Source organism: Pyxicephalus adspersus, chromosome 3, assembly GCF_032062135.1.
Source record: "Pyxicephalus adspersus chromosome 3, UCB_Pads_2.0, whole genome shotgun sequence".
Classification (NCBI taxonomy): Eukaryota; Metazoa; Chordata; class Amphibia; order Anura; family Pyxicephalidae; genus Pyxicephalus; species Pyxicephalus adspersus.
In genome coordinates, this window is record NC_092860.1 from 19,723,780 (window position 1) to 19,795,868 (window position 72,089).

A 72,089-nucleotide genomic window follows, 5' to 3' on the forward strand; every position below is an offset into this window, starting at 1 on the left:
TCCCACATGACTCCCCGCTGGCGATGTATCACTAACAGCAAAGTCTCCCATGTGACATTGCCCCAGGGAAGGCTTAAAACCTCTGCCTGGTTTGTATTGCTATCTTCGTCTCCATTGGGAAGAGTTCCCCTTACTTCCTGTCCAGCTGTCCACTGTCAGTAAAAACAAGCTAAGCGATTATTTCAAGATATGTTTTCTGTACTGTGAAGTTCTAACAAAGTGACATTTTCCCTCTATTTTCTATTTTTAAAAAATAAAAGGGGGGAATATGACCTTGATCTAGCTATTTTAGATTTGGTGCACTGGGGGAACCATTAACGAGCACTTTCACAGACGTTCAAGCCATTTCTATAAAGGTTACATAGTAGGGGACATATTAGAGAATTGAGGCACATGTAGCTACACACAGACTTTGTTCTATTTCCGTACACTGCAGTACATTGTGATCCGCGTTTTCCAAAGGTTGTTAATACAGTGGGAAAAGGTAATCTTTTTATTTTTCTTCCAGCGTACCTTTCCACTAAAAACTCTTCTATAGTACATGAAATGACCAGTTTGTCTATTTTGAGTGCCTTTAGTTTACAAACTGCACACATTTTTTATTATTATTATTATTATATTAATATTTCCTTAAGGTGATCTTGTTAAAGTAACCCCTTTCATGGGGATAGTCTTATCACAGTTTGGCAATGGTTTAAAAATTGTTACTTTTTATGATTTGTAGTTATATACTAGAAAAAGTGTGATTGTTTGTTCAACAGGTATGAATAATCGGGCCCTAAAAAATGAATAGGGAATAAACAGCTTCTGCCTGTTATTGAGAATACTGTGATGATCAGAGTGTTGAAATCTATAATGTGTAGCAGTGTACAGATTTAAGTGGTGTGAAGTAAATTGTATAGCACAGTGTAGAACGTGGTTCGGCAAGGAGTATATAACATACAGCACAGTGCTGACAGGTAGGGAACATATGAATGTAAATATATATATATATTTGCAGCACAGTGTGCTACGGCCTAGCCGATAGTTTGCTCTAGCCTAACAACCCCTGGCCGATCCGACCTGATGCCGGACGGATCTGCCAAGGGGCATTAGGAACTACTGAATCAGAGCCACCAGAGCTCCGGTGCCGCCTCCTTGCTGTTGCTCCCCTATTTACCACAGCCGGCTTTGATACATCCGCCGCCGGGGTAAATAGGGAAGGCTCCCTGAAGGGAAATCCCTCTCCTCTGCAATGTATGCAGAGGAGAGGGATTTCACTTCAGGGCGCATTCTCCAGTCATTAGGACGGGACTCAGAGTATGGCCTAGTGTGCTCTGGCCAAGTGGCTATAAAAGTTTGCCGACCCCTGGTATAAAGTATAAAACATACAAGGCACGTAGAGCAGATTGGTGGAGAATATACTGTATTAAGTCACTATAAATGACTATAAATAAATTATACTGTATGTAAATCACTATAAATATAGTACAGTGGACTCTTATGAAGCATATATCGTACAGCACAGTGCAGAGGGTAGAGCGGTATGGAATATAAATCACAGGATGTAGCAGGTGTCTCCAGCTCCCCTTTACTTTTCATAGAACTTTTACAGCACTGTGTGTACAGCATTTATTTGTTCTTTTGGCGCCTGGAAACGATCACAAAAGGTCACTTCTAGCTACAGAAATTGAATGTCTGTACACAATTAAATTGAACACAATACAATAACAGCTTGGCTAATAGTGTATCTCTACAGAAGTTAGGTGAAATATCTGTACCAATCTAACTTACTTCTAGTAGCTCATACACATTTCCCAACATTTAATACTAATACAAAACATGTAAAAGAGAAGTTAAGTAGAATGTAATAGCTGCATTAAAAAACTAACCAAAGATAAAGAATTAAATAGTATGTCATATTATATCCTTAGTGGAAATACACCAGAATTCTCCTTACATTATATATATTGTACCTTGTAAATGTAAAGTTCTTAGCTGCTTTCAATATGAGAAATTGCTTGCCCTTGAGACAGCCAGACAGCCAACAATATGTCTATTTTGATACAAGAGGTCCACTGAGATAAGAAAATAGATGAGATACTGAACAGCAGTCAATGAAAGAAAAGACCGACTTGGATGGTAGGCAGATATGTTTATGCTAAATGGGGCAGATATAACAGAAATGAAAAGACAGTGTAAGTGGTGAGGCAGTGAAAGTAGTCTCCAGAGGCTTAGAGGAAATATTGTGGGCAGACATGAATGAAGATAATATTGGTGGGAAAGATAGGAGGATTTAAAAAATAACTGTTCTTTCACAGTAAACCACAGTTATTCTTTGTCCTCTACTTGTATTTAAGAAATGTGATGAAAGTCTCTACCTGGGATGTGGCATTGGGTAGATATAAATACTGCAGCCCTCCACGTCCCCAGATCCCGTCCTCCTTTGTCAGCATGAGCGTAGACCTGGCTCCTATTGTTCTCCATTGGAGTTGTTAGGGCTGGAACACGTTATGTTATGTTGGGGCTGGAACAGATGCAGGAGCTTCTCCTATTCCTAAAACACCACCGTTCATTAGATTGACCCTATTTTATAGAAAATAATAAAGACAATTGGATTACAAAGAAAAAGCAAGGGCCATGTATAGGAGGCCAATAACTAAGAAGAAAGGTAAAACATTGAAAAATATAACCACACTGAACATTAAAAGCATTACATTAATAAACAGTATTTATATAGCACCAACATTTTACGCAGTGCTGTACAATAAATAGGAGTTGCAAACGACAGACGGGGGGGGGGGGGGGGGCTGCCCAGAAGAGATTACTATCTAAGAGGTGTGTGAAGTATCACACAAAAGGAGTGGGGAGAGAATCCTTGCGGAAAGGTAGGTGTATGTGCCACAAGGGGTATTGGGTATTAGTTTATAATACATTTTAAAGGGGTTTTAAAATTTTATCAATGAGTTCATTTCCACATTGTACTGCTCCTTTTTCAGGTGTTCATGACACAACCTTTGTGACCTAGTCTGTAAAATGAAATTAGGATCAGATAGCCAACATCCTAATCAAGTAGGGTCATAAGATAATCTGGGAGAAGCCTTATGAATGCCTCAGTTCTGGTCTGGCAGGGAGCAATTGTTGAAAGAAAGCAATCGTCAAAAGAAAGCAATCGTTGTTTGATACCACTTGCAAAGTATATGCAAAGTAAATTGATTAGGACATCATGAAGAAAGTCCTCACCTGCCCTAAAGGTTGGAAATTTCCGAGTATACATGACATGGGATGGGGGGTCCCTGCACCCACCAGATCCACATCTAGTATAAATCGACAAAGGGCCTTCGTGTATCTTGACCTGTATAAACTGGAGACCAAGATTTGGACTTCTCTCCCTTTTTCATATGTTATGTGTTTGCCTCTTTTGATGGTTCACTGGGGCCCCATTTTTTTATAAACCAAGAGAGCCAATCTGTGTTGCCAATCCTACATTTTCTTTTTATGTACAGTAGCCAAAAACAATTACGGACAATTCAAGCTCTATAAAAACAAATCTCAATAACCATATTTTATTGTCCATAATGATTATTTACGTGTTTATCTAATTTGCACCAATGATACTGTATCAGTAACATTTTAATAATATTATGTGTGATAGGAGCAGCATTCAGGCAGATAGGCATCATGCTGATGAGTGCTGCACAGCATACAGAGAACCATCCATTGTTTGGGAGGAAATTAAACTATAAATATCCAGAAACGCATTATATTAGCTTGGAATTAAAACACTGTGTTTGGCTGACTCAGGCACAAAAAACAAATGTACATTGTGGACATTTTGGTCCCAAAGACCCACAGACAGCTTCAATCAACCTGCATTTTTACAGACTGTCTTCTGGACAGCTGGCAACCCTGCAGGTATGATGTCTGTTCCTAGCGACAGACCGTTCCATCATCAGTGGCAGCAAAGGTAGGTGGTAATATTAGGACAAGGGGGGGGGGGGGGTATTTTTTTATTATAAACCGGCTATTGGATTATATAATACAGTACATCAACTGTGGTTCTGTATATGCTTAGCATAGGACTCCAAAGACCAGTTAGCTTATCAAAGCTAAACTCCCGGCAAGTATAAAAGACAGAAATTATTAGAACTTTGTACTCATTAACCTCCCTGGCGGTATGATTAGGTCAGTCATTTTAAATGTTAAAGTGGTACATTGTTTGAATTTCCCGCCAGGTTACACCCCCCCAGTGCACTGCCACTGCACGCTCACACGTCCCATTGATCATGCCAGAGATGTCTAATACGTCAGCAGGCATCGTGGAAAGACGTCACGGGTACGTGGGGACCAGTTAAGCCTTTTACAATGTCACCCGAAGTGTGGCTCAGGGTTACCGCTTTTGGTACTGAAAATTGACCCTGAGCCACACTTGGAAATACCACCAGGGAGGGTAATACAATGTGATTTTTTTTTTTAGGTACAAGAAATCTAAGTACCTAAATTTAACTTGGTATCAGCTGCTTACAATGCTGTGTACAGCAGAACTCAATGGGGAGCTAGTAAAACAGTTGTGCTACAGTGCTCATGTGCAAGCAATGGTAATACTAATAGAAAAGAGAGTAAATTGACAAAGAAATGGGCTCATTAGTATATTGCATTAGCATGATGGCAAGCATCATTCAATCCAGTAGACATCCGGTTGCTAATAGAGATTACTGTAAGGCAGTGGCCCCCAATCTTTTGCAGGTCACGGACCACTAAATCTACAGATTCCAGACTGGGCATGCAGTCCTGTGTCACTCAAATGAGAAGAAACTTCCCCATGAGTGATGTCATAATGCCAGAACCCACCCACTCTCCCATCAGAGATACAACCCGCCCACTGCCCTGAGCCTGTGATCCATACAGAGGACACGGTTCGCGGCTCTGGCCGGTGCGCCCCCCCAAGCGGAGTCCTTCTCCGGACCCCGCAGGGGGGTGCACTGGCCAGAGCAGCGGACCACCGCTGGTTTCTGTGCTCTCGTGGCCCACCTGTCAGACAGGGGTTGGGGGCACCTGCTGTAAGGGACAACTCTGGAGAGGGAACCAATGTTGCATTCATGGCTGGTTTGTAAACCCCATGGGGGTCCTTTGAGGAAAATTAAATCTGTCCAGAGTTGAGCTGCATAAATGATTTTTCTATAATCCTAGGTGGGTGTGAAGACATAATGTGGCCCTTCAATTAAGCCCACTGCTTGATTTGCGTTTGACATGCTTACGTTAAAGGTAATGAACTTAGAAATCATCTAAACTCTAAAATAATGAAACTTAAAAAAAAGCCAAATGAATATAGAAAAGCTTTCTTTCACAAGGACATATAATGTAAAATATCACCAGTTCTAATAATATGTGGGAACTGGTTCACAATTCATATTGTGTGGGAAATGGTTTACAAATGCTTGGGAGTGAGATGGGGGCTTTCAATAATAACATGTTACAAAAGAACAAAAAGTACACTTACCAATACATTCTAGTCGGATAGCAGTTTCAGTATAGTCGGAACAAAGAAATATGATTTCTGATTAGTTACCATGGTCACATTGCTCTTAGCCTTATTAAAGGGGCCTATTTTGTGCAATTTACAATACCTCAGTGCAGCCTGCATTTTCGGCTTAAAGGCCATTCAATAAATAACATGACGTAGGTTTTGGCTGCTGCAGGTTTGCTGAGATTCTACATAATTGAAGATTTGCTTACACCTTTACCTATTAGTTGTAATTTTAGTGGGATTGCTGTGAATAAACGTCCTGACCAGGTTGGAGTTTTTTATTTAAAGTCTTATTAGATTGCAAATGGCTAAAACAGAACTCCAGCAAACAGTGCTGATCTGGCAGGGAGCAAAAAAGTGATTGATGCCTGATACCATTTGGATTATGCACATTAGAGTGATTAGATGATCATGAATGCCTCCAAGAACTCCCCTGCCCTGAAGATTAGCAATGTCCAAGTATACTTGGCATGAGGCTGGGGTTCTTGCACCCACCAGACCCACATCTAAAATAAATGGGCAAATGGCCTTTGTGTAGCTTGCTCTGAAAAAATAGGAGAACAGGATCTGGACTTTTTTTACTACATAGGTTCAGAATGTACTCTCCTGATGATGGCTCTCCAATTGGACAATGTAGAAGCTCCATATTGAAAGAGATACACAGAATTACCAAACAGAATTCCAGCAGAAGGATACAACTGAGAAATGCTATTAATTAGAAGGGTATTTATTTGGTAATAGGCAAAATTCTGTCTAACCAGCACGGGGAACCCAGCTCTACATTGTGTGTGGCCAAGAAGGTCCTCCAAAAATATTAAAGGAGGTTGAAGACCAATAGAAGACCAGTCACCCCTTAGAAGAAAAGAAAGCTGCACTGGCTGGTATTTAGTACAGGGAACTGAGGCTAAGTTTAGGAATTGTTGCTTGCTGAATTATTGCACCTATGTGAAAAATACACAAAGGATACCAAGATAAAAATAACAATATACAAACCTCTTGAGTTTTGACAACTTGATTTTGCCTGAAGTTTTCACCCTTTTAAGTCAGCCACACTTTAGACTATCAAGCCTTTTTCTGTTGAAATGACCTGCACTGGTAGAAAAAGAGAAATCTTAATAAAATTAACTGGCATTGGATCATATGTAGAATGGTTGTTAATTTACAAGCTTTGAGGGAAATTTCATGCAGCCATTAACTCAATGTTCATGATGGAAAAATGTCTTGTGTGTAGTGGGCTGTCATCTTGCAGATATGTCCATGTGCAGGAGGGATCCAGTAATTGACACCCTGGGCTTTTGAAAAGTCAGAAGTAGTGTTTAACAAATATGAAGAGGTAGCTGGAGCATGGAAATGATGAGTGCAGCTTGACAAACTTTAAAAAAATGGTCATGGGCTGGAGTGTCTGATGGCAGAATGGGGAAAGGAGGGCAACTGCAGGTGTCTTGCCCACAGCACTAAAACTTTCTCCATTAAGAAGAGAACTTGTGGAAAGTTTGCTGAAAATGCAGTTACCAAATGCAGTGCTGCAACACAACTAGATCGAATTGCATGTTTTAGTAATAAAGTATCTCAATAATCTGGAAGAAAAGAAATCCACCTACCAGAACAGGAAATATCTTCCATTTCTCTTCCTGCTGGCATTACTATCTTCGGCAAGGAATAAAAGTCTTTGTACACGTCTTCATAGCACAATGTATCTTTGATGTTCAGAACTTTACGTTTTTGAAATGTCCTCAAGTGATGATGGAACCTTTTATAGAATCCAAACATGCAAAATGTTGGAAAGGTGACATATAAAAATTGAACCATTTATCTAACTCTTCCAAAGCTCTGTCAAAACATTGTAAAGCTTCTTTGTGAAATATTCTGTGTTCCTCTGTGTTTTGGCAAATCCGTGCTGGCTCTAATAAAAGCCAAAGAAACTTTCCTTTCCACAGCTGCTTTTGGGGGTTCTGCATCAATGAGTTGAGTCCTGGAGATGTCAGTAACTCTTTCACCAAATCTGAATAGATCCAGAGGAAAAAAGACTTAATGAACAAAATATTTAATGCTCCAGTAATGCTACACCGACATTCTGATTATTCTTGGCCTTTAAGCATTGCATTCCCAGCATCTTAACATTAAAAAAAACTTTAAAGATTTTGGGTCAATGCTATGTCAGTTTTATAAAAACATTTCATAGGATTTTAAATCAATTCTGTTTTTATTATATTTATACATGTTATACAGTATATACTGTATGTCATATATGTTATATAGGGCAAAGTAATAATTAAACAAATATTTAGCACATTTCAGGAATACATACACTGTTCCTTGTGTTTTTATCCCTTTTTTTCAAAGCATAGGAAGCATAAGCCCTTCTTACTTAATTTCTGATTTCAAAAAACAAAAACTTCTTTTCATCTCTTTGTATTATTATCATATTATCATATTCAAATGGCCAAAAAGAAAAGAAAATAGGATAAGTTCATTGTTAGGTTTTACATATACTTTAATAAATAGGTAAGGATGCCCAGAACACTTTGCAATAGCTTAAAAGACAGCATAGCAAAAACTCCTTGCCATATGGTTGGCTTTGTCTGTTTAAAACTTTTATAAAACATGTCATATCACATGCCATATTTTTTCAAATAATTTTTTTTGTATATTACAGTAACAAGAATGGTGTAAACAGTAGGTCCAAGGAGAAGAAGTATGAAGATGTAGGGTTAGGAAAAAAAGGGTATAACTTGTAATACAATGAGGAAATGTAGACAATATAAAGGGGTTGAGGAGGGGATCCAATGGGCAGAAAGGGGAGGAGGAGGGGAAAGCCTGAACAGAGCTAGGTTCATTGAATTCTGATCCTGGAGGTCAATTATTGGCCAGGAACATTTAAATTTATCACATATCCCCTATGATATGTATGCAAAGTTTACTAGTTTCTTCTTCCATCGATGATGGGTATCATAATTTGTAATAAAGTTCTCCTAAGAAGTCTCATGATGGAGGTCTGAGGAAGTGAAGACCTTGGACCAGAATCTGATCACCATATGGCAAGACACCAGATGTGTTTCATGAGTCCTTCAAAATGGCAACCGCAGAAATATGCTTTGGATGATGAAGGATTGGAATGTGCCACTCTGGCAAGGACTAGGTGCCATCTTGTTAGGGCCTTATACACTAAATCCAAAAAGCCCTTTCATTAAAAGAAATCTTTTTTCATCACTGTGCCATGGACAGTGATGAAAAAGGCTAACAAAATTTTGGGGAAGGAGTAATCACCTCCAATTCATACTGTAAAACACATAGAATAAGTCAGATTTTTAATCACTGCATGTATTAAGTTTCACTCATTTCTCATATGTTCTCCTGCTTTAATCGGTCTCATCTGGTACTTTAAACTGATTTCATTGGACATGATTTCTATAGAATATCTTCTATTTTGGGACATTGGCATGATGTGAAGGCAGACATCCAGCCTACTTTAGATGCAAAGGGCATTGCGGGCACTGTAAATATATTAAAATATATGCAGACATGCTAAATGTATTTTAATATATGTGAGCGAAACCAACTTTGTGGCTCAAGGTTTATCTAAAAATAATTCCCCTTGGGAATAGGACGCTCACATCAAGCTGTGCAAGAAACTAAAGGTTAGGCCTTTCAATACAGTGTACATAATAAGGAATTGTTTAGAAACGTATTACTTCCAGAACTCCGTGAGGTTTATTGGATGCTTCATATTTTCTGTGGTCACGTCCTTTTACCTTGTAGGCAACCTTTCTCCTCGGTTATAAATTGTTTTTATGATTTGTAATGTCATGTCTCCAAACGATGCCTGAAAAACCAGGAGGATCTACAGTCAATTATTATTGTAAAGCTATATCAAGTCTTGAAATATGAGTAATAAAGGGCTGATGTGTTTATCTTTCCTGAAGAAAATACTGCTTGTGGCTACTTCTGGTGTTGCTTAAAAGACAAAACGCAGGGGTGGACATAGGAAGTGCAACTTGTGCTACTGCACAAGGGCCCTGGATGCTTCTCAGCCAACTAGGGGTCCCCAAACCAGCTAAATTGTATTGGTGTTGGGCGGGGGGGCAAGTTAGTTCTGCACAGGGGCCCATTGTTGGCTGTGTCTGCCACTGACCAAAAGCCTAGCATCTCTACTAAAGGGAGGAAGTGGCAATCAAAACTCTGATGCTCCACTTTAATAGAAATCACATGATGAAATGCCAAGGCTCCAAGCTGCATAACCAGGGCTGGAGGGAACCTGTAAAGGTGGCCATTGTCTAGGACTCTTCATTTATCTACTCAAGCGGGTCTGTTAAGTATAGTTTTGTAGAAACAAGCACCTTAGTATGACTTGGTTCAGAGAAGAGGGGAGGCTAAAGGCAGCACAAGGAGTCAATTGGATGTAATGAATGAGTGCAGAGAGCATGCTGCTAGGAGGAGAGAATAGATGATTCCATAAGTCTCTGACTTCTTTCTTCACTGTCTGGTCAGAGGGTGTGGGCAGGGAGGATACCTGTGCACAAAATACAAGTCAACAGGAATGAAAAACCCATTTGTTAAAAGTCAAATGGAGGTCAGGAGGTTTATTTGGAACGCAAAAGCACCTGCCAGTAAATTCTGAATATCAGAAGCATCTCATACTAATGCCATCTATAAGTCTAAAACCTATTGACACTGGACCTTATTGTGTTTTATGGCAATCAAGGGCAGACATAGGGAGGAGCAAAGTGTGATGACTCATGAGGGTCCTGGACCCTCCTCAGCCCCACGACTGTTCTGCACAGGGGCCCAGTTCTGGGCCCTTTATAGTAATCAATGGTAAAGCAATGCACGAGACTTCTACAATGTACTGCATTGAACCTCTCACACACTTACCCCAATGTAGGACATAAAACCTAAAACTTGCACTTATTTGTTGTGTAGAGATCTGCCTTAATATCCCAGTTTTTCACCGATCATCCACTGTAGTTTAGCGCCAAAATAATGTGCGGACAGTCCCATCAGAGAAGTGAATGGATGGATTATGTGCATAGTGAAGGATTTTTCTGCATTTTACTGTAAATACATCCGTAGATTATACACACACTGTTTAGTATTATCTCCAGATTACTTATCCTATTTTGCTGTGGGTACATTATATTCATGACAGCCGCATGCTCATTTCCATACATTTTCCTTCAGCTTTCATTGGCATTTACAAATTTACTTTCCTGGCTACCAACAGCTTGTTTAGCTTCTCATCATACCATTGGGGCTCATTAATTATTCTCAATAAGAAAAGGTATGCCTGTGGCTGGTTTATACAATTACCATAAATTCTGCCTAAAAAAAGAACCCCAGACAAAACACAAAAATTCATGAATACATTAGATAAAAGAATAGCTATGTACTGTACGTACGCTTATGCTGCTATGGGTTTGTCCCTGTTGCTCCTAATGCTGGCTGATAAATAAGTGGCTACATTAACATCTACCTGCTGGAAATACTTAAGGTGGCTGCAGCAAAGCTGTGTACAACATCCACTGAAGAGCATGGAGTGAGTCTATAACTGTTAGCTGTGGACAACAATCTTGTTCAATGAACATTTTAGGCACACATAGTGGGAACAGAGGAGAATTTCCTACAGCACTGCTAAGCAGCGAGGGATGCAGCAGCATCAGAATGGAGACACAAAGGTAAGGCTGGAGTTTGTCCCTACATTTTCTGGGATTGAAATACCAACAAACATGACCTACATAGTGAAGATCCTGTATCTCCCACCCTCTGTTTCTTAGTATTTCCTATGAAGGAGAATATAACAAGAGAAGCTGCACTGTGCAAAACTGGATGAAAATACTGAATACCTTCAAGGGAAAGGGGCTGTATTAACTGTGCTGTCTGGCAGTCCACTAGTTGAATGTCTTCTAATGATCGTCCCCAGCCTTTAGCTCTTATAGCATGTCTGATGTCTCTGGCACCTTTCTGCAGAATCAAACATTTGATGATATCACGGGCCACATCTCCACTTAGTTGACCAACATTGACCTAAGGTTATGTATATACATTATCTCTGTTTTTTCCTTTCTTGAGCCACTAGGATGAATCAATGAATGGAAATATTGGAGGTGATGCTAGATCTTCAGACAAGGTGCTCACAATCATTGATCTCTGGCGACAGTCATCTGATATTCCTGAGACATAAGGAAGAGGCTGACTCAGGTAATTTACCTCCAGCTTAAAGATCACGAGGAGCATTTCCTAAAAATATAAATACATAAAAATACAGATAAATATCATTTGCAGAACGATATCATGTTTAAAAATAAAATCCAATCCATCCAAGAAATCCATTTTTTTTACCTTTAGATTAAGCAGGGAAGGAATAGAACCTGTAGCACCATGCTGTGTCCATTCATTGGGCAAATTCATTACTCTTTCTGGATGTTCACTGGGACATGAAGAAAGGGCCAATCTCCCCAGCTGGGATGATGGCAAAGGTTATTATCCTTCTTATCCTTTATATAGAATTCTGCCATTTTATGTATATATCCTGTGGAGCTTGTGTTAACCATCACTAGGACAAACAAAACACGTTATTTACTTGCCTGTCCATACTTCTTTATTCAACTGTCCATTATTTCATGGTGAATTCTATGGTCTTTCCCCAGTGGCCAATTTTATATATGAAATACAGTTCCAGGAATGTGTTCTGGTACACAATACAAACAGGCTGAGATGGCTGGAAGCTCCAGATCTGTGATTAGTATGACCCAGAACAACCCAGAAAAAAAAGAGCGATCACTCAGATCAACCACACGCTTAGTCTTTATAAACAAAATCATATTTTTATTTTATAAACAGATCATAAATATATGATTTACATTTCAAGTTTACACTTTTTCATCTTTACAATTGTTTAACAGTGCTCTATACAATTCATTACAATATATACAGATAATGCATAGGGACATGTTCATAGGTTAGGGAAGGAGAAGATTAACTATGGACTAAGAAAGAATTAACCCAGATATATATATATATATATATATATATATATATATATAGATATAAACAGTTTGACTGGTGAAAGATCTCTTAAGATTTTTGTTCCTCCTGTCCTAACAGATAGCTTCACTACTGTAGTTTAGCAATACAGCCTTGGTCACCTATTCGCCCCAACAATGTAAATTGACAATAGAGAGGCAGCAGCACACAGATGATCAGTTCCCTGTTATTCTGCTTTCCTGTTAGAATGTTCCTTGCAAGCTCACAAGTGGCACTTGCAGACTGAGTGCTGCTGTACAGGGGGGTGTAAGTGGTGCTTGTGAGCTTGCAAGGAACATCTAATAGAACAGAATAACAGGGAACTCCAGGACTTAAGCACTTGTAATGAAAAATATATCATTGGTAGTTAATTGATATTATAAATCTAATTAGAGATCAAACTAAATGTGGAGTTGCAGACAAATATAAAAAAATCTGTACAAAAATGTACCAATGAACCCAACAAATCTTATGGCTGTAAAAACTGAACTGCAAAATAAGTATTGGGGTTTAAAACACTTTAAGCACATCAAAGTACCAAAAAAAGTTTTTAGATTTCTGTACAGTAAGAGACTGGAAGAGTAAGAGATAGTTCATCTGTGTATTTAGCCTTTGCCCTGGAGATCAACTTTAACTGCAGACCAAGTATTTTCCTATCTCCTATGAAGGAAGTTTAATTTTTTTTCTCTTTTCTTACCAAAACATTTTTTTGCATGGCCTGAACTGCCCTACTTCTGTAATAGAAGGGCAAGTATAGGCCAAACAAACCACAAAAATGTGCAGCTTAAGCATTTTCTCTGTGCTTCCCCACCTCCTGTCACTATGAAGGGCTCAGGATGTTCCAGGCCATAGATGACAAACCTCTTGGCTTGAAGTCAGCAAACAAACTCCACCCTGATGGCTGACAAGCTTCAGTCCTGACTCACTTTAAGATGCTGATGAAGAACTAGAAGCCTTAAAGAATACAGCTGACCTTGATGGGGGATCAGGTGCAGAAAGAAGCTTCTCATTTGGTGCACCTTTACTTTCCCAAATAAATCAAACTGAACGCTCCAAGGAAAATAAGAGGACGGCATCTGACAAATCGATACAGACACTGGAGACAATCAAAACCCAACCAACTGCAAAGAGAATGAAGAGCAGGACTTCTCTCACACTCCCTCTGGCATTAACAAAGGTCACATATGAAATCATTAGGAAGAAATGAGGCTTTAGACAAAAAGCAAAGTTTATTATGCCATCCACAATCATATACAGTAGCCAAGAGGGCGGAGGAAGGCAACATGGCTAATGTAAAGCCAGATGCCATGGAACATGGGAAAAAAAAAAAGAGGAAGAGGATTACCCGATTTTATGATTATCCATGTCCTCTAGGGATTAAATAACAAAATCTGCCCTAATCCCTCTGATCTGATAAGAGAAGAGGGAGTCAAATCACGGATCAGACACAAGTTCCTGCACCAGAAAAGAGGAATGGGACTTGTAGACCTGTTATCCAAATTCATACGTATAAATATTCATCACCAGATCAGAATCCTTCTACTTACAGAAAAACACACTACAAATCATTGAGCTGGCGCAGAGAAGGTGCAAGCAGTTTCCAGAGCAACTGGTCAGGACCTGCCGAGGCAAACCCCAGACAGGAAATGACTGCCATGTTTACAGAATAGCAAAATTAATTCAATACACTTCATACAATTCATTCACTTGAAGAATAACAAAAAATCAGGAAGCTTGAGTAGTCAGTTTAGGAAGCAAAAAGCAATGACATAGGGCACCAAGAAAAGCAGGTCCTTGGCGATTTTATTCTGCCAAAGTGATCACATCATATTGGATTTCCTGCTGAAGAGCTGAGTCTGTTTCCGCCGTGTAAACAGTCTGAGCCATTGCTGCATCTGCCACAGCTAAAAGAAAAAGACACTGGTTAGACTTGTCACACATCATTTATCCAAAAAGCCAAGAACACAATCACACGTGACACCGACCTGTAACGGCAGAGCGTGCTGCGGCTTCAAGCTGCTCTTGTGTGAGAAGCTGTTGAGAAGGTGACATGGGCACAAAGTGAATCTGTAGACAGAAAAAAAACCTTTAATTAGTACTTTGATAATACAAGCCTGTTCACCACCAGTGACTTGTTTTATAAAAATACATGTCAACTGGGAGTTTATTAGAAATAATATTAATCAAAACTGTTTAAGATCATTAGGAGATGTGTACAGATACAGGAGGAAAGAACAGAATTGTAATCACCTGAGGGTCCTGGAGGAATGGTCCTCCTGGCTCATACTGAATGTGAGTTATCTGGCCATCTTGAACCTGGAAAAAACAATTCAACATGAACCAAAGAATATACAACAAAGTGTTTCACCAAAAAGTCTAAGGGCCCCTTCATATCAATGGATTTTGGTACATTATTATCTGTATTCATATAGCGTCGGCATATTACTTTACAGCAGCACTTTACAAAGTCCACAGTCATGTCACTGTTCCTGAAAGGGGCTCACAATCTAATGTCCCTTCTATAGTCATATGTCATTACCTCAGACAAAGTCAAAGGTCAATTTGGGGGAAAGCCAATTACGTAACTGCATGTCTTTGGAATGTGGGAGGAAACCCACGCAAACACAGGGAGAACATGCAAACTCCATGCAGATAGCATCCTGCCAAAGATTTGACCTAGCATTGCAAAGGCCAAAGTGCTCTAAGCCGTCCTGCTGCCCAGTACATTGCATCAAGGCAGCCCTTTTAAATGGTCTAGCAACACATTTTTTCATGCCCTATTTTTGCCAATTACAAATAGGTTGGGAGTGACATTCAAAACAAATGGCACCACAGCACACAATGTGCATTATTGCATGTGCACCACAGTACCACAGTATAAATCCAATCCAAAGCATAATATAAACCGTGCTGGATATGCACATAAAAGGAAAAAAGTGGGCTAAAGAATGGTGGTCCAGTAGTTAAACAAGGATACTATGATGATGCAGATAATAGCAGTGGAATAAAAACATTTGATAATGAACAATCTGTATTATGCATGTACTGTAAATGATGGTCTAACTACAGGAATGTGTAATACGGAAGTATGTGGGCTCTAGATGAATGGGAAAAGTAATAAATAGATTTCTGAATTCCAGCAGAAAATAATTGAGTAGTCCATAGCTACAATATTTTTTTTTTAGATTTGTTTGAAGTAGAATTAAATTGTGAGCCCCTTTGAGGGACAGCTAGTAACATGACTATGGACTTCGTAAAGCGCCATGTAATATGTCTGCACTATATTAATACTGTGTAAAAATAATAATAATATTATTAATAGCCATTTTAACATGCACATATATCTTCCCAAGAATCAGCTCACTCGGTCTAAAAGAAGCCATGCATTTAAAATGAATAGGAAGTGTAAACTTCATCTTTAAAAAACATAGTGCTTACCTGAATATGGTGGCCTTCTGGGAGCACCACATACTCCTGGGGAATCAGATGAGGAACACCTTCCTGTGATATAATATACTGCACCTAGGAGCAGAAAGTGGATAGTTATTGGGGAGCTCTGAAGTCTTTACCCACTTCATAAAATTGGAAAGGCTGAAATATTATTTATCAGAGAATTGGATTCAATACAAGATTGTGAGCTATACAGAATCCCAATTCCCAGGCAAGGGGCTTCCAGAAATAGAACTCTTTTCTTCCATTTGAGAGAGATGTTCATTGCAACTGACAAGAACCTCATTTAATAGAGGAGAGTGGAGCTTATCCTTCTAGCAGACCCTAACCTTTAACCTTCCTTCACCCAAGTCTTGAAAATTTAACTAATCTTCTAAATTACCCTTAACCTACCTCTAACACTTAACTTCAATTGAGCCCCTATACCCAACTTGAACCCCAAGCCCTTCCACAATATAAAACATTCTCTAAAATTATGATCTCAAAATTTCCTTTAGCAAAATCAGTAAGCCTGTCTTTCGTGCTTTTCCAAAACCTTTGGTCGGCAGTTTGAGGGTGTTAGTTCCATGATGCCCTGTGCAGTTATGCATACAATCCTAGAGCACTGTTTGGTTTTACAATTTTAGGGCCTAATTACATTTTAGTGACATTAATGATCACACAAAATCATCAAGTTTCTGGACAGTTTACATATATTTATTTTACTTCTGTATTGCATGTAAATAAATAGAAATACATAGTAAACTGAAGACAAGATCATACCTGGTTGTCTGCTGTAACCAGCTGCTGTAGAGTCTGTCCATCGGCAGTTGTAATTTCTTGAATATAAGCTGTATCTTGCTATAGGGGAAAACATGCAAAGAATGGTGTCATAATAAACACGGCTTTGGCCTAGGACATGTCTAATAGAAACACTGAGCAGCTCATATAAAACAGTGCAATCACAACTGATGACAAAAATGAAGAACAATAAACAAAACAAACAGGGTACTCAAGTAGCATTTAAACACAATAACAAAACAGACACAGATGTAAACTTATTTTTTGCTGACCTGACTGGTTATGGTTTCCTCCTGGGTTAGGAATATGTGCTCTTCATCCAGGACCGAGGCAGATGTATGTTCTGGAAGGACACTTACAATGAGTTTCATTCTGTTTGTCCGTACATCTATCCACATGTATGTACTTTATGCACTGCTTACCTGTTTGCTCGGGCTGCTCCATGCTCGCTCCAGTGTGCAGACGTTGAATATGGAATTTTAAGTGGCCCTTTCTAAAAAACCTATGAAGAAGATAAACATGAAAGTGTAAGCTGTAAAGTTACTAGTTGTTCTAGGAATCTATGTGTTAAAGATCATATGTCATAAGTAGGTTAAAGGATAACCAAATGAAGATAGAAAAAGGTAATTTATTGCAGTTTACCTAAAATGTGGTGGCTTCATTTGTTTTCAGGCTCCCCTCCCCGCCATTTATTTTTAGCTGATAATCCTACCAGTAACACATTTCCAGTCATGGAGTGACAACCAGTTGTGAATGACTTAAAAGCTTTTGTGTACACTCCAGTTCACAACATTGACCTGGACTGGCTTTCCAATACTGATAAGGGTAAACCATCCCCGAACCATATGTATCAGAAGGGGCTACTGCTAGCTTCCTCAAGGGTTACATTTAAAATGGTGACAAGCTAAGAGCACAGCTGCGAGACTTGGACCTTGTAGGATTACTAGCTGCAAATTTCAAAAGATAACTTTCGAGGTGACATTAACGTGTTAAACCTATGCTTAGGAACTGGGTTTACATCTGCTTTAAAAAGAACTATAATATAAAGAACAGCCTAAGAAAAAGAATAAAGAGTAAATATTTCAATGACACAGAGAAAAGGGAAAATGAAAGAAAAATAAAAGAGAAAAAATGGCTAAACAAATAAAATTTCGTGGACATGGCCAATCCTACCTCTGTCCGCACAAATGACATGGATGGGGCCTGTGGTTAGTGTGAGTCATTATGTGTCGGCTTAGATCTTTCTTATTTTTGGAGGCAAAACTGCACTGATTGCAGCGGTGAGGCCGGAGGTCGGCGTGTACAGACATGTGATCCTAACAGTAAAAAAAGAATTTCAAACATAAACACACAATAATTACCAGCTGAAAATACAAATAAAACAGAACAAAACAAGAAAACGTCATATGAGTCTTCAACTCAGGCTGCTGACTGTTCTGTGTCTGCAGGATGTAGAAACAGGTTGTATTACCCTGACTTCGGGCCAATGGTCTGCAGTGAAATCGCAGTCTGGGCATTTGAACCCGCTGCGCCCTTCTATGTGTGACTTCTTGTGAGTCTCCATTTCTGCCCGGCCCCAAAATGAAGAATTGCAGATTTTGCAAGAGAACTTTTTTGTTGAAGGCAGAGCTTGAGTCTGATTTGCAGCAATCTGGATGAGACAACACAACAGAAAACAACAAAATAAATTATGGGTGAGTTAAAGCTGAACTTCGGGCAAACAGCTAAAAACAAACAAAAAAAAAAAACATTTTTATGGTTTAAGGACTTTTATTTTACTCCATCCAATCATCAAATTTAAACTTCTTATCCCCACAGTACAGCCCTGCCTTGAAAGAAGGAGTCAGATTTTCTTAAGTTTAACCTTCAGGTCAATAAATTGAAACATCACACTGTATCACAATCATAATTTTCTTACTTGTGGCTGGGGTGGCTTGTTCAGAATCTGGAGGGTGTTTCTGTCCTTTCCACTGTCTGTCAGTTGTGTTTGCGGAGATCTAGGAAGGGCATCTGTAGTGCTGAAGTTACAAACATTGTCAGATAAGGCCTCTACATAATTTTTTTTCTCCTCCTTATTGGTTATTTATAGCCTGTTACCTGCATAGTGGAGCTTGCATATTCTCTGCATTTACAAGGCTGTACTCTGCACTGGTGAAGGCTGTGTTGATGGTGATTTGTTGGACTGTTCCTTCATAGCTCTCCTCTGGCACACCAGATTCTTCATACCCTGCTTCTTGCACGTCTGTGACTTGTCTCTCATCCATATGCAGTGTTAGCACCTGAGCCATGTGTGGCTCCTGAGATGTGACCTCTGATTGCTGGCTGTCCATTGATTTAACCACCGCCACCTAAAGAATTGTGACTTTAGTTAGTGAAAACAGCGCCTCTGATTGAAAGCAAAGAGGACCAACTACAAAGCGCAGTAACTCACAGGCATCACTTTACTGATCACATGCAAAATGTGTATAAATGCTTTACCTTATTACCAAAAGGTAAAGTGACTCTGGCAAACAACGGTACATCTACCTAAAAGCCTTTTCCAATAGTGAAACAAATTTGTGCTGTGTTGCTGCACTAAATAGCCTAGTAGAATCTTCAATATTCAACATATTTGAGTGTAATAAATGGCTAAACTTACTGCAACACACTGTGATCCCTTCTCACCCCTTGAGGGTCATTAATGTTATCCTAGAAAGTTGTAATAGCGTAGTGGCCAGTGGGTGGAAGCACAGCACACAATGGGGGAAACTGTCACCCCCAGGCATGTCAAAAGCTGAAGGTTCTACCGGATCTTCTGTTATTGCAAGCCAGTAAAAAATGGATGATGACAGGACCGGGTAACAGGTTCAGTGTTTTTGTTGGTTTAAATTTGACCTAACAATCCTTTAGATTCGATTACAGACGTGGACTTTATATTTTTCCTGATCAACAATCTGGATTGAATTATAAGCATATTCACAATTCAACATACTTGCAGTGGTCCTCCGCTGCCATCTCTCTGTGCGCTCATATTCAAAAGAAGATCGAGAGCAGCTTGAGTTGCAAGTTCATCCCCTTCTCCACCTAAAAGAGAAGAAATGTTTTCCTACTTAGCATAATGATAATCACCAAAGGGTTAATTAGAATGTAAATGTCCTATCCAGAGTAACATCAAATATTGCCTTCCTCCTTAAGTTTTTTTTAAATGCAAATTTATACTTTAAAAATAAAAAATATTACAGAATGGACAGGCAAGATAATAAACATACTGCCAGTTTGTTTTATTTTTTCCCCATTGTGGGCATTGGCATCTTCACCCATTCTGGGGTTCATGATTTTTGTCCATCTTGATTTGCCAGGCCAATATACAAAAACCAATTTAGATATGGTCACTCCAAGGTGAAAAAACACCACAAATCGCCTCACCTTGTTCATATATGATAGTAGCTCCTTCAAGTGCATTTTCTGTCTGCCCTTCCTCCTGAGATTGTGGGTGCAGCAGGTGATAGGTAAGCTCTTTGGGTTGATCCTGATATTAAAAATATAAGCATAAAATAAACTGAATAATGAAAATTCAGATTTCAACCTTCAGTGACTTTTTAGTAGCTGACACTCAAGGCCACTGTTGATTCAGCTAGGTAAACCAATGTTATCTGGTCTAATTTATTTGTAAACAAATCTTTTAATACAGCTCTAGAAAATATTATTTACCCCCCTAGCGTTCTAATTCTGTCTGTATTTCCATGCAAAAAGCATTACATTTTTTGCATGGAAATTCATTTTACATTGTAGGCTAATTCTTAGGTATAGGTCACCAAAATATGTCCATTATTTATTAAATGTAATAATAATAAAAAAAATAGTTAATCATAATATACAGTAGCTTGTATAATATATATATATATATATATATATATATATATATATATATATATATATATATAAAAGATTTCTTTGTATTGGACTCAATACAACTAATTTGTATTAAATACAATACAAAATTATTTCAATTTCCTGCCGATCCTCCCGCCCGCACTGATGTCACCAGGACTGGAGGACGTGTCCCCGGGACCTGCGGGGACCAGCAGGACGCCAATGGAGCAAGGTAAGTGGAGTTTTTTTAAGTTTAAACTAACCCTGGGTGTGATTACTGCTTTTAGCAAGGAAAATCCACACACTCGGGATTACCGCTAGAGGGGGTTAACATTATCTCTGTCCCAAATTAATTCCTTCCCATTACCTCTGTATGGGGCACAGATGAGTTCTGTATTTTAGTTTGGTCATGCTGTTGCTGTTGCTTTAGTTGCTCAATTTGCTGGTGGGAAAAAAATGGCCGACGGCGACAAGGTGGTTCCTCAGGGTGGCGTTGTGACCATTCCTGATACAGGTGAGAATGGCGACACTGGACATGAAGACGCAAGTTTTTTTTGTGCTTGGTGGTGAAGTGGCAATATTCACAGGCAAAGGGTTTTCCAGCTATGAAGATATATATTACATAAATCATTTCAGTAACATGCATGTTAGCGTTTTTTTAAAACAGGTTATGGTAATGCACAAAGAAAAGTGACTGTGCAGCCAATCATAAATCATCTCTTATTTAAAGATGAAATTTTACCAGCTTTGCTCTGGTTAAAACTATGTAATTGGTACAAAGGAAACAAGAAAGAGCATATGTTACACAGCACAGGCTTAAAAATGCAAATTAAAGCAGACCTAAACTAAAATTTTTACCTTACTTAAAAGGGTAGTTTACCTCCGTTTTAAGTGAACCTGTGAGGTTTTCCGTGAATTTTATTTCTCGTAGATAATGAAAAACTCAGATGAAAGGTAGGATAGTTAAACTCCCAGAATTCTGCATATTTTCTAGGTAGCATTTGTAGCTCAGATGACAGATTTCCATTACTGCATGGAACTGTTAGATTGTAGGCTCTTTGGGGCAGGGTTCTGGCAGGTTTGCACTTGTCTATTATGTAGATTTGTCATTTACAGCCAATATTAAATGTACAAAGCTGCACACCATGTTTGCACTGTATAAAAAAGGTTAATAATAACAACAACAGAATTGACCTGGAAGGCTGAATGAAAAATGATATAGAGAAAGCACAGGCATTTTTTTCACCTGCAAAAATGAATCTGATATTTCTGGCAGCATAACATTCATCGGGTAGTCTTTATCTATAAATGAAGTGTTGGGTACTACACCTGCATGCTTGGTGGCCATGTGGGACAGTAGGAAGTCTTGGCGGAATGTGTGATATTTGCACTGGTTGCATTTGAATGGCTTGTCATTCATATGAGTGAGCTGGTGATTCAGAAGCTGCTTCCGATCTTCGCAGATGTATTCACAGAACTCACATTTGTACCTTCACAGAGAAATCAAGATCAGATTATACTTCAAAGGTAATGATCAATTTTCTAAATGATGTGAAAGCGCACATGCAGTGCTCATCCCTCCAAATGGCCACTCATGGCACATCTATTCATAAATAATGGATAGCAATGCAGTATATGCCAGTGTTACTCTGTAAACATAACAGAAGTATCTATGAAATCAAAACTCCAAACAAATGTTTTTTTTAATAGTTTTAAATCAACTGTTTTTTTCCGTTGGAACCTCACTCATATTTCCATATTTGAATTGGTCCCCAATAGCCAGATTTTATTTTTCATTTTCCTTTATTTGTTGGATCTCAGCAACACTGATTCCCTGTAGCCGCTTTACAATTTCTGTTAGTAATTCACATTTTTCTGGGCATGGTTTCTGATAGTGACAACAGTGTACTATGCCAGTGTAATGTGTCCTGAAACAGACACCTGTACTCTCTATTGGAAGCCCTTGTAACAACACAGAACCACTAATGGGGCATGGGGAAGAGCAAAATTACCGTAAAACAGAAAGTGCCTAAACAAACAGACATATGGCATATGGTATGAGTTATTTCTGGAGCTCATATATATTATAGTGCTGCTTCTTCTGAGTTTGCATAGAAGGACAACTCTGAGGAACCTGGTAGGCACATTCTAATAAATGTAAGATATATTTGAGATCTGACCTTGATGTCAATATTTTATTGTAGTGACCCTTTGATCTTTGCCATTGTTATCAGATTATTGTTAAATAGACATAAGTGTGAGGATTCATGGGAACAGGCTGATGCCCATACGAATGTAAATGTCAGTCTACACTGTACAGACTGGCTCATTAGGACTTTTTATATACGAAGCTGGCGGTCATTGAAAAGTGAAGGACAACTGAATCCAAGGTCATTGAGAATGGGGAATATTTCAAACAAATTCCAACACATACAGACTCAATGACAGAAAATCAATGTGTTAAATCTTACAGAATATTTATCTGTTGATACATTTTATTAGGAAGCCTTTAATGATCAATTGGAAGGAAGAGAAAAACTGTAAATATCGTTTATTAACTAAGCTATAATAAAACACAAGTCAATAAAAATGGCCTTGCATTAACACCTGCTGAAAGCACAAACACAACAATAAAAACAAAGAAAGATAATGAGGACTCCAGTAGGGGGAAAAATTAGGGTTGTAAAATAAAAGGCAATGATGATAGGTAAATCATCTAAAATACATTACAGTAATAAAGTACCAAAAAAATTGCAAGTTCACCTGCAGGAAAGAGAATTGCTGAGCAAAATGAGTTGGTTAAAAAATGATTAATCAGTATGGGGGTATGGAGTAATCAGAATAAATGGTAGGTGGTATGACAATTCAAACTGTTGTGTATTCAGGCAAAGGCTTTGTCCTATATTCTGGGGCACCATAAAGCTTGTTTAAAGTGCATGTAAACCTTAAAGAGATTCAGTTGCCAGACCATTCATTTCAACAACAATCTTCCCAAAATATTAAAAGTGCATCTAATGTATTTTTTACGTGTTATTTAACTGTTCAAGTATGCCCAGCATACTCACACATTACGGCAACAACCCGATCAAGTTAGGCTTTAACTTGGGTACAAATGCAACTTGAGATACAGTAGAACCTCAGTTACCTGGAACCCATGGGGAATGACTGATTCAAGATAAGTGTAGTTTCTCGGCCATTCAGCACTAGACTTGAATTGGAAGACTTGTCCCCATTCACCTCTGAATAGTATTGAATAGTACTTTGAAGTACATAGTACTGAATGGCTGAGAAAAGGGAAACCCTGATGACCCTTGAGTTGCCATCAGGGTTTCCTTTTTTCTCACAGAATTCCAATCATGGAGCGGAGTAATCAGTGAAGCTCTGCTCTGCTCTCCTGACAGCTCCTCTTTCTTGATTGCTCCCGCAGCCTTAGCAGAGCTGTGGTATGTGTTCTTGGATGAAGAATAGATGGCACAGCCTCGCTAGGGCTCCAGGAGCAATCAAGAAAGAGGAGCTGTCGGGGGCCGGTTATCTCAGTTCCGGATAACCGGGGTCTACTGCATTTTGCTTTGTAGGATGTAAGGAGAAAATATTAAGTATGAAAATGCTAATGAAAACGTTCTTCCAATTTTAATAATTTTACCAAACCACTAATTTTTTCAGAAGCAGGCAACTAATTCAATAAATATTTATTGGTGGGTAAACTGACTTGGTTTAACTTTTAAAGGGCCATTTTAGACATTGCAGATGATCGCCATGTACCTAAGAGTGGCTAGCAAGTGTAAATGGAGCCTAACTGATCAAAAGCTAAAGTTCACCTCAGGAAGGAAACGTTTTTTTATCTTTGGAAAGCAGGAGATACGCTTTTAACTACATGCAAACGAACCAGGAAGATTTTCCATGAGAGAACTGACTGAAGGCAAATAATACTTTTTTTTCTAACATGTAAAGCTCTCCCTTTGAACAGGATATGACCAAATCATGCATAATCTCTGGTTCCAGAACAAACTGTACTGAGAAATATGGGTTTTAGAGTTTTTCACAGATTACATTCCTTTGAGACAAAAGAAAGTAGGATAAATATACAAACAATAGTTGGAAAATTGGTTGTTATTGCATGTTATGAAAGTACCATTTTTAGTATACAATATGCCATACTATTGCAAAAAACATACCCATATATATGTGGAGGCCAGATGCCGCTTTCAAGGCACCTTGGAAGTGAAGTACAACCCCAAGCTAGGACAGATCCAATACTGGGATATATTTAACAATGGGTATATGGTTGCCATGTACAATATAACCAATAGTGAACTGCGATGGATTAGGATAACATGATCCTATTATTGAAATGCATACATTAAACACGCTTGAGCCGGTATGCATATATTACTCCCCTTTATAATCAAGCTTACACATTTGGTAGTCCACCAGCTGTTGTCTATGGCTTGCTATTTAAAAAAACTAAAAATGTATTCGCGCATGGCTGGTTAATGATGTATCAAAGGATGCAGGTCTAATTTTGGCATATTAGACTATAAATCCTGATGCCTTTCATGGGAGGAATGCACACAATCAATTGACTAATCCCAAAGGAGCTGCACAGACACTCAGCAGGGGTTAATGAGTGAACAGTGGACGCTCTTCCATTTAACTGTTGAATAACAATTGATGGGGTTTAGAGATGAGAGAAGCCTAATAACCTAATGCAGAAAACAGCACTGCGCTAAAATATTTCTAACCTACTGTTCCTGAAAACTTTAATAACTGGCCAAGTGGGCAATAATATGCTTAGAAAAACATTCACACAGCATTATATATATATATATATATATATAGTAAGAAGTTAAATTAGATTTCCACTGGTGGGGTTGAGCAATGGACTACGGTACCAGAAAAAGATATCAGATAAGCAACATGCTCTATAGGGCAATCAATACTGGAAGAATGAGAACATGGATCAAGCAGATTTCCGAGAAGATATGAGAAGATATGCACAGACCTTTTCTGCTAGTAGCTTAAGGAATGCCTCAATTTTCTTTACAGGATTTCTCTTTAAAAGTAAAGAGACCCTGTCACTACATCCTACCCTATGAACTAAACACTGGCAATCTGTAGATAATGCACTTTAACATACTAAGCTGAATTGCTCAGCTTAGCATGTTTAAGTGCAGCATCTAGAGACACTCTCCATTTAGTTTGCAAAACTATTTAAAATCAAAAAAAAAAAAAAAAAAAATAAAAACTCTGAACCAAATCAGGTTTACCTTGAGCTATCAGGAAAATTTTGTTACAGGTATCTGTAAACTTGGAATCTGCTTGATCTATAGTCTTATCCAGCTCATGGAGAAGAATTTGGTAATAGGGTTGGTTAAAAAAAAATATTTTCCCCGATTCCTTTTGGGAAGCATAGATTCCCTTGTCTTTTTTTCTTCCTGGAGGCTAAATCCAATATTCAGTGTCCTGGTGGATTCCCAGACTACCATTCAATAATTACTTCAATAATTCACTTAACACTTCAGTCATTTAACAGAAAGGCTTGCAGTTGTACTGTATACATTGAACATTCTGTGTAAATTTAATTGTGGGTACTTCTCCATTATACAATTCTCTGCAGGCCTGTTTAGAAAAAAATACCCAAATCACTGATTACAAAATATCCTATATACTGAACAAAAGAAGATTACCTGCTCTCTTCCACACAATGTAGGTGAGTCAAAAGGTGCATCTTGAAGGTATATCGCTTCTTAAAAGCTTTGCCACACTGTTAAAAGACAACACAGATTATGTACTTGAATATAGTACAGTATAGTAGTTTTCAATCTTTTTTTTTTTCTTTTTTAATATTATTTGAAGCCTTTTTTCTGCTATTTATGTAAAATTTTCCTTTGCAGGTAAACATTAATATAGAGTTCACCAGCAAGAATCACAAAACATAATAGGTTTTTAAAATAGTAGAAGCTGTTTATATTCAGATTCTCTCACTGTAAGTGAGGTGGAATCCATCACTCCTCTGATTCAGTGCCAGTGAACTCTCTAAACAGATCTTTTATAACAAATTAGGTAAAAATAAAAAAGGAGAAAGGAGCCTAAGGTCAGGTTCAGACCTGCTTTGGAAATGAGCAATCCAAAATGGCAGTTTTTTGCCAGCTTCTTTGGTCACTCGATCCGCAATGCTGGTTCCTAAAGAACCAGCATCTGCACATTTGACAGCTGGTGGTAGTGAGCAGTACTGAACCGCTCACTGCTGTCCCCATTCATTCTCTAGGGAGCTGCCGCCATAGGAAACTACATGTAGTGTCTTCCCTAGCAAGGCCAGTGTGAAGCCTAAAGAACCACATGCTGGTTGCAAATGAAAAAAGAAAAAAAAATCTAAGCAAACCAAAGTAAAATATAACAACTTGTTATTTTGTTTAGTTGCATCCATCTATCTTTCTATCATGATAAAAAGGAATATATACACAACACTGCACATTTAAAACAGAAAACTAAAACGGTTTAGTAATTACCTTGTCACACATGTGTGGCTTCTCACTGCTGTGTGATTTCATATGTTGTGTCAGCCTCTTCTGCATATTATATACTCGATTACAGATAGGACAGGCATAGGTGGTATTTTTTGAAGCCTGCATTAAAATATAAAAAGAAAAAAAAAAAGATGTAAATAAACCTATATACTAATATATCTTACTCTAAAAACATTACATAGGGAAAGAAAGTATTACCTTAATTTTTTCCTATCTTTATAGATTATGAAATCATGAAACCACTTTCCTTTAAATTGAGAAGAAAGGGTTAGGTCGTTTTTCAAATTTCAATGTTATGTGTCCAAACTGGGGAAATGTGTCTTCCTGTCCAATTAATTGTTGCTTTGAAAATTGGTGATCATGTCAACTGATCCCCACATTTATGAAGGGGGTGAATACAACAGTGCTGTTATATGCTAAAAATAACAATGTTTTATGGCAATCTGACATATCCCCCCTTTACATATCTCCCTTGGTACAGGATGCAAAGATTCAGTGCCTCTTTAGTGACCTTTGAAGACCAATTTCTCCAAAATGTTTATATATAAAAGATGAATTAGAGCTTGTTTAAAGTACTTTTACTGCTTGCTCGGAATATGCAACATTTTAGTATGTATAGTTTAGTCATAGGTTCAAATGTAATGTTTGTGCCAGTTAAATGTTCAGTATGGCTTATACTATACTGCAGAAATGAAAGAACAAAGTAATCTAAGTGTAGGGAAGGGGGAGTACTTTTTGCATAAAATGGGCAAGCATTGAAATATAAAAATAGATTAGCTTACCATTAAAAGTTTCTTCTTCCTGAAAAGTAAACAGAAAAATATATATGAAAAATGTCCTCTGGTTATTGCAAAAGAAATTTTAAGTCATTTAGAATTCCCCGCCATGAATTCTTTCTCCTGGGCACAGTTTTACCTAAGATTATTCGTAAACCTGGACCATGAATAGATATAAAAGACACAAATGTGGTTCTAAGTTTATTATTAGACCATTAAGGGCATTTATTTTAATGTAAATATTAGTACCTGCATTTGACTTGTTAGAGCAAGAGAGTGGAAAAACTGGGCGTGTTGCATACAAGCAAAACGAACTAGAAGATAACTTTAGTTTCCTGCTACTCGTTCACTTATCAATCAGCAGGCTGGGATGGCAAGTGAACACTTTGTTCCTCTAAAAATGTAACAAAGCAAGTGGTATCATTCATCTGGCATGTCGTGTGGCAAATATGTGAAAACCTTGGCAATTAGTGGACAGAAATACAAATTTATTGGCATGTAAAATAGCTCAGGTATATGTATTTCATCTATATATTTTTTGGTTTGTGTGATGTTCATCTTTAACCTTGACCGGAGGAGTGTAATTCCATATACAGCCTTGGTTCAGTGTCTCTATAAGAATCCAGGATTCAATTCAAAGATCAACACACATTAATACAAGTTTCTATACGTTAGCTCTGTTGCTACCCTAGAAACATCTTAGCCATGTCGGCTTCACCTTAATGCCAAATAAAAATACTAAATACTTACCGTTCCTGCTTGTGCACAATAGAGTGCCTCAGCACATCCTTCTTGTAGACACTTGTGTAGTTACACTGGTCACATTTGTGTGGCTTACTTCCCTGGTGGTTGAACATGTGATCCTTAAAAAAAGAAATCAAAATTATCCTTTTACCTGAACCCCTCCCTCCACTCTAACAACATCACCTGCTTACCTATTACCACACTATAAAAACCTTGTGGCTCCCTATGAGGGGAAAATGAATGACCCCAAGTGTAAGGAAGCAAAGAACAAAAATAGAAGGATAAAGCAAGGGCCATGGAGACATTTAAAATATTGTCACAATATAATACAGTCTGGGCTGAGAATATTTGCTTTTCTGTCTATATCAGCAACAGTAAGTGAAAATGAAAGAAACATAAATTTTATTTGAAATACACTTTTCCTTAATGGGTTAAATAAAGGATTAGAAACTAATACATTATTTCACCTACTTAGAAATAGAGCCGACAAGAAAAAAAGGTAGATAGAAGGATGGCTGGTTATAGACGGTTTTTATGATAATTTTAATAGACTTTATATTAGATTCTCACATCATGATGTAGATTAGGAATAACAGGATTTTGGAATACAGAGGATGAAGAGTAGATGAATATGGCATAAAAGTATGGATGAAATATATATATGTATTTTCATCCATATCGTTATGTGTGTATATACGAGGGGGTGCTGAGAAGTTCCTGGTTTTGCCCCCTTCCAGATGAAATAGAACAATGAGTGTGGGGGCATAAGACAGCCTAATATCTTAGCATGTATCTGTGCAAATATCAGGTTTTTGCGATTTTTAAAACTGTTTTTTTTTTTCCTTTTAGTGAAAAGCTGTGATGGCAGAGGCACAAGCAAGTTTCCCGTCGTTGGAGTTACAGGCCGTCATGACGTTTTTTGTTTCTCCAGGGAAAGTCAGCAACGGGCATTCACACTGAGATGTCACAAACACTGGGGGAGAAGTGTCCTTCCTACAGCACTGTCATAACCTGGATATCTTATTTCAAGACTGGGCATTTTACCGTTGAAGATTACCCTCGCAGTGGGTGCCCCCCAACCTCAACTGCCCCGGCGATGCTGTCCATGAGCTGATTATTGAGGACCGGCGAACATCCGCAAAAAAGCCCAGATACTTCACATCTCACAGGAGCGTGTTGGGTTTGTTATCACCACTATCCTAGACATGCCAAAGCTTTCAGCGAAGTGGGTGCCCAAATGTTTGAACAGTGATCAGAAGAAGGAACGAGTGGAAGCATCCAAAGCTGTTTTGGCCCTTTTTGAAGCTGCACAGGACTTTTTGGCTAGGTTAGTGACTGAGGATGAAACCTGGCTCCACACCTGTGATCCTGAAATCAACTCATCTACTCATCTGACCTGGCCCCTTCGGGCTATTATCTGTTCCAGAATTTGAAGAAGCACCTGAAGGGGCAACGTTTTGAAGTCATTTCTGACGTCAAAGATGCTGCTGAGAGCTGGTTTGCGGCCCAACCAAAGGACTTTTATTTGAACGATCTAGAAAAGCTGCAACTATGCTGTACCAAGTGCATCAGTCTCAGGAGGGATTATGTTGAATAAATGTGTTATTTCATAACTCTGGCTCTCTTCTTTCTGGGCAAAGCCAGAAACTTCTCAGCACCCCCTCGTATATTAGGTAAATGCAATCTGAGATTAACACATGACATAATAAATATATGTATATAATTACACCGGGTAACACACCCACCTTCAATGAAGACCATCTTCGGCATTGGTAGTTACACTGCTGACACCGGAAAGTTTGAGGGTCACTGCCATCATGTGAATTCACATGGAAACTATAGTCTTCTTGTGTGAGGAAGCGGGAGCCACAGATACGGCACATGAATGGTCTGAGTAGTGGCTTACTTGGAGGTTTATAACACCTGCACATCATAGGATACAACAAACAATCATCAAACATGTTAAAAAGTATGGTAGTGCTGTCTACATATAATAATAACAACAATGAGATGTAACTAGACCCTAGAACTCCTGATATTAACCTTCTTTTTTCTCATGAAGGCAAACTATGCCTAGGTAGAAATAAGAGTATCAATTACCAATTAGGGTACTGATACTGTTCTCAGATACAATTTTTAACCATGGCTGATAAAACTCAATGTTCAATATCTCCACAGTTGAAGTGATAAAGGACCCCTCTTAGGACAAACACTTCTTTCCAAAGACATATTTTCTTACTACCGGTACATGTGCTGTGAAAAGTCCCTTTATTGCTGAACAATTCTTGGTTTAATAAAAGAGAGTAGAAGAAAAAGTGCTAGTAGTAACTGTAACCAATATTAAGATGCAGAGAGATGATAAATAACACACAACAAGGATGGGAGTATTAGTCCGAGGTGTGGACTGTTTTCCGAGACAGATGCACTCAAACTCTCTTTTAAATGTAAATTTAATCTAAAAAGTTTTTATTTGGCTTGTTTGACCACCAAATCTGAATTCATTGAGTTTAGACATGGTATATTAACTCTATACTATCTTTTCTTGTGACCTTCCACTCTTTTTGTGGGCTACTCCTTGCTTACAAAGGCATGAGTATTAGCCTTTCTCCATGCTGACACTATAGCTCATCATGTGCCTCCCTGATGGGCTCTGTGAAGAGGTACAAGCAGAATAGGTAGCATGTTCCCATCTGGTCTCAGAATAGCAGCAACTGTCAGGGTATATTGGATATGGTAACAGCAAGACAGCGGCTGCTTCTATTATAATCATTAGAGTTGGAAGTGCAGGGACATTTGAGAAAAAAGAAAAGTATAATTTCCATAAACACTGCTGGATCATAATACAATTATATTTTCAAAAGCTCTCACTGATACCTGAATGATACATAAAGGTTAGCCACCTTGTCACTTGCCTATATAACACAAAAGATTATGGCATGCGCTGTATAGAATAAGGATGTTGATAGAGGCAAGAGAAGAGTGACAGAGAGATGAGCTTATCAGTCTGCTTTTCCATTGCTACCCCGTCACTGTGTGAAGGAGGGAGAAGACCAGTAAGTGTTTTTTCATTTGAGCAAAGACAACAAGTATCCTGTCCAGACAAACGGGGCTGTTCTGTAGGCAAATATTTGTAAATCGTAGCACTGGATAGACAGATATACAAATGCTTTGGCTGGTAAAACCATGCCCTTTTATTTATTACCACTATGTATTTAGTTTTTGTGCCTGAAGTTCAGGTTTACAAAATCTCTAAATTGCCCAGAAAACCATTTTTCTAATTCTAATATAATTTCCAGAGACTTGTGGATCCACAAGGTAACTACAACACAACCATACACTCACCTGCGACCCCTGTAGCGCCGATACCTTTTACCCAGGAAATGTTTGGGTGGGCGCCCACGTGGCCTAGTAGGTGGTTTCTGTTCCTCCTGAGGAAGGGTGGGGGAAGGTTCTTTGTTTTCAACATCAGACAGAACAACAGAAATTTCAGCTTGGCTTGCAGCTGCAGGCATCTGTGGACCTCTGTCTTTTTCAGGTTCTACAGAATAAAACAACATAGATTATATTATAGTTTAGTGGTGCTGGTGTATAAAGCTTTAATAAGGGTGCCTATAGAACTTTGATTCTGCAAGCAATTTTATTCTAGAGAAGGCTACAGGATAAAAAAAAAAAAACACAACTTGCTGCTACTAGAAACCCTTAAACCTCTTTTGCTGGAAGGCCTCGGCAAACAATGTGAAAGCGTTGGATGCCTTTGTGTATGCCTAGTGTAAGGAGCAAAAAAGTTTTTGTAATTTATCCTCTGATCTTGTTTTTCCTACAACAACTAAATTAGACCATTGCTTAATAAATCCAAACCCATTTACTAAAACATGGTAATGCAATTTTAAAAGTTTTCAAATTAACGTATTAAAGTCTTCCTTTTATGTATTATAGCTGTTTTTTTGTGTTTAAAACTGCCAGAAGCAACCTGTTTCTGGAAGCACTGAAGAGGCAGGGTACAGAAATCAGTTCGTACAGCGATCAGACATGCCCCTTGCACAGAGATTCAATCAACACAGCCATTCATGAAGCATAAATGTTGTTGATTTGAAGACTGTACAGGGGGTGTTTCAGACTTCTGCACACCCAGACTACAGAGCTTTACAATTGACTGGGAGGTTTAACATTTACTCTATAGCAATGTATAAGTAATCTCAGACCAGACGGAATTCACATGGGGCTTGTTCTTAGTAAAACTTTTTATATCCATTTAGGTTCATTTCAACATACCAAAAGAGTACTACAAAACAGAGAATTTCCTACAGCTTGAAATTTGTGTCAAACAAATACCATGGTGGAACTGATGAAAGCATAAACATAAAAGGGACATTGCATAATCTTCAAGTTGCTTATAATAAGATATATTGTACCTTGTATGCGTGGAATCTTACGTGGTCGCCCAGGTTTTCTTCGGGGTCTCTCTTTAGCCAAGGCCACATCTGTACCCTCAAATTTGCGACTATTGGTGGCATCCTCTCCTGGGCTGTAATCACTGTCATCTAGAGCACACAACAACACCCGCCAGAAGTTAAAAATTTTGTGCAGTTATTACAAGCTTTTATGTTTTAGAGAAGAAAGATTCCTCACTTTCTTGGTCATCTATTGCTCCAGCATCCACAATATCGTCTTCATCGTCGTCGTCATCTTCTTCTCGTGATCTCACAGCTTTACGGGAAAATCGTCCATCTCCAGAGGCTAAACAGTCATATTTAGTAATATAGTCAGTCATATATAGTAAAATTAAACATGTTTTCCTAATAGAGGAGTGTGAAAATATCCCAGGCAACTGCCATTCAGGGGGAAATATATTTTAATGGAGGTATATGAGGAGTTATTGATGTAATGTTTTATCTTTATAAAGGGCATATCGGCATTAACCCAGACAGTGCTGGGTTTCCTTACCTTTTGGCATATGTCGCTCTTTTACATGGCGAAGAAGAGTGGATTTTGAGGTACTCTTGTATTGACACATCTTGCATTTGTACTGATGAACAACTACCACTTCCATCAAACCCTCCAAAGCATCCAAGTCAGAGGCTGCCTCAGGCACACCAGTTGACTGAGGTGCAGAGGCCTCATTAGCATTGTTTGGATCGACAGTCACACGGTAACTATTTGGGACTGAATTTTAAAAAAAAGCAGATTTAGATAGTTACAGTATCGTAATGTATAATAGGATAACACACAGTGGAACAGATATTTGTAAGTATAAAACATATTGTGAGGAAACGGGATCATCAGTAACAACTATCATTCAATCAGATATCAGTTAACAAAAGTCTAGAGGAGTAGAAAACCTGATCTTTGTTAAGCCAAAATTACTACTAACCTGTACTGAAAATTACATATAAGCTTTAGGATGTCTAATCTATTTACGTTTTGCCTTCATTGGCTTGCCCATCTTTATCTACATAAAGATGGACGATAAATTATAAATAAAAAAAAAAAAAAAAAATATATATATATATATATATATATATATATATATATAGTAGAAAATTGTTATATTTCACCTAACTTCTTTCAAATATATTGTACTAGGCAACAGGAAGTGGATATTTCAACTAGGAAACGCTGGGTGAGATATCAGAAATCCAGGAAAGAGGGGTTGCCTTAGCAAAACATTGTTTGCTGAGGACTTTGGTAAATGGTGTTGTTGGGCCTGGATTACTATGGAATGATGAGCAGGTTGGTAGTGGGGCTCCTCATACCCTCCCTGTCCAAAACAGGTTTCCTACATAGCTCTCAGCCAGGTGATGGAGATCAGCTCATTTCTGGGCTATAAAGGTCTGCACTATAAGCATGTGTGGGTGGGGGGAACTGGTTGAACAGACTGTCTTTCACCATTGCTGCTGAGGTCTGCTAAAATGACAAAAAGGACACTGTAAATTTACTTTGAGTTGTGTTGTGTGGCTGGTAGTAGGTCCGTATAGAAAGGGTGATCTTGTGTTTAGTTAGTGCTCAGCTGAGCAGGAATTTATTTTGTGTTTTTGCCTGTATGTAAAGGCGTTATATTTTGCTTGTGGATGAAAATAAAGAAAACAGGCAAATCCCTGTGTAAACTGTACCGTTGTGTCACTGTCTCTGACTGCTGTGCCTACCACTATTGAGCTGACCCCTCACAATATATATATTATATATATATATATAGCTATATAGTAACACCGACATGAAATGTTGCACCTGTATGACTGAAATAATTGAATATAAATACAAATCAGGGGTGGACCAGGGATAGTCAGGCCGAGGAGCTGTACGAATATAAACTGCACAGGTTAGTTCTATTGATGTCACCATCAGACAATCTCCCTGATAAAAGATTAATGACGATTGAATACATGCACGTAGACACAAAGTTTATCTATTATACAACAAAGGATGAAACTACACAATGTATACTGTTTAAGTATACAAGAAACCAGTCCTACTTACCATTCTCTGATTCCTCTAGGATCAAGTACTGGGTGATCTCAGGATTTCTGCCCTCAGAACTTGTGACAATACAACCTGGAAGTAAAATAAACATTGCATCAGCAAATGATGGTGATTTTCATGACAAGAACTCAGAATCTTAGAATTGCTTTGTTATTACAACTTAAGCAGAAAGAAAACAGAGGTGTTTCCCATGATAATTCAACTTTTTATTCATGTTCTTGCAAGCACTGGTAAATTAAAACTAAAATGGACAACAGGGAACTTGGTGGTTCTCTGCATTAAGTAGGATAAGTTAAAAATGCTGCTGCATAAGTTTATTGAAACTTAAGGATTATTGAAAAGATTAGATCAGAGTCAGGGGTCAAATGTAAATGTCTGTGTTAGAGTTAACATGACCTGGCCTAAAACATTGCCAAGGTAACAGTTTTAGGGTACACCACCATATGGTGTCTATAAATAACACAGAGTTAGGGCATTGATCTTCCACTGGCAGTAATGGGATAGCTTAAGAGAATTCTTCTTCCTACAGCGTTGATTTACTGCTAGTGGAGATAGTGCACAATTTTGATTGGAGAGATCAAAAAAAGAGATTGGGTGACAACTTTCCTATTCAGCCATGGAGAGAAAGATGCTGTAGGAATGGGTTTCCTCAGCACTTCACAAATTACAATATAGCTAGGATGACATGGCCATTAGGCTTCAGATCAAGCCCTGACTACTTTACATATGGTTAAAAAATGTCTTAACCTCCCTAGCGGTTCTTTTATTTCTGGTTTTATATGTCTAAAAGCGGTACATTGTTTTTCATGAAAATTTATTTTACAGTATAATATTATAGTATCAGTATAATAAAGTTTGAAACACAAAATCATGTAAAAACAATAAATTGAATATATTAAAAAATTATTTAAAAAAAAACCAAAACATTATACTCATACTATTATATATACACTGTAAAATAAATGTTCTTGAAAACAATGTACTGATTTTACACATAAAAATCCAATGTATTGAATTCAATACAGTTATTTTGTATTGAATGCAATACGAATGGATTTTGAATTTCCCGCCCCGCCTTGCCGGCAACGTACACACGCACCAACGTCACCAGGAACTCCCCCAGTGACCATCAGGCTCAGAAGCCGGCCGGAGGAAGAAAAAAGAAGACAGAGATTGCGACGATGGAAGGCGCAGGACGCCGGCAGATCAGGTAAGCGCTGTATTTACTTACCTTCCATAGGTTTACATACCCCGAGTGTGACTCGGGGTTAGCGCTTTTAGCAACTTTTTTCTACCCCGAGTCACACTCAGGGTTACCTCTAGGAAGGTTAATTTCCCTTTTACCTTTTTGCCATGTGTTAACTGTAAACATGCTAACCTGCCTATCAAATCCTGTGCCCCTTTCAAATATTAATGGCAGGCACCCCGATGATGAGCATGTATGAGAGCAATGACTGCAGGTAGACTGCCTTGAAGCCACTTGGGATTTATACATCACACAGTCCAGGAGGTTTCAGAACAATATTTCTGCATGCATTGTGACAAATCAACAGGGACCAAATTATTCTCACATAGTCAAAGATAAACACAGATCCCCTATGCAGTACTGCACAAAGGCACTGGTATTACCCTAGAAACATTTTATACCAGGTCAGTTTAATTTTAGAGTTTTAACACTTCAGGTTAAAAAATACTTGGGAGTTAAAGTGGAGTTTTCACAAAAAAAAAAAAAAAAAAATCACCCACCCTTAATTGTGAAAAGCCCTCAATCCCTCCACAAACTGAGCCCAGCGAGTCCTGCGTTGTCTCGACTTCTCTCTTTCCAGCACTGGACGGAATGGCAAGTGTGGCCATCTCCTTTCTTCTGAGTTCTGCTTCACATCACCCAAACTCGCACTGATCAGGTGATGTGTCTTTCTGTAAATAGTAAAGCCCTGATGATGGGAAAGACCCTAATAATGCATGCATGATGTTTGGCATGCACAAAAGGAGCAGCCCACAGCCTCTGGGGATATGTGACGCAAGTATCCCAGAAGGCTGCAGGTTTCCTCTTCAGTCTTTACTGGTGCAGCGATAGAAGGGTAGGAGATTTAAAAATTAAATAAAAAAAAAATAAAGTTTTCTCCATTATTTAAAAGTGATAGCCATTCTTTCATATAAATGCAAAAATGTTACATGAGGTCCACTTTAAGGAGTAAAGTTTGAGAAGATTAAAGAGAATACTTTTGGGTGATCGTTGTGGTGTTGGAGTGTTGTTAGGACCTCCCTTGTAAATAGAAATCTTTGGAAACATTCAAATGTTCTTTGTGAATGATCTTGAGATGCGCTCAATGATAAAGTAATCAATACAAACACACATACACATATACAGTGCAAACTTATAAGATATACATTTTCTCAGCACAAAATTTATTTTTATTTTTTTCGGCTTCCCTTTATGTGCTGTTCTAGTCTTCAGAAGACTACACAGGTCACAGGGCCAGTTTTAAATAAACATACAAAACTGCAGGATGGCAGAGTTCACACGGGGACGGACTGTGAGTAGCAGCCTAAGGTAAACTTGGAACAAGTGATTCTGAGTCACAGTGGCTGCTGACAATACATACACATATAGCAGACACATGATGGAATGGAATATTTCTTTTTTTACCTTGAATAAGTTGCGGGTTGATTGATCCGTGTATAATCTGATCCACAGAATTAGCAGGATAAGCGGTCCCTGAGACATCTGAGGGCAAGATGATTGTTTGAGGTGACTGGGTGAGAAGCGACTGGCAGATGCTACACACTCCGGGTACAGAACATGAGTTGGGTTGACAGGAAAGCATCTGTGTATTAGATATTGTCCCCTAGAAAATCAGATAAAAACATATTCGGAAAACAGCATAATCAGGAAAAGGTTTACTATAAATAACAATAATGATATGACCAGCTATAAATAAAAAGTTTTTGATTTTATGGGGTAGAAAATGGGGTACAGGGACAGGGCAGAAAATACGGAGACAGAACAGCAGAGAACAAGAGTAATTACAATAAAGTGAAGAGAAAGCTCTTATCGTTTGTTGTGGAGAAAACTATCAAAGGTAGGATTACTCCTAATTTAGGAGACATACAAACTCTATTTCTGTTGTGCCATAGGGCAGAGGCAATAATGCTAACAAGAACCCATCCAGAACTACACCCTCTCTAGACACTGGGCTGGTCATGGGACTTTCCACAATGGTTAAACAGGATTTATTTTCCTGAAGACCTTCATAGCAAAGTGAATCTTAGACTAGGCATGCAGGAGGCAATTCCGGAGCATCGTAATGTCAGCTCTTTGGTAGCAATCTTTACTGTTAATCCAAAGTGAATACTTCCTCTAAGTTTTGCATACAGTATGGACAAGATAAAACCTCCATCAGGCTTATATTGCTTATAGAAACAAAAAAGCAAGCAACAATATCCTGTACAAAAATGAGGTTGCCCTTTCTAAGGTGACAGATGCGTGTGTTAAAATATGTAAAATATGCATCTGCACTGTAAAGCCCTATAGACTTACACAGAGAAGTTAGGCTGCCCATCTACCTTCTCTTTAGATGTTTTGGGGCTTGACTGTGTCCACTGAAAGTAAACTAAGGGGCAGAGCCACAATGGCAGGAAACATACGGATTGCAGAAGAGCATTTATGTGGAGGAAGATGGGTTACTTTAGGTGAAGAGACTTTGAAAGTGCAGTTATTATTTAAATATGACTCTGCATAGATTTATATTTTAGATGATCAAAGTGGTTAGAAAAGGTTCACTTAAACAAAACTTGAAAAGCCCCCTAAATCAGCACTATCATACAAAAACTGCTGCTTCTATCCCCTTTATATTATATCCTTTGAAACACAGCCAGATTCACCCTTAAGGACCAGTTTATTCTAGGGGGTTAAGATCATGACACTTTGAGGTCTTTATGCTATTAGCATACCAGGCAGAATGGGTGAATAAAACTGCAAGGGATACACATATTTGTCTTCATGACAATTTGATGAATCAGCTGATGGGGAAAATAACAACTTAATGAATCAAGTGTGCCAAATTCTTTTTTTTCTAGATTAGTGTTCTGTGCAAGACCCAGCTTGAAAAACTGTGTGTAGTAAACAGTATTGCAAAATAAAACACATACAGTGTAGTCATGATGCAAGATGACGTCTGGCAGCTGTGCGATTGTATGGCTGGGGATTTGTTTTGTGGTTGTGGTGGAATCAACAGCGCTAATGTTGTTGGCACAAAATACACCGGACTGTCCCCATTTTCTTAATTGTATATATATATATATATATACACAATTATTTATATATATATATTGCAAACAAGCAGGTTGTGTTATAAAACATACCGGCCTATTTGCAATGTGCAATGACTGGTACATGACATGACCATATCAGATGTCGGGTACCCAGTATACTCTAGGTGGGAATAAATAAAATCTCTGGTACTGATGTGTATGCTTGGTGCTAAAACAATGCTCTCAGAAGTCATATTATTTGTCACCTCTTGTATTCTTGTTTCAGGAACACATATGGTATTGGACACCGGCACTTGAAGGATTTGCGGATTGGCTTGTTTGAAGAAGCAGGTTTCTGGCTCTCCCTCTTTAGTATCAGTTTGGTTAGTCTGCCTAATATTTTCAATAGGGTTGTCTGCTTCTTCCTCCAGATTATGATTATCTATATCCAGGCACTTAGTCACTTCCTGCAAGGCCTTGCTTATTGGACTTTGCTCAATATCAAGCTGTTCCGTGTTCTTTGTGTCAAGACTCATTGATTCTTCACTTGTAGAATCTTCTGCTACCCCTTGTATTGTGATCTGATGTCCATTTTGTTGGCTATCAGCTATGTAACCAACATCAACCGCTTCATTGTTGTCTGTAATCTTAGTTACATCTGACACCTCCATGCTGTCTTGGCTCTCCAGGATACCTGACTCCTGTACTTCCATGTTGTTCTTCCCATATGGATCTTCTGCTTCCATATCATTTCTATTCATTTTCATTTCCAGTTCATGTTTCTCTGTATTTTGTATATTTGGCTCAGCTGTCTCTGTTGCCATGCTGACCTCCTGAAATTCTGAATGCATCAGTGATATATCAGTGCCCTCAGTACTTATGGACACGGAGGAGTCTACTTGAATTTCATCAGCATCAGGTCCGACCATGATGTTCTCATTAATTCCTTCCTCCATTTCTGGACACAGTCCCTGTGTGGAGACATGGGACAATAAAGGCTAAACATTGGAAAAGGTTATTATAATATTAATAAACAATATTTATATAGCGCCAACATTATTATGCAGCCCTGTACATTAAGTAGGGATGACTAAATATATACATCAGTGCTCAACCCAGACATTTTTTAAGCTGGTTGGGATGAAATTGTAGGCGAGTGGCAGTCCCTATATTGTCACCCAACTCATCAGTAACCACCCAAAAACAGCCACGTAGTAGCTGAAAAGTGCCGGGTGGTGCAACTTTCTAAAAGAAGCTGGGGAGAACACTGTACATAATAAACATTATTTGAAACACCTTTTTCTTTTAAATACAAAACAAAAAGAAGTAATCAAATGTAACCATGTAAAAAGAAGATGGAGTATTTATAACCATGTAATCGTTTCTATAGAAGGGCTGAAAACATATTCTCTGTGTAAATGGCCAGAGGAAGAGGCTTAAATCACTCAAAAAAAATTCAGCCAGTCTTTTTCTTTACAATATATGAAAAATGGAAAGGATGTAATGAATGCAACACCATAAACCTGTCCCAAAAACATGTGATTTTATTTTTGCATACAGACAGTAACATAAACCAGCAAGAGCCCGGTGTAGCCTCAATGCAATCCTGGGTTATGGAGACCAGGTGACATTTTGCATTAATGTGGTCATGTGAAGAAAAATAATAGTCCCTTCTGCAATACAGAACCTGCCTAATTGCAATTATTAAGTATTAGGTTTTGTTTCACTTTTAACTGCTTGGCAGGAATAAAAAGAGCCTATATAGCAATATGACAACACTAAACCACTGCTTCATGAGTAACATGATTTTTGCCGGTTTGTCTTGAACGTCCTTTCATGTGACGGTTGGGTTGCCTTTTTGGTCTACCGCATATGTAACCCAATTGCTAAAAAAAGAAGCTTGTGTATCAGGCTGACAACATTGCTGCTAATTGTGAGAAAGTGGTTTAGTGTTGTCAGCCTGCAAAAGAAAATGCTGTTTCTGACAGATTCCCTAGGTAAGAATTTTTGAAACATCGTCACAAAAATATATTTGCTAAAAGAGGCTGAATAGAGTGAGGCATAATTATTATTATTATTATTATTAAACAGTATTTATAGAGCACCAACATATTACACAGGAGCAGAGGACCCTGCACAGATAAGCCTACAATGACAAACTTACCAAAACATAGATAATAGGTTTACGCTAAATGTATACCATTGATGGTAAACATTAATAGATAAATTGATGAAAATCCTCTGCTCATCAGACATTCTGCTATAAAAACCACCTGAAATATTGCTTAATAGATTTAGAACAACAACTGACAGCGGTATCTTCTATAAAAATAAATTAGTCTTTCTCTACCTTTTAAAATAGGGAAACTCCTGAAAAAAATGTTCAGATCTTGGGGAACCCCTGTTATATTTACTATACCCACAGCTCACAGTATATTAGTGCAATGGTTAGTGGGAAGGATGTCAGCCTTATAGATAGACAAAAAGCTCTGGAGGTACCCCATTTGAGAAACACTGAAATACATACTAGGTTCAATTACAGCCGAACTCTAAGCAAAGTTTACATATTAGGCCTGATTCATTAAATCTATCCAAGACTGGATAAGATAAGACTATCTTTGGAAAACCTCTGTGATCCAGTAAACCTGTAAAGTATTTATTTAAAATAATCTCCTGCTGGTATATAAAAGTTTTTAAACCTGGGTCAGATGCATCCCAGGTTTGCTGGATCACCCAGGTTCTTCCATTATGGTCTATCTTCTCCTGTCCTAAGCCGCATACACACGTGCAATTATTGTCGTTGGAAAGGATCCTTTCCAACGACAAAAGACAGCACGACGCATGAACGAGTGCTGTACATACAGCCCCTTTCTGCTCTATGGAGAGAGGTGAACGACAGAGCGGCACCCTGCTGCGCGCTCTCCCCCTTCCCTTGCATTACGATCGTTCGGACTTTGGACAACAGGCGCTGTACACACACCCGATTCTTCCCGATATCGGCCCGAGTCGAATATTGGACGCTTGTACGTAGCTTAAGAGAGCTTTAATAAATCAGGCCTGTTGTTTTACTTACTGGAAGATTTGCAATTCTGTTTCTCCAGTTTTGTTATTCATGCAACCCCACAAGTCAATTTTTTACAAACTCAAAAGCTTGGTCCAGGATTCATCTCATTCATTCACGAACTGCTAGCTGGCAAAGAAGGAGAAGCAGCTCACCTATAACCTCATCCCTGCACCTTGTGCTTTAGTAAGTATGTTCAGTGGTAAGACTGATGCATAGCAGTAGTGTTGATCCTCCCATTCTCAATCAGAATAATGCATTTTTAAATTTACCAAATACTGCATTGTACAAGGAATTAAACCAACACACAAACCTGTGCATTTATATGCATGAACTTTGCTTGTCCATTAAAAACTATCAGCTTTATTTTATTCTTTGTATTCGTACAAAGAATAGTTTTGTTTATGAATAGGGATGGCACAATGAAACAGCCACATATTCATTGCATTTTATCAAATCTGCATTTGTGCATTCGTATTTTTATGATCAAGTGTACACTGCCCAATGAACATGGTTTTTGCCACTCCAGATTACACATTATTAGATCAACTTGAAAAGTGTATCACTGGCTGTGAAAGACAAGCTGCACATCAGCACACGTCGCATTTATGCATGCATAGCTTTAGGGTCTCTAAACTGTCAGCCTGTCACACTGCTTCTTTCATCAGGGGAGCATTACATTTCACCCATAAATGCCATCTCTACGAGAAGCAAGAAAGAAATCCCCTGGAAAGGCGAATTACGGCCGAGGCAGGTCAAGCTAGGACATAACATAGGCAGGCGTCACAGAGCGTGCCTTCATTTTCAGATTGGGAATGTTGCATAATATGAAAAATGTTGAAGCTCATTAACAAGTGATCATCTAAACGAAATGCCCCTCAGGCTTGTTTATGATGCTCGCTCAGAATGCCGTCTAGGTCTGTGTACATCCCAGTGGTCTGTGCCAACCACTCTGCACATCTTACTTCTCGAATTGCTGGCCAGATCCTATTCACCACTTGTGGAAAAACATTTTGCAGTAATAGTTGAAATCTTTCAAGTTTCTGCAAATGCAAATCAAGAAACCCTTTTCCTCTGTGTTGTATTTGGAGCAGAAAATGAGTCACGATCAGCAGTAATCACTAGATATGAATCTAGTTATACAGCTGTAAATTATTGTAAATAACATATATGGTGAAGTTCAGGCGGTCTAATCCATGGGGGGGAGGACTGACGGATGATTGTTTTTCTCTGACTCATACCTGGGAACTGATCACTTACTAGGCAATGATTCATACACATATAGGATGCCTGTCACACAAAACCAGACAAAGTGCCTCGCTCGGTTCCTCTCTAATCATCCCGGGGTTTTCCAACAACTTCCACTCACCCCCCTTGCTTCCCACATGAGTTATTTATAGATCAAAATAATATACATGTATATGTGTTGACAGGAAACTGATTAAATGGATGTTTGTATACATACAATGGCAAGACAATCTGTCTTGTATTAAAGGATCAATCCACTCCAGGGAACTTAAGCGAGGATCTTGCAATTGCAACTAATTCCCATGACATTATCTTCTTTTGTTGTGGCATTTTACAACTTAGACATAACACATGTAAACAATGTTCCCTGGGGAAAGCAAAACTAATATGTTGCACCAAACAGACCTGAACACTATGAGCCTGATTTCCTCACACATCCCAAAAACATGCAGTTAGGGTAATTGGATTATTCCTAAATTGACCTTAGACTACATTAATGACATACGACTATGGTAGGAACATTAGACTATGGACTTTCTACAGCGCTGTGTAATATGTTGGCGCTATATAAATACTTTGTGGTAATAATAATAATAATTATTATTTTTTAAAGCTCTCCAAGGCCAGATAGGATACACTTTTATCAGTGAAGCTGGGTGATCCAGCAAATCTGGAATGGATCTGGTCCAGGATTGAAAACGTTACAACGCTAACAAATAGCTTGACTTTTAGGAAATCCATTACAGGTTTGCTGGATCACCCAGCTTCACTGATGAAAGTATATCCTCTCCAGCCTTGGAGAGCTTTATTAAATGAGGCCCAATGTGTCTGGGACGCTGATCTGTACTTTTCTACAAACACAGTTGGTCTTAAACCATGCAACAGGCATTACCTGATAAGTTTTCAAGCACAAGAGAAGCTATTACAGCTAAAAGATGCTGCTGTAAATGAACTATTGGAATCAGGCCAAAAATGAAATATAAAATATATATGGACTGACCCTTTAACTTGCTTCAAATCTGGAAGCTATAAACAGATTACCCTCATAGTAAAGATGCAAAGGCGACCTTTGGTTGTCTGGAATTATTGAATGATGATTGTCTGATTTGATCATTTACAGAAGAGAAAGCAGATACACCTCCTATTGAGAAAAGCACAGCGGCGTGGAGCTCGCCTGTTTTCCCACCTCCCCTCTCCATTGAAAAGAACAACATTGTGTGTACAGTGTCATTCATTCATCCATCGATCACTGGAAATGATCGCGAAATATTGTTTCCAATGACAATCACATGACATATGACAGTCTGCATACAATTGCAACCCACACAATTTGATACTTGCATATTGTTCTCGTAGGAGCCAGCCAACTGCTTGCATCTGTGGCTGTGGGCTCTTCCAAGGAAAACTAAAGCTACGTACACAAGTCAAATTTTTCTCGCCCGATAAAGGGCTTCGGGCGAATATCGGGCGAGAATCTGCCGTGTGTACAGCCCGCGTCGTTCATCGTCCGTGGATCCGTCCTGGCGGATCCACGAACGATGAATGAGGAGCGATCCAAATGCAAGGGAAGGGGGAGAGCGCGCAGCAAGGTGCCGCTCCGACGTTCTCCTTGTCCCCTCTCCATGGAGCAGAACGGTGCTGTATGTACAGCACTTGTTCATGCATCGTGCAGTTCTTATAGCTGGAAAGGATCGTGAAAGATCCTTTCCAACCACAAGAATTGCACGTGTGTATGCGGCTTAAGGCTACATACACACATCAGATCATTCTCGTTTGATTATCGCTTCAGGGCTAGTATTGGGCAGGAATCATCCGACACGTGTACAGCACTCGTCCCATGTCAATCATGGATCATCCTGGCGTGGACGAGGAACGATCGTAATGAAGTGAAGGGGAGAGAGCGCAGTGGGATGCCACTCCGTCGTTCTCCCCCCTCCCCTCTCCATAGAGAAGAATGGTACTGTATATAAAGTGCTCTTTCAGTCTTTTGTCGTTGAAAAGGATCGTGAAAGATCTTTTCTAACGTCAGAAATCTAACGTGAGTACAGCCTTAGACAAGATGTAGTGAGGTTTTGATGAAACTATGTAAAGCACCCAACCTGCTTCTCAAACCCGACAGCATTACGCTGGTGGGGTCAGTGGGTAAAAAAGGGAATTATTATACCTGGATTTCTTCCATTTACTTTTTTACTGTTACAGGTGAAGGCAAAAAAGAATGATGGGTTGTGGTAGGCAGCACGATTAGTTTCTCTTATACATAATCCTTATACTTTAATAAACTATCACATTAAATTCAAAAGCTCATCATATACAAATATTCTACAACTAACCTCAGAAAACATAAAACTATTTTAAAAGCCCCTGGGTAACGGATCCATGAAACAAACATTTTTCTTGGGTACTGCAGCAATAGTGCCGTTGTTCTATAGAGGTCACAAACTTTTGCAATGCTTTCCTGTTTTTAACATTTAAGTAATGACGAAAATGTTTTGCAGTTATGTAATCTAGAAAATCCATCGGCTAATTTCTAACACTGCTGCAGGCATTCTTGTGGGATATCAAACACCCCCAGATTTCTCAGGGGACAGCGGAGACATAGTTGTGTCATTGGTACATTTATGAAGCCGGTAGAAGGTGGGGTCAAAGGCCTTTCCTTTATTCTCTTTAAATAAGTTTATTTTTTCAGCTTAAAACAGACTGTGTGTGTGTGTCTAATTATATGACAAAGGATTCACTGAGCATAGTGGGGTAACTGGAGCAGCAGCAAAGAGTAAGCAGCCTGCCTTAAAGTGGAACTAAAGTGTCACTGTAGAAAATAAATGATCAGGAGGGGGGTTATGGAAGTAAGGGATTGAATATGTCCAGTATCCTCCCAAACCCTTTTCAGTAACCACCTGGCTGTTCTTGGATGGTTACTGAGAAGTTGGGTTATAATACAGGGGGGCCACTTTAATACAAATCTTTCCAACGCAGCTTAAAAACATTTCTGGGGAAATTATGATTGCGCCAGGGAAATCTGAAAAAGCTGTGCTGCACATGTGCAGCGTCAGCTTTGGTTGCTAGAGAAAGCTGGCAATCCCGATTTCTCCTGCATGTGCCGGGGATTAAAGAACTCCTGCGCAGGAAGTCATGTCATTCCGACACAGCCAAATAAAATGAGATTTTTTCTAGGAAAAAGAAGATGCTTCACCTGCATTGGAACACAGAAAATTGAGTCACACTGGTTAAATTGTGCAGTAAAATGTATGCAGACTAACATGGACAGTTGTGTTGTATTTACCATCTACTGTATTTCCCAATTTGAAGCTCTAGGCTCCTGGGAGCAGTATTAGGTATTTTCCAGGCTTTCGCAAATGACTGAAAACCAACACCGGAGTTTTCTGGTACTTTGATTACGTTCACATGAATCTATGTCATTGCTTGAGCAGCTGACCACCTGTGGGACACTGCATGTAGCATCTTAGTAATTCCCAAAAACTGCAACAGAGCCAATCAATGATACTGCAAATGTGGCAGTTACTAGGAAATCAAAAGAAAGAACGCTAGGAAATCCTTTGTCTAACTGCAGTTAGAAACACCTACAAGATCAAATCTACCAGAATAAGCCCTTACTCAGAAATCTCCTATTTGGTTTCGTTTGATTTGTAAAATAATTCATTAATTCCATTGAAAGTGCTTTGGTATATCTGTTCAATAAGGGAAAATAAGTTAATAACTTCCTCAGCTGCACTCCTTTTTTAGGAATTGTTTCTGACACTATGTGGCCTACAAAATGTATCCCCACAATATTATGGAAAATATAGTGGGGCGAAGTGTTCTGCTGTCCTTGCTGTCCAGGGTTAAAATGAAGCTCGTCCACAGATACAGTATAGTAAGGGTTGCCATGACAGAAAGCGTAATATTGGCAGGAACACAGGATAATATAAAGGGGAAAACAGTACAAAAAATTAAAACTATTGCAGCCAGGAAGCCTGCATAAGATAAGTTTATATACAGCTCAACTATGAATCTATCACTTTGGCAAAAACAATCACAAATGTAGATCCACTGGGAAGTGGAACCCTAAAGCCCTGGAAATGAAGTTGTGGTTTCATTTCATCCTCCCCTAGCATGCATTTGGGATACATTTATAAATGTAAGACAGCTTTTTATCCATCTCTCTTACTATATCCTAACTCCACGTTATGGGATGGCAAGAATAAGGGAACCAGATCCACCACAAGGTCTACAAAGCTCAGATGCCAATTTCCACCCCTCTTCCTATATCCCGACCCACCATAGGATGGCAGGGAGCCAAGAGACACCACAGGGTCTACAAAGAACAAACACCAACATCCCAATCCCACACTATGGAAGAGAAACAATATGGAGGCCAGAGACACGGCAGGGTATGCAAAGATCAGATACCATTATCCACACCTTTCCCCATATGCATGAAATGGACAGGGCCCATAAAGGATCTTCTCCTCTTCCTATATTCCACCTTCATACCTTGGAAGGAGACAACAGCCACTACGGGGTCTACAAACTCAGATACCATTATCCACCCCTCCTTCTATTTCCTAACCTCACACCATAGACAGTTAGGAATAAGTAAACCAAAGTACGTTCTCACTTTATTGGCAAACAATATTATGGATCCAAAATTGCATTTTAAATGCATTTCCCTTTATTAGACTCACCCAGACGTAGAGAAGTGGTGTCAGGGAAGTAGGAGGTCAGGGAAATGTTCTATATTTGGGGCAGTGGTATTTTTGAGCATCAGATGAAAGAAATTAATAATCAAGCTGTGAGCCTATAAGAAATCTGTTTTATTAAACATTTCAGAGCTGCTAAATTCACTGCCTTGTGTGCGGCAAAGTTGACAAATCTCTCCCATTATTTTTAAATTACAGCAAATGATACGAATTAACAGTCTAATAACTGATACAATTTGTAGAAACTGCATCCCATAAAAAAAAAAAATCTAAGGATGATGAAAATCCAACATATAAATGAGGCAATTCTAGAACACAGAATGAAATTAGATAAATCCAAAATGCTAAACTTATTGACCAGTAACAGCAGCAATATTTTTGTACAACATCCCTAAGATGGTCTGATATTCATAGACTCACAGATGATTTATAAAAGGAGAAAGGTAGATAGTTTGAAAAGTTACAAAACTACCCCTACATCAATGGTTACTTGGAAGAAGGCTCGCCTTACCATGGTGGTCTGAACACCACACTTAAGGAAAGTTAAAATAATCTTTGGTGTCATGCTGCTGGCTCTGTAGTGGGTTGATTCAAGAACTATGCAGATACCACAGAAAGGGAGGTCAATCATCCACAGCTCAAAGAACCCTCATGCACCTCTAAAGGAACTCTAGAATTTCATAATACCCCAGTTGAGAATGACATTGACAAATTCATCGAAAGGTTTTATTTGGAAACCATATCGCATTTCACATCTTACAGTAAAAAGAAAATATCAAGGGGTTTTAAGGCAAAATGTATTTATAAGAAAACAAGTACAACATTACATTGTTACATAGCTTATATATGTTCGTTTATCCAACACCCATTAGAATGTCATGGGGCTGGAAATAACAAACTAGACAGTATGTAACTACTTAAATTTAACCGTAAGGTATATTTAGTCGTATAGACCGTATACTGGCTTGTTACCCGACGCGTTTTTGTCTATTGGCTTCCTCAGGGGAATGTAGGCCTAAGTAGTTATGGTTAAAGGTAAATATACAGCAATAATATTGGGAGTTCAGGGTAGTACTGGCCGATGCTTGAGTAAAGGGAATGTGACATGTTGAATTAGAACCCAGGTATACATAGAACTGTGGGATTTTCTCCGAAATGATTTGGAGCTTATTCTAAGGTTTATCCTGAGTGATTGAATCAATGGTGGAACAGTGACTCTGGAATAGCAGATGCTGACTAAAAGAGTTGCAGCAGCCCAAGAGAGAGCACAAAGAATGTAATGTTTTACTCATCTTCTTTTGAATACATATGATTGAATTTAGCCTTAACACCCCTCGTTTTTCTTTGTACTACCTCTATTCACTATATTATGTGTTTCAGAGGGGTGGCTAAAAGTATATTTATATTGTGATATATTAACTTCAAGTCACTGTATGCAATGTAATTGCTGCATCTCTTCTCTGGAAAATAAATGTGCTTTAGGTTACAGACTTAACTCATCTTTCTTAAAAAGCGAGAAATCTTCAAAGGAAGACCACAAGATATATGAGCCCATCAGAAAACAATTCCAGTTTAAACACTATACACAAGTAAAGGTATTTAAAAGGTAACAAGAATGACTCAATAAGAGGTTAGATGTATCTGCAGCTCAACCAATTGGGATTTCCTTTGAATGTCAGTAAAATAATAACTTCTCTTTACCCTAAAACTGTAAAAAGTGGGTCACAAAGCAATAATCCCAAAGCTTGGTGATGTTGAGAATAATATTTATGAAGACCATGCCACATTTTGCTTAACAAAAGATTCCTAAGACACAAAGAAGCAGAAGGGAGGAATATGCCCACCGTGCCCTTCGAAACACACTAGGTCCAGGGAACCTGCAGTACATGACACTACATCTATAGAACATTATATCCTCATTATTTCTTATAACTTATTGCCCATTGGAATATATTTTGTGATTTTTTGCACAATTTACCCTTAGAGGTAAAAAATGTTCTCTCTTAAAGTGGAACTAAAGTTCCACTTTTACAATTCTATGATCAGGCAGGTCATTATTGCAGAAAGAGATGATTTCCCTCTTTTACCTGCCTGATCACTCTGGGTTTCTAGAGACAAAGCTGAGCTGAGCATCATCCTGGCGTAGCCATTTAAGATGGCCGAGGACCTTCTCTCAAATGGAGAAGGAAGATGGGACGTCCTGCGATGGAACACACATAGGTGAGTTGCGTGGGTTTAGTTCTGCCTTAAAATTCAGTCCTTATCTTTTCTGTTTTTGCTTCCCATTACAATAGTAACAAGTTTGAAACAGAAATAAACATATATATATATATATATATATATATATATATAAAAATGATCCCTCCAGAGGTTTCCCGGATCAGGTCCTATGTCTTCCCTGAATTTCCCTTTTTGCACTAGGCACTGCCATCTTCTTTTTCTGCCTTCTACTTACGCCACACAATCCTGCACTGCTCAGGCACAAGATCAGGTGATGTAGCCTGGTAGGAAAGACTGCCAACCTCACTGCGCATGTGTTTCTTCATTGAAGAAAAAGCTCCTTTTGCACATGCCTGAGCAGCCATAAGCCTCCAGGGATGCGTGGTGTATTCTACCATGGGAAGTAAAATTAGGGTTTAACCCCCCCCCCCATAAAAAGGTAATTTTTACCTTGCATAAAAGGGTTTGCTACCTATTTATGTTAAGTAAAAATTCTGATGATAAGCCCACATTTTGTGTATCACAATTGTTATTTATCGTGGTTTACCACCCACAGACAGCTACTGTTGGGCTACATACACACGTGCAATAATTGTTGTTGAAAATCGTCAACAAAAAAAGTGCACAATGACTGGCCAAAGAATGAGGATTGTCCCTAGAAACAAATGGCCGTTCCGGCAGATCTGATTGGGCGATGATCATTCACTATCTACCATGTGTGCGCTCGATGGGTGATCGTGAATTGCTCTGAGGTGTACATTCTCTGGTACACGTCACTTCCTGCATCGTTCAAACAATCGCATCTAGTGTGTGTAAATTATTGGTGAATTATATTTGAACAATCGTATCGTTTCAGCATATACAGAATCGTGCACTATACGATCATTCAAAATAATTGTGAATAATCGTTAGATTGTAAGCTCTTTGGGGCAGGGTACTCTCCTCCTGTGTCACTGAATTGGTCTGCCATTTCCAACCCCTATTTAATGTACAGCGCTGCGTAATATGTTGGCACTATAAAAATCCTGTTTATTATTATTATTAATAATAATAATTGTTGTCGTTATTCGTTCGTCAATTATTGCACGTGTGTACCTAGCCTTTAAGAGGAACTAAACCTAAAAGTGCCTAAAACAAAACAAAAAAATCCACTTACCTTCAATCCCACAGGGCACTTCGATTCATCCAGAGGTCTCTTCTATCAGATCCTGTGTCTACCCGGCATCTATCTGCGCGCCGCCATCTTTATCTCTCCTTCAGGGTTCTTCTCCCTATGTCATCCGACCAAGACGCGAGATCGGGTGACGTAGCTTGGAGAAAAAAAACTTGCCAATCTCACTGCGCATGCGTGAGATCTGCAAAGTTTTTTTCCCCCCACGAAAAAGCTTCTTCTGCATATCCCTGAGATGTTCGGGCATGCGCAGAAAGAGCACCCAAGAGCCTCCAGGGCATGACGTAGGTATCCCAGGAGGCTTTGCGCTTTTATTCATTTTCGATCACCTAGGCCAGGGGTGGGCAAACTTGTTGGCTCAAGGGCCACAATGAGTTTTAAAATTTGACAGATGGGCCAGGCCAGTATCAGATGAATATAGAGTGTTTGTATGAACTTATATAAACTATGTGTAAAAGCTGTTAACTAAAAGTAAAAGAAAACATATTCAAATTGCATTCGATTTCAACGGGAACAATGTTGTTAGTCACACTTTTTAGCCAGTGGACAATGTTGTACCAATATTTGATGGGCCGGCCTAAAAAGCCAAAGGGCCGTATTTAACCCACGGGCCGTAGTTTGCCCATGCCTAGGCGATCGAGAAATAGGGGTCAGTGCTGCACCCTTTTTTTTTTTAAAAAAAAGAGTTGCACTTGAAATAAACGACTTGTCTACCCTTTTACATAAAGTAAAATTTCTGAGTTCAGGTACGCTTTAAGCACCATGGGGCAATAAAAGTCTGTCACCGATGCCTGGGAGAGGTGCATTCGTTTTTTTTTATTGTAAGCATCGGTAAATATATATATATATATGTTTGTGTACGATTTTCAAATAGCATTACCTCCAAGCTATGAGGCAGCAGGGGCGGCAATCTACACAACAAACCCGCAGTCTCCTATAATGGATAAAGAAATGGACCGATTCAATCAATTCTAAAAACTCTGCTCTAAAAGTAGTGAAGACCGCTAGTCGGGTCGCAGCCTCAGCGTCATGGCGTTCAGCACACTTTTGTGGCCATGTTTCTGCGACATACCGCAATACACAGCAATGCAGCCCAATACAACCAATGCAGGCAGGGTGAACAATGCCTAATGGTGGCCCTATGGTTACGGCTTGTCTGTATAACCATGGAGCTGAGGCTTTCATTTGTGTTGCTGGGGGGGGGGGTGTTATTTAATGTATTCAACATTAATTAACTTTATTGCTATCATAGGATAACTGACAACAACGTTATAATGTAATTACCAGTGCTACGAACACATACACACGTGAACCCATAATCTAGGCTCTACTTAGTTCAGGGGGCAAATTGTATAATCAAGGAATTCAGAGGACAATAAAATACACTTAGCACGCCGCCACACCATTACTACTAAACCCATGCTAAGCCTAGCTGTCCCCTTACTTCCCCTGGGGTCCTCTCCTCTGAGCTGCCCTTGTACTGCCTGCCTTTGGCCGCCATCTTGCTTATAGAACACGGCTGATATTCGGAGCAAAATCTAACAGAAACATAGAAATTGCTTGTTCAGAACTTCATATTGTCAGTTGACTCACCTTATCTCTACCGAAGAACTCAGCTTCCACGGCCTTCTACCAGGAAAGGACTTCACGTTGTTTACGCGGGCACCATTGTGGACACCATCAGATCACTCCGCGCTCGAGACAGCACTTCTTTTAGCTCGTTCTCGAATTGTAATCTGTTCATATTATGCTCACTGAATTATAAGAAACTGCATAAACTACAATTTATTACGTTTATATTGGATGTTTCTGTTTGTCTGCGACGAGGGGAAAGGACTATATTCGGTCATGTAGCGGAAGGACACAGTAGGACCTCGAAGGTGTACGCAGAATACTAAGCAGTGACGTAATTGCCGGCTAAGTAGTAGGGCCGCCATGATTGATACTGGCAGGGGTCATTTAGAGCCAAGAATCAATGCCTTGTATTTTTTAGGTTTTTAAAACTCTTACTTTTATTTTATATTCAATATATTAGATATATTCATTTACATTTATTTATATATATTTTATTAGTTTTTTAAACTTTGTTTTGATTAGTGTTTTAAATTACAAGGCTGTCAAATAAAGTTTAAACGGGGGTTGCTACCTATTTTTTCCTAGATACCCATTTTTTTATGAAGGAGGTGGAGGCAGAATCACCAGCCAGTGGCGATGGGGGGGGGGTCACTACCAGAATGGATGGAGGGGGTCACAGCCAGGAGAGATGGAGGGGTCACTAGTAGATGGAGGAGCTAACAGCCAGGATAGGTGAAGGAGATCAGAGCAAAGATAGACGGAGGTGGTCACGGCTAGGGTGGATGAAGGAGGTTACCGCCAGACTGGATGTAGGGGTCAACGCCAGATTGGATGGAGGTGATCACAGCCAAGAAAGACAGAGGAGGTCACGGCTAGGGTGGATGAAGGAGGTTACAGCCGGAATAGATGTAGGGGTCAATGCCAGATTGAATGACGGAGATCACAGCCAGTATAGATGGAGGGGCCACTACCAGAATGGATGAAGAGGGTCACAGCCAGGATGGATGGATTAGTTTAGAGCCAAGATAGATGGGGAAAGTCACAGCCAAGATAGATGTAGGGGTCAATTCCAGATTGGGTGGAGGAGGTCACAGGCTGGAAAGATGGAAGAGGTCACAGCCAGAGTGAATAGAGGATGTCACAACCAGAAGAAATTGAGGGGCCACCACCAGAAAAGATGGAGGGGGTTACAGCTAGAAATGATGGAGAAGGTCAAAGCCAGGATTGTTATTGGAGGTCACAGCCAAGATAAAGGAGTCACAGCCAGGATGAATGAAGGATGACACAGCCAGGATAGATTTTGGGGTCAACGCCAGATTGGGTGAAGGGCTCACTACCAGAATGGATGGAGGGGGTACAGCCAGGATAGATGGAGGAGGATACAGCCAGGATTGTTGGAGGAGGTCACAGTCAAGAAAGAGGAGGTCAGAGCCAGAATTGATCTAAACATTAGATTGGACGGAGGAGTAACTACCAGAATGGATGGAGGGGGTTACAGCCAGGATTGACAGAAGAGGTCCGAGCCAAGATAAAGGAGGTCACAGACAGGATGGATAGAGGAGTCAACTCCAGATTGAATGGAGGAGGCCACAGCTAGGAAAGATAGAGGGGTCACTACCAGAATAGATGGATGGGGGGTGGTCACAGGCAGGATAGATGGAGGAGGTCACAGACAGACTGGATGGAGAAGGAGATTACTCACAGAATAGATGGAGTAGATTACAGCCTGGATGGACAGAAGAAGTTATAGCCAGAATAAAGTGGTCACAGCCAGGATACATGGAGGGGTCAAAGTCATGATGAGTTTAGGAGATCATTGCTAGGGTAAATGGAGGACGTCAGGAGAGGTGGAGAAGGCCACAGTCAGAATGTATGAAGAAGATCACAGCCTAAATAGATGAAAGAGGTCACAACAGAAGGGATGAAGGAGGGCACACCTAGGATAGATGGAGGAGGTCACTGCCAAGATGGATAAAGGAAGTCTTAGCCAGTATACATGAACGGCTTTACAGTGAGAGCTTGGGTAGATTTAGGGGGTGACAACTAGAGTCAGGATATACAGAGGGGGTCACAGAAGCAGGGAGAGTGAGAGTGCTACACCTGTGCATGGATGTACATAACCATCCTGTTACTGATGATGTTAGTAAATAGAGTTAAAATAATAAAAAAAATAAATAAAAACGTTAAATGTGCAGTGGTATGAGCCATCCCAAGCTGCTTCTTTTAGGCTTGGTCTACACGGATGTTTTCCCCAGCATTTAAGTTTGAGACTTTAATGTATTTCAGTTAGGCAATAGAGATTGGATCACTAGGATTCAAACTGGATAGTAATGAGACTGATAAAAATATCATTCTGCCCTCCCTACCTTTTAAAGTTTTTTTTTTATGTATCATATAAAAAACCATCAGTACCTATATTTTTTCCAAGAGTCTTTGGGGCAGTCATGTCATGTTCTAGGGTCTATTTTCTTTTTCTGCAGTGTACTTGGTGGGCAATCCTCTCTGTTGTAGGGAACAGGGAACTGTGAATACAAAGCAATGAGCATATTTGTAAAGCACAATCTTGTTCTGTAGCATTATAGAGTATATGCCATCCCATTTTTATTTTTTATTTTTTGCTTTATAAAGCTACATTACAGCCATAACTGCTTTATACATTGATCTTTAAGGGTGTGGTTAAGAGGTCCTGTTACCACTGAAAACAAATATGTAATATTATAATACGAGTCCTCTAGAAAGATGGCATAGGGGCATTAGCATTGCAGAGCTTGTCCTATAATAATTATTTCCGTTGTTTCATTTCCATATAACTGAAGACAATATTTCGACGATCACCATTGTAAAGCCCTATGTGTTGTGTTTCCTCTAGTGTGTAGTACTAATATTACCAAATAGTTGGAAAATGTTAATATGCCCCAAACATTATGCCCCATAGGTGTGATGAATTACCTAAAATATTGTTTACCCTGAAATATTTTGAATTCTACCCAGTTCTACCAAACTGATTTACCAAATCACACTGATAAAATCCAGTTAAAGCAACCATATCAGTCATGATGATGATTCAAAGCAAAACCTTTCTTCAATGAAGAAAGAAGTATAGTCAACTACCCCGTAGCCCCTGTCTTTTACCTCTCTTTCATTCCAGCCGTGCACTTTCCATCAGAATCTTCAGCAATCCTTTCCTCTAGTAGTAAATACCTGTTTCCCCAACAGTGAGTTCTATTCTCCAACCATTAAGGCAGTGCTGGACACAACAAGGACATTGAGTTTGGTGGATTGAACCACAGCACCTTCTTGGGGACACATGAATACAACATTCCTGGGAATATCAAATATTGAAGGGTCTGAAAGAGGCTAAAAAGAATTCAGAAGACACGGGTCCTTGGAGAGGTGAGAATAATTCCTCCCTTATTGCAGGGACTGATAAACAGGAATAATTTTGCAATTGACCAGCTCATTTGACCAAACTTTGTTTGAAGTTTTGTAATCACAGTGTGTATGCGTAATTATTTGTTTAAATTTTGCAGAATGAGTGCTGTTAGTGTATGTTTACCACTGGCTATCAATACATGTTAGCGTAAGAAGCTAAAATATCATCATACATGAAAATAAATAAATTAGAGCCAATACAAGGGGCCAGTGTTGCCTGGAGGCAGCCTTCAAAAACTATAGCTGTACTTGGATATCAAGGATGTTTGGTAAGTTTTCTATTGTCGCTCTGATGATAAACATAATCTTTTGTGATTCTTTGAAAATACATCTTTCTTTTGCATTGTTTTGCAGGAATCATTATCTGTCTTATTTACCTAAAAGAGGCCCTTTATATAATGAATAGGTGTGTAAAGTTAACTTGCAAAAAATACCATTGACGGACCCATGGTCATATTCTTGCTGGGGCTGATAAAAAGAATGTAATTGGCTCCCTAAAGTACTGCTTACATATTCAAAAGCAAATGTTTAGTCATGTGATACGATTGTACAACAGGCACTAGTGGGAGCCTATAGCAACATTTTCCCCAAGTTTAAGGTGTTCTTTAAAGTACGGTTGGGTTGAAGCGCAACTCTAGAGCTTCCCACAGCAGTACCCTTTTCTCTTTTATTATACAGTACTTATCGTTTGCAGATGTCTTCAGGCAAATCTATAGAATAAATCCCAAATAACGGGAAACAACTAATGCAGCCACTACCTCTAAGAACTGGTAATTTTCAGTATACAGTAGAACTTCGGTTATCCTGCACCCACTGGGAATGACCGATTCCGGATAAGTGTAGTTTCCAGTTAACTGAGGTTATTTCCTTTTTCTTATTCTCAGCCATTCAGCAGTAGACTTCATTGGGGAGACTTGTCTCCTATCCACCTCTAGTGCTGAATGGCTGAGAAAAGGGAAACCCTGATGACGGTCATCAGGGTTTCCCTTTTCTCAGCCAATCACAGAGAGGAGCTCTCCTGAGTGCTCCGCTTTCTTGATTGCTCCCACAGCCCTGGCGGAGCTGTGGTATGTGTTCTTGGATGCAGAACACATGCCACAGCTCCGCTAGGGCTCCAGGAGCAATCAAGAAAGCGGAGCTGTCGGGTGCCAGTTATCTGAATTTTCCTGTTATCTGAGTTCCGGGTAATCCGGGTTCTATTGTATTACATTTTTATCCTTGGGTATATAAGATCTAAGTTAGATTTGGATACACCATCATACAACATGTAAGTCAATGTTATTATATTTCTTTACAGCAGCTATGTTTACCTTTTATCTAGGCAACTACATCTTCATAATGGTGTGCTGAAGAAACTGTTGTAGTTCTGAGAGAGGACATTAAAGAAGATATGATTGATGGATGTAAGTATTATTCTATCGCACAGAATAGAGCTAGCAGCAATATTCTCTGCTCATCAATTTTCTCTGAAATGTAATAATTTATTTTAGTTGCAGAGTGTTGTAACAACAGCTAGCCAATAAAGGGGATCTCTTGAGCAAAGCTATGTTTGGTTCTTGAACAGGGTTTAGGTAAGGCAATCCAAGACCCCAAATAACAGAATGGCTCAGGAAGATGGAATGCTGTGCATTTGAGACCCCAGATTAATTTTTGCCCAGTGCCCCATTTTGTCTAAAATCATCCTAAACATTGAATAGCAATACCACCAGTTTTCTTTATTGCACCCTCTGCAACAACACATAAAGGAATGAGCGAGAAGAGCTCTGCCGGTCTCGCTAAAATTTCCTCGACCTTCTGATGGGCCTGCGAAACTTCGGTGAACTAATTTCGCGGAACCATCGGAAGTTCGAGGAAATTACAGGATGATTCCCAAGGCTGCATTCAGTCATGAGCACAGCCACGGGACTCCTCCTGTCGGTGTGCGATCCCCGGGCACTGGAGGTTAAATGAGGACAAGTCTCCCCATTCTTCACCTCTAGTGCTCTGTGATTGGCTGAGGAAAGGAAAATCCTGATGAAACTTGAACTGTCATCACGGTTTACCTTTCCTCAGCCAATCAGAGAATCTCTATCCAAGAACACATACTACAGTTCTGGTAGGGCTACAAGAGCAATCAGGGGAGCGGAGCTGTCAGCTCCGCTGCCCTGATCGCTCTTGCAGGTCCCGAAAAATTTGAATTCGACAGCCGAATTCACAAGGCCTTTCTCTCTTACATGTTCTGTAAACAAGAAAGGCCAGATTCACCGCAAGATCGAATTTACAAATCTCGCTCATCCCTAAACACATATTCGTCTTTCTTTCACTATATCACCTTGGTAATCGCAGGGATAATAGTAGAGATGACAAAGTAAATACCAGTACTTCCAAACATAGAGAAATGAGCATGTGATTCAAATGACAGTGCTGGTGTTGGTGATGGGCACAGTAATGTTACAGAAGACCTTATCCAGTATAAGGGATGGAAAGGAAGGCAGCAAAATAAAGTTGAGTTTGTACAGCTGGAGAGGGGCGCTGAATTCAGATATGGGCAAGGCACATGGTCACATAAACTTCAACCTTCTTGCATTTTTTCATTTTAATGTGATACTTTAAACTAATATCACCATATGTACCTCAGAGAATATAGGCTTGAATTAGAAGAAGTCCATCCTGTTCTGAACACAACTCAAACTTTTGGATTCCCCCAATACTTTCAATCCAGATGGTAATGGTTACCAGGAGAAATAGAGAATAGGTACATTTTCCCCGTGGGGCAAAGATAGAAAAAAAAAATGCATAATTGGACTTCCTGCCTGTAATGCTATGTCCTTTTCCATTTTTAGAACACTGCAGGATACCCCTTTAAATCTCCCAGTGAAACAGACAGTTCAGGCTAGAGGTTCCCTTTAACCGCCAGGTCACTCTGCAAAATAATTCGACAAGACTTTGATTGATGAATCACTAGTCAATATTTTCAAATGCTTTGATGCTAGATTTGGTACATACCTAATGATTTGATTTAAAATCTAATAAAAATATATTAGAAGAAAACAAAGCCCAATCAATGTTTTATACGTTCTTCACTGCTCTGACCATCCATAATGTAACTCAGCGGAATGCACTCTACCCACTATTAGTGGTCAAACTGATGGGGAATGGTATCAATTGGCAAAGAATGGGGCTAGTCAGTTGGTCCAGTGGGGTAACCAGGCAGATGATCAAGAAATAGCAATCATTTTTCAGATAAACAATCATGAGATAATAAACCTTTACCTGATTGTAGACCATAGACCAGTGTATGGTCACCATGGCGCTTGTGTAGTCAAATTTGTCCCCAATATCAGATCCTTATTTGATAACCTCTATTCTATGACATTTGTATGTTAGAATAATAACTAAATGTACAGTATATTATCTAAATGTAATAACCTTAATTTCATACACTAATAATATTTCTTACTGTACTAAATACTATGTATACATTTTCTACCTTAGATGCCTCTTCCCCCTTCAATACCTTTCTTCATCCTCTCCCCCCTCTCCCCCCAACCTTGTGGTTTGACTAGGTTTCCTAATATTCTTGGAACCTGCATGTAAACAGGCTAAAGTTCTTGAGAAATAGCTTCCCGAAAGAGACAGGAAAGTGCAATGCTGTGGACAGAATGTGTGTTAAGGGCTGGGGAAAGGTTAATACCAATACATAGGCACAGGTGTGTATTATGTACACAGAGAAGCAAGTCACGGCCTGCAGCAGTGTTAGGTTCCAGGTCTCTACAGTCTGCAGTCACCGGGTACTTCCTCACTTCTTATGATTCATAGGGATTTTTTCCCATTTAATAAAGTGACCATACTCACAGGAAATGACGAGCAAACAGTTTTTTAGGGCATTGGGTTTGAAAAAATATATCAATGAGCAAAATCTGTCACCGCATACAGGCAGGGTGAGAATATTATGCAATGCTGCAAAATGTTAACAGTATTACATTAGGGTTTTTTTTTACCTTTTTTGGACATTACTGGTTATTAGGAAAATGAAATAAAAATTAAAACCTAACTTCAGGATTTTTAAAAATCTCTGCTTGCAGTGAGGCTACTCTATGGGTTATTTTAGGTTGGATGTAGAAAGAAAGAATACTTACCTTAATCCCTTACTCCCATAGGCTCATCCACCATGCTCCAACAGCCTCTTCCATTTTATGCAATGGGCCTAATTTATTAAAGCTCTCCAAGACTGAAGAGGATACACTTTCATCAGTGAAGCTGGGTGATTCAGCAAACCAGCAAATGTTTACAATCCTGGACCAGATGCATTTCAGATTTGCTCAATCACCCAGATTAACTGATGAAAGTCTATCCTCTCCAGCCTTGGAGAGCTTTAATAAAAATGACTCAATAAATGGCGATCACGGCCAAGGGCCTACCCCAGAATGTGGCATGAAGAGGAGTCACCCCAGCTCCCAGGGATATAAAGGATGGGGTATATAAACTTGCATTTTACATCTGTCCTAGACCAAAATAAGCATTAACATTTTTGTAATAATGGTTTTCCCAGTGTAAAGGTACTTTTTTAAAGTAGTAGTGTTCAGCTTTGAGGGTCTTATAATAAAGAGGTAAATGTCACAGTTATACTAATCTTCACTGTCTGAATTTTACAGCCCATTCAGAAAATGCAGTCCATAGTATATCACAGAGTTCTAATTTAGGAAGAGGTTACGCGATTGGAAAATTCTCTGGTAACATGACCTTTGATTCTTCTTCTCAAAGCCTGTGGAGCACTCTGCACATTTGTAATGCACACTGATTGAAAAATGTGTAGTGTCCATTCACCTTATTTTGCCTGTAGACTAAATGTACACTTTAGAGTGGCCATTAGGGATGAGGTTCAAGTTCATCTCAATTTGAGATTGCTGTGAACTTTAAGTGTTTCTCCACTTGTCAAGATTGCCAACTTGTTTGGACATTCGCAAGCAGTGACCTTCAAAGAAGCTGCCAAGATAGTTCCAACCAGTTGGTTGTTGATTTTACCACCTGTTTTTAAAAGGCAAGAACGCTGTTCACCGAGACCCTGGCCAGTTGCTACTGTATACAGTGGTAGCACCCCTGAGAACCACCCGCCACGTGCAGTGCTGTCCATTATGTGTGTGCACTAAAACCTGTAGCAAAATGAAACTGTGGTCCATTCACCTATCAATACGGGCCCTGTAGACATTCAAACCATTTAATATTGAACTATTTACCTAAGTGAAAGTGGAGAAAAACATGTATAAAACACTACAGCAGATAGAGAGTACAATTTCAAGGAGTAGTTTTTGGCAATCCAGAAGCCTATTAGGCTAAACTGAATATGGGCATCTGATTGGTTGCTTTAGGCAAAACTTGTAGAAACCAACTAAATGTTACCTTCCATGTTCCAAGAGCAATACGTCATCTGTTCTTTGCTCTGTGCACTTGTCATTGTAACACGTATTGCCAGTTAATGGTAACCTGAACACATGAGGCATAAAGGCTGCAAATTCTTCGTCAAAAATTCTAGTACCCCCACTGTCATCCTGATCCATTGGCTACAGTTCTTCTGAGTTACTACTTAAGACAAGCATGCAGGTTTGGAGCCTTGGCTACCATCTGCCTTCTCTGATCTGTATGCTTTTTTCAGGTCAAAAGCAAATATCATTCTTAGAAGAATGTCAACAATATCATCCTATCTATATTCTTTCGGACAATTTTTCATGAGCACAGTTCATGTCGGTGAATCATATGTCATATTTCCAGTCAACACATTTCTAGTGAACAGACCAGGAAATCATCTGAACTGATTCACACAGACAAACACTATAGTACAAAACACTGCAGCAGATATAAATTGCCGGCAGGTAGACATGCCACTACACACCTTCACCAGCCCTCCTTTCCCAAAACCTACTGTCCCAATTGCATCCTGCCTGGTTCTGGCAGGCAAAGGTCCAGTAATTCAGGGTAAGGGTGTAGTTTGCTGGTAAGCCTCACCCCAACACAAACTGTAGCACTGTTAGTAACTCCCAAAACTTTTGCAGTCATAAAGATGCATGCTCTTCATACCTGCAGCAGGTTTTGTTTTTTTCATTGATATATATTACATTTTTCTTCTTGATATTTATCTATTATTTACTAGTTTTAAACTTCCCAATGTGTTGTCAGCCACCTATCAGTATGTTTCTTAGTGTGATTTATAAATACATTTATTGGTGTATTAATGGATGGAAAATTGTATTTTTTTGTATCTTTATACCTGTTTGGAGTTCAGCAGTTAACAAAATAAAATTCTTTACCCTGGGTTTGAATATCAATTTGCACACTGTTTCCATTTTATTCCACAATGCTCATTGCATTAATTTGTGGCCTAACTGGCCTTTGTGACTTCCTGTGGCAATCCTGCCATGAAAGTAAAAAGTGTAAAGCAAGCTGCATAGAAGAGATGAAGAACTTATCTTTCTTGCTGTCTGCAACACCTGACTCTGCTCTATTCCTCAGAGGAGCTCCCCATTGACTTCCCAAGTGGTCACCAGAACAGGGTGTAAGAGTCATTTAGACCGTATTACCAAGGACATCATTAACAAAAATCTGACAAAAGTTTTCACCAATTCCCATTCTAATTCTTTGTGCGACCATTGCACATAGTTTTTCTATGGCACTTCCTTTTCCTATGAACATAGAGGATGTGATCATGAATCCTCCCAGTAAGGGCATAAACATGAATAAAAAATGGTAAAGTCTTGATTTAGGCACTATATTTAAAACTCAAATCAAGGGTTCATTGGACATTCCATATACAGTAAATAAATAAAGAATGCAATTCTACAACTGCTACAAATCCACCAATGTGACATGGGCCTAAGGGCTCAATGCCTATGGGTCCTACAAACCCAAATTAATTTTCATGTAAACAACCTTATCCAAAAGCCACTGTTATTTGTATTTAACACAAAATAAAATATCAGAATAAAACAAACTGTTCCAGTTATTCTACTTAATTCCAAAATGCTCATTTAAGTACTATAAAAAGAATCACAAGTTGCTTAATTCTAGTAAAACAGTCAATCTTAAAACAAGTGTTATAAAAGTACAGGTATGATACTGGAATTCAAAGAAACTGTAGTCTGTTTATTATTGTTTTTGACCAGAATTCACACAACTTTTACTTTGTAGAAATATGTGCTGAGGTGTGTTAAAACATGTGTAAAGATATCCTTTAATCTTATGTTAAAATAACGAAAGAAGTCTGTGTATATACTGTACCTCAGGCATTATGGTGAGTCATCTGGAATGGTGTCAACTTCCAATATGACCTGCAATCCTGAATCATCTGTAGGCTTTGCTTGGTGATGGGCAGCCTTCAAAGTGACTACGAATATATAATCCTATTTCTATAGGTAGAAACTATCTGTAACACTTTATATACCAACTCCTTTCTCTACAAAGGAAGCAAAAATGATGAAAGTTTCTGCATTACATGTGATGGAGATTAGGGGCCCATACACACTTATGTGTTCCCGCATACCATAGCAAACAAGATTACAATGTTACTGTGCACCATCATTGTGCACTGTGTTGGAAAAAAGTCTGATTCGGAACAGGTGTGTTGACAACCCAAGTATTTTAAAAAGTCAGCACACATGCAAAACAGTGGTCAGCTAATTCAAACAACAGTTGTTGTGTTTCTACTCGAATACTATTTAGATAAATACATTTACAGGGAACCCATCAATGGCATATTAGAAATTGTAACAAAGATTCATATTTCCTAAAGGTAGTATTGTGTTGATTTGTTTAAAACTTTTTAGAGAGTATACTGTTAATAAACCTTAAAGACTAAGGACATTCAGGGAGTGCAAGGCATCCTGAACCCGCCCATGAGGAGGCAACATTATTGAAGACCGCCCATGAAGACCTTACAGAAGGTCATGTGACAGGCCTGAAGACACCAGGAAAAGAAAAATATTAAAGAATAGAAATCTATATTGTTTCTAAATTAAGTGAAGGGTTTAGGTGTTTTTGTTGCAGACATCCCCCAACATTATCATTGTTGTCTCATCAATATTTGGGCATCAACCGAGTATGTTGAGGTTTGCTCCCTCTCACATTATATGGAACACTGAGACCATCGATTTTTAAAACAAACCATAAAAAGTTTCAGAAATAGTGAACCCTAACCCAGAGAAAGTAAAGAGAATCAGAGTTCTATCATATCATATCTGCATATCAGAGTTTTTCAGGTTTAGGCACTTGGAGCAATGAAAACACTGCTCACAGGTACATTTAGCCATTTGAATGTTCATATTTTACAGTGTTACTTTAGGTCTATTCATTATTATTGTTAAATAGTGTTTTAAAAATGCCATAATTACCAAGAGCTGTACATTAAACATGGGTTGCAAATGGCAGACAGATGCAAACCCATCAGACACAGGAGGAGGAGAGGACCCAGCACAGAAGAGCTTACAATCTAAGAGGTGGGAGAAGGTTTGCTTTACTACACAGATCTTTCTAGCAAGGGAGATGATCTGATCTTTTTCTACTGCAGTTTTAACTTCACTTACATGTCTTCTCTCCACCTTCTGATTGGGCGATGAAAAAAGAAGCGGTGCATTAATCTCTCGTATCAATATGCTGCTTTCCCTTCAGCACAATTTATTTGCACTTTGTGCTGCTTCTCTCTTCCACTTCCTGAACAGGGACCACAAAGGGCTGATACCTTTAAGTTGAAATATGTACAGTGCTTGGATTTAGGATAAATACATAAAAAACTTATAATAGCAAAGCTTTATTAATTTGTGTCTTTAAAATCTGTTTGGAATTCAGCTTTAACAACACAGTAGGAAGCAGCGCCTACATATGTCATGCAGCTGCCTTTATAAACAAAAATAAAAAATTTTCAACAAATTTACAATCCCTGATAAGAAAAACTATATTAAATTGATAAAAAACAACCTATGGAGAGTATGCCTGGTAAAGCATATTTCCCATATTAATATGTGCTGACAGGTCCTGATCCAGACTGGCACATATGTGGATACACAATGACAGGCACAACATAAAATCATATTAGACATATGCTGACAATTACATCTGCAGAAGGCAAAATGTATTCTGTTCTCCAACAACTTAAAGTTTATATATTTATTTATGCCCTCCTGTTGCTGAGTCTGAGTGTGGTTGTGTACTGCTGAGGCAAGGTGTGTGGTTGTGTATTGCTGAATAAGGCAGTGGTGGTTGTGTTGCTGAGTAAGGTTGAGTGGCTGTGTGGTGCTGATTTAGGATGTGTTACATTCTTTGTGATCTCACAATACATCGTGAGTTCCGTTTATGAAGGTGTGACACAAAGCAAAAATACAGTTACCTTAATGATAAAGGTCAAATTGATGGGAAAAATAAGAGACAGATAGATAGATAGATAGATAGATAGATAGATAGATAGATAGATAGATAGAGCAAAATACCTATTTATTATACTCATTCAACTTATCTTCACATATTCATAAATCAGTGTTCATCAACCAGGATTCTGTAGAACCCCAGAGATTGCTAGGAGTTCCTTGAGCAATGATCATTTTGGACTTCTCAGGTCAGTTACCAATGACCAATGTTCTTTTTGGCTACGTAATAGAGTGAAATTCTTCCCACTGGACAGCATTAAATAGGGGTTGCAAATGACTGCCCAGGTTCTCAGGATTAAAAAACTCACATTGCAGTGGGGGTACTGCCTAATGAGCCCCAAGCTAAAATACTGTGCTCTGTGGATATAGTAATTATAGCAAGGGGTATCTGAAATTAAGTTCAAGGGTTGTCCCGTGTTAAAAACTGGTTGGCTTTAAGGGTCAGTCCACAAAGTGAATTGATTATTTATGGAGCCTGCTTTACTGGGTGCCTGATAAGTCTGACATACTCCCACCACATATTCTCAATTGTTTTCCTGTCTGGGAGTTTGGGGGTGTTTTCATTCACTTGCAAATGTCCTCTCCTCCTTTTATATTCTCAACATTAAAAAAATCTTTTGTAGAACTTTGAAATCTCTCATAATGATCTCAGAAGGTGTGCAGACTCAGTGGAACTGGTTTATTAAAGCTCTCCATGGCTGGAGAGGATACACTTTCACCAGTGAAGCTTGGTGATTCAGCAAACCAGCAAATGTTTTGAATCCTGGACCAGATGCATTTCAGATTTGCTCAATCACCTAGATTAACTTAGATTTTTGATCCAGCAGACCTAGAATGGATTTCTTCAAAGTTATTTGCTAGCAAATGTTTTGAATCCTCGACCAGGTCCATTCCAGATTTGCTGTATCACCCAGCTTCACTAATGAAAGTGTATCCTCTCCAGCCTTAGAGAGCTTTAATTAATCAGGGCCAGGAGCTCAAACTCCGGGATCTCTCCAAGAGATCCCTTAAAAGCTATAACAACTAACTAGTTTTAGAAAGCATGACGGCACCTTGGTGCAAAAAGAGACTTCTATGTCTTATGCAAACCCTTGTTCCCTGTCACCAAACCTCAAGTGCACCTACAACCAGACTATTGATAAAGTATTATTATATTGTTATTCTTATTTTTAACAAGCAGTAAACAAAATCCAAAACAAATACATCATCAATATCTCCTGTAGTTGCATGTACTGTGGAGTGATTCATCCTTAATGATCATGACAGAGGCTCTGAAGATGCTTTATAGTTCTTTAAAGTTATTTTAAAGTATGTTAAAGTTAATAATATGTTGTCCCCTTGGGTTAGAAGGCTGGGAGGTCACCAAATTATTGATGTTACAGAAAATGAGAGGACAGTGCTTCTGTTGTGAAGTATACATTGGTGAAACAAAATTACTAAAAATGACCTCAGGCAATCTTTGTGTTAAGGATTTAGGTTAAACTTTTAGATTCTTAGGGTGGATGGATCATACATGTTTGTCTAACCACACTCTTATATCTCTGTGGTCACCTTAACAAATTATAGTTATTTTTCTTGCTCAATAACTTTAATCTAAAATATCCATAGGACCACCAGGAACTGCACAGACACCTGTCTATAAGGAAGCTTTCTTTTCCTCTTCTTATCATGGGAGAACTGGGTGATCCAACAAACCTGTAATGGATTTCTTAAAAATCATTTATTATCAGTTAGTAAAAAGACTCAGTACTGGACCAGATGCTTTTGGGTTTTACTGTATTACTCATGCTCTCCAATGATAGTGTATCTTCTCCAGTTTTGGAGAGCTTTAATAAATAAGGCTTGTAGTGTTTGCCTACCACAAGCCATTCTCAACCAGGGATGCATGGAACCCTAGGGATCCTCTAAAGGTTTTTACAGGGGTTCCCTGACCTGTGGCTGACTCGCTTGCCCTCTGATAGTGCCTGCATTTTTCATGTCTAACCCCACTTGTCAAAGACAAAAACATGACAACTTTTTAGCTATTTACAAGGGGAGACATTTGGACCATTGTAAGGGGTAAATTCTTAAAACACTGCTCATCTCTGTAAGGGGCATTTTCCCAATAAAATTATTTTTGGAGGGTTTCCCTGAGACTTGAAATATATTTCAGGGGTTCCTTTAAATGTCCAAGTTGGACTAAAGCCGCATACACACGTGCAATAATAGTCATTGGAAAGGATCTTTCACAATCCTTTCCAACGACTAGCACTGCACGATGCATGAACAAGCCCTGTACATACAGCACCGTTCTGCTCTATGGAGAGGGGAAGGGGAGAACGAGGGAGCGGCACCCTGCTGCGCACTCTCCCCCTTCCCTTGCATTGGAATCGTTGGTCGTCCATGGATCCGCCAGAACGGTCATTCGGACGATGGACGACTGGCGCTGTACATACACCGTTGGACGCGTATACGTAGCTTTAAGGTACAATGTAAAGGCAACCTTTTTTTTCCCCCAACATTCACCCCTTGTGATACCTCCATAATCTTCTTCATCAGCTGTTTCAAATTCAGACTTAGTCACTTCATAGAAACATGGAGTGCTTTAATAATAAATATAAATACAAAAAAGGGAAAAAATCTAAACTACTTATTGCAGAACTGTGGAAATTGGATCATTCATAAAGGGAAAAACCCTGTAGCTGAGAAATAACTAAGAACCCTTACATTTTGTAACGTCAGCTTGTCAGGTTTTTTCATACCTCTGGTTTTATATTATGTTTTTTTGAATAATAACTCTTTTCTCCATTTGATATAGACAACCTAAAATCTTCATATTTTTTGTATAGTGTATGCCTACACAATTTTGAACTCTTGTATATATTTTATATATATACAATTTACATATAATATATATAAATACAATTATTCTATACAATATACTATATATTAGTATATATAGTAATATAATATATATTATATATATATATATATATATATATATATATATATATATATATATATAATAAATCTACAATGTATGTTATATTTTGATGTTTTAAAAGATAATGACAAATGTGTTATCAGTAAGTTAAATAATACTGAGTTTTGCCATCTAGTATGTTTCATATGTAAAGCGAACATTTTATTTATTGAGCAATCATGTAGCATGTATGTGTTTATATGTGTATTGTGCTATACAGCAGGATGTTGACACAACAATGATGAAATGTCTGTAGTTTTTTATTTTTAATATATGTGACACATGCACACAGCCTCCCCCATATTTCGGTGTGACACACTACCCCCTCCCCTCTCTCCTGGTATGTTACAATCGTGTGGTCTGAGGTTAGGTGATTCAGCTATTAAGGTGTATATATAGTGGAGATAGGCAGGAGACATGCACAGAGGAGTTCAGAAGGGTAAAGAGCTTGTAGTTACAATGGGAATGCTGGCAGTCCTAGTCCTGCTAGGCACATTGTGTGTCACAAGTCACTCAGCCCCAACAATCCGCAAATCATCTATGACTATCGTCTTCCCAGGAGAAATACGCAGCAACCTAACTGATCTGGAAGCAGCGGAGGTGAGATTTGTAATCATTTTCTATATACTTCTACCTAATCTTTTGCATCTGTCTTTATGGTTACTCAACTAGCAAAATGCCTACACCTGACCATTTAGTAGTTTTTACCATGGCACTATACCTAGGTTGACTTTTAAAGGGGTTTTAAACGTTTGACAAAAGCTCACCTTTTCACCAAAATAGAACTTTTTAAATTCTTTAACTCCGAAATAAAAGACTACATAGTATGATTTTTAGAAGGTCTGAACATGAAAAAAATAAGCTTTACTAATTTAGTGTAAACTCTTAATTCTTGCCACTATACACATAAACTGTGCTCTCAGCACAGGGGTGTCCATCATTTCCAAGCGTGGCAGGTACCAGGATGCAGACCCTCTGTAGTAGTAATAAGCAATTCGTTAAAAACACTTTTGTTGTATTTAAAGTAGAACCTGCTTTTTAATCTGACTGAAGTTCTTCAAAGGTTTGCATGTATGTATATCTGTATGTTGACTCTGCAATTAATATTCCCCTAACGGCAGTCATAAATTTGGAATCTACTATAAAATTCTCTTCTCTTGCAGTTGTCTATTTAATGTGCTATTTGGTATGTAAATGACAATGTAGAGTAAATTGCAGAAGGGTTTTTTTTAATGGATTGGGGGTTTATTAGAGATTTTTGTTTTGTTGGAAATCATGGTTGGGTTGGTGAAGGGTAGGTAAAGGTATTGGTCAGAGTGTGAAGATAGATGCGGATTTGGTTAAGCTGGTAAAGTGGATGGCAATGTAAACCGAATGAGAGATGAGTAAGGGTCTTAGTTGGGCTGGGGTTTGGAGGATAGAGTTCTTGGTTTTGGGAATTTTGATTGAAATTGGGAAGATAGGAGTTAGGAAAACTCTGTGTGTTGATGGGTGGAATATATTTACTCCGGCCAGATACCGAACTAGTGGAGGCTCCCGTATAGACATTTGATTGTTGCCCAATCTGGCAAAAAAAATGTCATCCAATATCTATGGGCACAGAGCCTGCTTTGATTGATAATGATCCTACTTGTAAGGAAACAATGCATCCTTCATTTTTCTTACTCACTACTCACCCACCACTTAATTTACATTAAATAGTAAGCTTCAATGCAGATCTCTGAAACGTTATTCTCATCTCATACAGATCTCTGAAACGTTATTACCCCGAGGAATACAGATCATACCTGCACATGTGACCACCCTCCTATCCCATCAAAATATGTGTGAAATAGGCACCCCTATACTACCCAATCTTTTCTAGTGTACTTTTGTGTTACCTACAAACATTTCCATTCTTCACAGAAATATCTGACGCGATATGGGTACCTGCCATTAGAAAATGGTAAGGACAAACACACCTCCATTAAAAAGTCCCTGGAAAGGATGCAGCGGAAATTGGGGCTTAAAGAGACAGGTGAACTTGACTCTCAAACAATGGAAGCCATAAAGTCCCCTCGCTGTGGAGTCCCGGATGTGGGCAAGTACCAGACTTTTGATGGAGATCTAAAGTGGGATCATACAGATATTACATACAAGTAAGTGCCCTTTAAAGCAAATCAGTGTAACTAGAATCTAAAATTTATTGATACATAATGAGCCTTAAAGAATTAAACTTTCTTGAAAAATTAGTCATTGTTGGTTTTAAGACTATATGAACTATCACTAAGAGAGGAAAAAGAGAGAGAGAGAAAAGGGAGGCTTTTTTAGGCACAAAAGTTATGTAGATCAAAACAATTACTTTATTTTTTGTTAATTTACTCTAATTACAGTGATACAAAAATTCAAAACAATTGTTTAAAAACATCATATTCATGCTTTGTTCAAAAGGTAATACCGGATCACCTCAAGAACTACTCATGATTTTTGTACAGACAGTTTGAGTTCCCAGAATCATATAACAAGTAAAATATATTTGATATATGAGTGAATACACTTAAGGTGCGTACACACTTCCAATTTTTATCGTTCAAAACGAACGAAGAACGATCGATTGGGCAAAAAATCGTTCGTAAAAAAGTAACCAACGACGCCGACGAACAAGGAAAGTCGCTGGAAACGAACGACCGGACCGGCGGATCGGATTGGACGACGATCGTTGAATATCGTTCGTGTGTACGGTCGTTCGTTGATCGTCCATGGGCTGAGAATGCGTAATGAACGAACGTTCGTTCACTTTCCTGTCGTGCACATAGTTCCTCTATCGCTCAAACGATCGTATCTATTGTGTGTACAATATCTACGAACGATCGTGTCGTTATCTCTATGTGCAGGATCGGTGCTATACGATCGTTCGTAGATATCGTGCAGGATCGTTCGTCGTTCGTTTTCCAACGATAATAATTGGA

At 38.9% G+C, this 72,089-nt stretch overlaps 2 protein-coding genes across 2 annotated transcripts in view; one reads left to right on the top strand and one right to left on the bottom strand.

The window, feature by feature from the left end:
* Positions 1–12,313: 12,313 nt before the first annotated feature.
* Positions 12,314–53,715, bottom strand: ZNF335 (zinc finger protein 335). The gene is made up of 28 exons (XM_072403798.1): positions 53,377–53,715; positions 39,653–40,357; positions 37,783–37,981; positions 35,130–35,204; positions 33,600–33,818; positions 33,285–33,392; positions 33,068–33,196; positions 31,998–32,193; positions 30,401–30,578; positions 28,662–28,774; positions 27,918–27,936; positions 27,118–27,234; positions 26,296–26,372; positions 21,938–22,098; positions 20,976–21,211; positions 20,162–20,264; positions 19,728–19,819; positions 18,854–19,104; positions 18,675–18,774; positions 18,228–18,407; positions 17,930–18,072; positions 17,179–17,258; positions 17,029–17,099; positions 16,739–16,816; positions 15,965–16,048; positions 14,777–14,842; positions 14,512–14,593; positions 12,314–14,430 (listed from the first exon to the last, which is right to left on the bottom strand). Exons 2-28 carry the CDS (start codon positions 40,340–40,342, stop codon positions 14,330–14,332), a joined length of 3,948 nt encoding a protein of 1,315 aa, XP_072259899.1. The 5' UTR covers positions 40,343–40,357; positions 53,377–53,715; the 3' UTR covers positions 12,314–14,329.
* Positions 53,716–69,543: 15,828 nt separating this feature from the next.
* MMP9 (matrix metallopeptidase 9) overlaps positions 69,544–72,089 on the top strand; it is a 13,577-nt gene continuing 11,031 nt past the window's right edge. The window contains exons 1-2 of the mRNA XM_072403799.1: positions 69,544–69,741; positions 71,047–71,279. Coding sequence (XP_072259900.1) covers positions 69,559–69,741; positions 71,047–71,279 — 416 coding nt within the window. The 5' untranslated portion in view covers positions 69,544–69,558. The remainder of the gene's footprint in view (positions 69,742–71,046; positions 71,280–72,089) is intronic.

Bases quoted from the DNA above. Each gene is read 5' to 3' on its own strand.
- ZNF335 (XM_072403798.1), bottom strand. From the start codon at position 40,342: ATGGAGGAAGGAATTAATGAGAACATCATGGTCGGACCTGATGCTGAT. The intron at 33,819-35,129 runs GTAAGTAGGACT...TTTAAAATTCAG, and splicing joins CCTAGAGGAATCAGAGAATG to TCCCAAATAGTTACCGTGTG. The intron at 16,817-17,028 runs GTCAGCAAAAAA...TTTCCCCTATAG, and splicing joins AGGAAACCATAACCAGTCAG to CAAGATACAGCTTATATTCA.